Genomic DNA, 72,089 nt, shown 5'->3' with positions numbered 1-72,089 from the left:
GACACAGAATATTGCTAAACTATATTCCCTTATTCATTACCCACTGAAGATAGAATTGCTAGTGCCAGCATTTTTTAATGGGCATTGTAATAATAGTAAATGGTAGATTTCCACACAGATGTGAATCTCCATGGTCTGCAAAGAGGTTTCATAAAGAAAGATAAATGGAACCAGTATTCTTTGTCTCCCAACTATTATAATTAGCAGGTCCTCATTCTCAAAACTCAGATTATTTGATGGGGGTTCTTAAAGTGAACACCTGCTGAATTCAAGCCCAAAGTTAAGCATGAATTACCTTTTCAAACTCTTCACTAAATCTGAATACATACCCTGCACCCAAGAGAGATAGGATCCTACTTTCATGGCCTCCTGGAGACTTGTCAAAACTTTTTTTTGGTCCAATGGGCCTTTGATGGATGAAGATGCAATACCTAGTTTTATACATTATACACAGTATTATTGTGGTGTTAGCACCCACTAATATTCCTGTAATACTTTTATTTCTATAGTGCTTAGAGCCTTCAGAGTTAAACAATGCACTACACATAAATAAAATTGTGCTTTGAGAAACATCTCCGGAAAAAGTATAGAATTCTCTAGTTCTCTCATAGAAGAACATACTTCAAGAACTCATCAAAGGGAATTTGTCTTCATGTCGTTAGTAGTTCCACTTCTGAAAACCTAAACAAGAAGAGATCCCTTAATATATTTCATTGGATTTATCTGCCGTGTGGAAAGCCAGATTCTGCAGAACACTGGAGAGATAATTATTATGATGAAGAAGAGGACATCCATCCATTGATACCCAAATATATTTGGATGCTGACTAATTAAAAAAGGGCAAGAATATCAGAACCTTTTCATGAAAATTTTACCATGTGTCTCATTAAACTAAATGAGAATCTACAGAAAAACATGTTATAAAACAAATAGCTTGGTGTGTGGTCTACCTTTAGTTTCTTACTCAGTCTTAATGTTTAATTTTAAAGAAAAACTTAAGTGATCATAGTGTTTGTAACATTAACATTCAGAACTGATTAATATTAATATAATACCCACTTACCTATATTTATTACTGTAAGGCATCTAAATAGCATCTAAATAACAGAATGTCAAGAATTTGATGCTATAGAAATATTATGTTATAGAATATAGAAGTATATTATAGAAATATTATTGTACAATAGCAAATACACTGTATTACAACTGAAAAAATGGAGTAACAGATGGTCTATATAGCTACATTTAATAATATGTTAATAATATCAAGGACTAAGCTAGTTCTACATTAATATTTTATGGTACACAGTATATCTGATTTCTTCAAATATCACTCAATTAATTATTATTTTGTATATCTTTTATTATATTAGCAATGTTAAGTTTTAGGGTATACTTCATCATATAGTCCAGTTGCTATACTTTATCAATCAAACATTTAAAAGTTAAAAATTGATGGTGCCTCCTAGCAGAATATAATAGATCTTTCTGGCTAGGGCAAAGGACCACCTTAAAACCTATATATAGAGAACAAATTTGCTAGCGCTTGAATTTTGCTTTGAATTTGGTTATAGGATGGTCTCTTCCAACCATCCTTTAGGAAACCAGATAATTTTAAAGGCATGGAATAGGGTGTGAGACTATTCAGTTGTCTCAGAATTCACAGTCATAGAAATCTGCCAACAGGCTGCCCTGGTTGATTGAATGATTGATTTTTCAAATTTAATACTTACCCATCTCATATATGTACAGCTTAAAAAAAAGTAAAAGTTTCCCCTGTCCAGTTGTGTCCAACTCTAGGTAGTCTTTCTCATCTCTGTTTCCTAGCCAAGGGAGCCAGCATTGTCCAAAGACGCTTCTGTGATCATGTGGCTAGCTAGCATGACTATATGCCGAAGGGCATGGAATGCTGTTACCTTCCCACCAAAGTGGTACCTGTTATGTACTGGGCTTTTTGAGGGAATACCATGTGGGTTGCTGGAGGAGCTAACAGCTCTCCAGCAACCCAGACTACTAGTCTCCTGTGCTGCAATTGGCTATCCCCAGGCGGCAATGGTTGATTCAAACCTATTGGCTGCCGCCTAGGGGCTAGACTATATATTGCCGCTGGTTGCAGCCATTTCCCTCAGTACAGTCACAGCACGAAATAAAGTATGAGTTACCTGTACTCTGTTCGCGTCTTCATTCCTGCGTCAAAGAACCTGCTATTTAACAGTACCTATATATCTACTTAAAAGGGACGCGGTGGCTCAGTGGGTTAGGACGCTAAGCTTGTGAATCAGAAGGATCAGAACCATTTTAAAACAGAATACATTGAATTTGCAATAATGGCCCTTCCCATCTGCTGCTTGTGGTGCTTGCTCTGCCTTGCCTCGTGGTAGGGCTGGCCTTGTTTTCAAACTGTAGAGAACATTATAATGTCATTTAAGTTTTGTTTTATCGTGTGCATGTTGACAGTTACATTAGTTGATGGCCACACTTTTGAAGTGGAATGGCAAGCCTTCCAACAGCCACCAAACTCTCTCTTTTCCTGGAGGAACAACGGAATCATGTTTGATATGCATCATGGCATGTGGTTGTAGTGCTGCAAATTTTACCAATGAGGATGCATGCATATGCAAAAGATATTCTTAAGTTATATCCATTTTGGTAAGAAGCTGTTTCCTGCTGATTCTTTGGAGGTTAATCTCACAGAGGCATACAGTTATCAGTAAATGATTTATTTGCTATAGTGCTTAAACCAGTGTATCTCAGGACTTATGCAATTGTGAAATACTATATAAGCACTTGGGAAAAAGTAGAGATATCCCCCCCCCCAGTTAAACCATCCTCCGCCCCCATACATTTTTTAACATTAAGAGCATGAGAGGGATTGCCTAATGGTGAATAAAATACTTTTTCTAATTGCAATTTTGTCTAGCTATCCATGCCTTCCATTTTAAAGCATTTGCAATCCAAAAATAATTATCATTTGAGATTGGGACTGAAGCAGTCTAGAGGCCTATGTTGGGGAAATGGGTCATGGCAGACAACTACCTTGTCAACTTGTCTATGGACTTTACTTTGAGAATCAGTGGCTTGAAAAAACAACAACAACCCACCAGTGCTGTCCAATGAACAACTTTCATTCACCACAACCCTTCTAAGTGATGGTTTCATCTAGCTATTGCCCTAACCCAACCTACCTCTCTACAGTTAGACCTGTTTCTTGTTACTATGACAGATAGTATTATTCATATTATTATTCACAGCAATAATATGGTTGTTGGTAACACTCAACATACTTCCTGTGATTTCAGGATGGATTTTCTGATGCCTGGAATGTAGGCAGAAAAAGGAATTTTATCTGTAAATGTTTGCACTGGGGAGAAAAGAGTGAGGTGTCATGGAACTACGAGAAGGATGACATTGCCCATACTGTTCTTGCTGCTTTATGCTTGCACTCAGTGATGCTGTAGTTCCCATTCTGTTCCTTTTGCCTATGTATATCATTCCTTGTCAAATGATTCACTGATTCTGGAGTCTGCTGCAGATGAAAAGCTGAATCTTTTTTTTTTTTTTTGCCAGGTTATTGCTCTTCTCTCTTCTTGCCTTTCATACTCACTTCCCAGTTTGTTTGAGCAAGATGTCTCTCTCAGTGACAAATAGCCATCAAAGAATTACCTTGTCAACTAGGAAACAAATAAAAAATAGATGATAATCATGAAGGAGAATAGAACAAGGAAGATTCAGATCTACGTCCTATTGGTCACATATTTAGATCCAAATTAGTCCATTATAGATTCAAGTCAGTTTGAATTCTGAAACAGAGACCAATATGGAATCTTCACAAAGAAGAAAGTGACTGCATCAGCAGATTCAGATGAATGGAGAAGATGAAGGAAAGGCTATATCTTACATCACATTTTATTTTCTAAGAAGCGGAAGATTCAAGAGTATCACCTGGATATAACAGTAATGTTCAGCATCTTCAGTTCAAAATGTTTCCCTCACTCTACCTAACTTAGGCCTTGGATTTCAAGTCCATCTTCATGCCATGTTCTGTAACTTCTGTATTGTCCTTCTGAACTTAATTCATTCTTCTTTTCCAAATAAAAAGTGGTATTTTGCTTAGGCCTCTATCCTATTCCCTGGTGTTTTTCTGCTAATATGTTTGAATATATAGAGGTTAGGATGACAGATTTCAACCGGGGACCTTCAAATCCATACTTTGTCATAGAGGCTCCCTGGTTGTTTTGGAGCCAGTCCTAAATATTTAATCCAGCCCACTCATGTCACTATTGGTGCATTAAAAAATTGGAGAAGAGATCATCTCATTGTAAACTCCTAAGGAGGCATAAATAAGGCATAAATAAAAATAAAATAAATAAAAACATAGACACATTGAAAAACAGAACAAGCTGAGCTAAATGGTATTAAATCTGTTTTTAAACAGTGAGGATATAAAAACAGCAATGCTGCTAGCTGGAACAAAAGCTTCTCTTACTGTGTTTTGATTCTACACTGGCCAATCAGATGCTTTTGGAAAACCTACAAGCTGGGCGTGAATGCCACTGCACTTTTGCTGTGGCTCCTAAAACAATTAATTTAAAGATTAACACTCTTTCCTTTATAGTTCTGTTCCTGCAAGTATGGTTAAAGAGTCCCCATTCATTATCAACTTAAATCTTGACTTTGGCAGAAGGGTTTCTAATTCAGCAGAGATTTCCACAGGTTTCATTATGCAGAAAGTTACAAAGTTCAGGACTTTTTAGTTAGCTTCGAAGACAAGGTAACTAATAAGGGTACATGTATAGGAAAAAAAATGAATAAAACTATATGAATGAATATGAAAAATGAATATGAAAAATGGATAAAACTAAATGGATAAAAGGTGGAGAAGGTTTTGCATTTGTACCCTAATTCTAGAACATGGGCTAACCTTACAACTCCAAATTACTTAGGATGATTAAGATGAAATGAGGCAAGTTTTGTGGAATATCTTTTCAGATTGCAACCCATGGGGCTAAGATGTCAAATACTATTCTGGGAAACATAAGGGAAAGAAGAAAAATAAAAGTGCTACAGAGCAACCATGCTTGAAATAATGTGAACATTTCTGCGTGCGACTTCTAAAAAAAATGTAACTAAACTTATTTATTTTACCAGCTGTATCATAAAGCTGCAGAACTGACAGTGACAGTCTCATGTCATAGCCTCCCTTCAAATTGTTCTCAAGAACGTTACAAAATAGGGTAATATCGAGACATTTCCCAATTTGACTGATGATATACAAGATGATCTGTCAGTGTTGCTCTTTTCTCAACCCCACTTGGTCCCTCAATTGCAGAAAAAAAGTGAGTCTCACTGGAATTGCACAGTTAGAGATGACCAAAGAGAAACAGGCAAGAAATGGAAAAGGTTCTCATGAGAATTGAACATTTTCTCACTCTTCGCAGATGTTGATTTAATAGAGCTTTTGCAGTATTTTCCTGCCTATTTGGTCCTATGAACAGGAAGAAGTTAGTTTTAGACAAATAACTTTCAAATCAAAACCCTGCAGATTGTTTACCCATTATGGCTGTGGATGATGTGCTCAGGAACTGATGGCCCAAGTTGGAGAAGGCCTGCTGTAATGAGGCTGGCCTTTGAAACCTTAATCATCTCAAATTTCACTCCTGTTTTCCTGTACAAGCAGGAAACACATATCCCACAATGTGTTTCAAATGCATTCCCTTTAAAAGGATCGTAACTACAGTAATGCAAAGTGGAGAATTGGTATGGAGACTTATTGCAGTACATAAAATTGAAAAAAAAATCATTTCCTAGATGTACTTTCCTACTAATTGTAAACCACAGCTTGCCCTTGAAAAGCAATTCAGTGCACTTTCTTCCATTCAAACATATGTCTTTTATGCATTATCCAGATAAGAGTCATATTTAGGTCATCTCCAAAAGCTGGGATTTTTCAACAGTGACTGGCTTTGGATTGGATATTGAGCGTAGAATGTGAGAACTGTTAAAAGAGACTGATTTATTTTATTTATTTTTTAGTAGAAAGTGCTAACTGCTGCCTTTTAACTAGGTGGTCACATTTTTCCCAAGAAAGTTCCTGAAAATTTGAAAAAAAAATTGACCAATAAAGCCCTAAATGGCTTGGGTCCGGACTATCTAAGGGAACACCTGCTGCCGGCATCATCTTCCCATCATCCTGTGCGCCCCCACAGGGAGGGCCTTCTCAGGGTACCGCCGGTTAATGAATGCCGGCGGGTTATTCCCAGGGGAAGGGCGTTCTCTGTGGGTGCGCTTGCCCTATGGAACCAACTACCCACAGAACTTAGGACTGCCCCTGACCTTCGCTCATTTCGCCGGGACCTAAAAACTTGGCTCTTCGATCTGTTTGGTCCAGACTGTGGGGTTGTTAATTTAACTGGGTTTTAGATTTACTCTTGGGGCTTAAATTTAATTTAATTGTTTTAATTGTTTTTAATTTTTATATTCATGGTTTTAACTGCCCTGTAAACCGCCCTGAGTCCTACGGGAATAGGGCGGTATACAAATCCAATAAAATAAATAAATAAATAAATAAAATAAAATGAAAGTTAGTTAAAAAAATTAAAAATAAAAAGAAGCAAACTAAGACTGATATTAATGTAATGTAAGTAGGATTCTGGGATACTCCAGAATTTGTTTTCTGTTGAAGCAGGATGTGAACGTAGAGCTTCTACTCACAATTCCAGATGTGGGGTTGGGATATAATTTTGATGATTCCTTCTCTTCCATTTGTCTATGGAGATTCTCAATCATCCAGATCACAGTTGTCCCAAAGGTGCTTTTTCAAAAGGCAACTGGACTTTCTTTTTTTTTTTTGCTTGAAGACAGTTTGCTTCTCATCCAAGAAGCTTCTTCAGTTCTTCAGTGAAGAAGCTTGTTGGATGAGAAGTGAAATGTCTTCTCAAAAATCCAGTTGCTTTTTGAAAAAGCACCTTTGGATTCTCTTCCATTTCTATCTGCTGGGAAAGCCACTATGGACAGCTGTTTGATTCTAGGAAGCGACCAAATGAAAGTGTGGGAAGAGGATGAAGAAGCCCTGTAACATGGCACCTTTACCCCACTTCTTCTTGACCTTGCAATGAACCCCAATCAATAGAACAAAAAAATATTTAAACTAATTTGACACCAAGACTGAAATTGACAAAGAACATTTTAACTTTGATGAAATTGGTAAAAAAAAAGACAACAGCTTACCCAAATAAAATCTCCTTGAGATATTAAGCGTTCCCAGTTTTATCAGGTGATCTCCTCATGAAAGGCCTTGATCATCCCAAGATCATTGCCCTGACTCACAAAAGATGAAGATTACAAGCCCCCATAGGGTACCTGGATGCATTCTATCTCTAATAGGCCAATTGTGCTCTTCAGGATTGGCTTAGAAGGCGGGCTGGGATCCTGCACATTCTTGAAACAATAAAAGAAACCACCTCAAAAACTTGATTCATGACCACCTTAGGCAACTAGGATTGGTGCTCTGCTTGTCTCTTGACTCTTGAATAAAAACTCCCCTGCTGCAAGCAACTGTCTATGCTCTGCATTCTTTCAACCCTGGCTCAGAATAATACTGGTGGTTTTTTTTTTTCCTTCTGACAAAAGGGTGAAAGAGAAATTGATAGGGATCGTCTTCTTACCCAATTTTTGATCAAGAAGTCCCTGCGCCCTTCATTAAGTTTCTTTTTCATTCATTCAATGCATCCTGGATTCCCTAAGGATTTGAATCTTTGGGTCTTCTAGCATTCTAGAATGAACAAGAAACAAAGAAGATTTTATTTCCTGACTGGGAGTTGGTTGTTCCAGTGTCATATTTCATTCCTGTTGCTGAAACAAATGGCAGGAGGGAAAGGGTTTAAACTTTATCTACTTCGTACAGGGGGGAGAATAAACTGATCAATTCTTTCCTGCCCCAGAAGACTAAAATGGCTTGTAGACATGTCATATCCTTTCAAAAGGCTCTTTCTCTCACTTTTTGTAATCATACTATGATAGCTTTTTAACTATCCCAAACAGCCAGCAAGGCAACATGTGTTGATGCAGTTGGGTAAGAGAATAAATATCTCTTTTCTCTCCCTGGTGACACAGAAGAAGCCCTTAAAAGGGGCTTTAACTCACATTTTGCAAATTCAGTTCTTTCCCCCTCCACCTCACTTTTTTCTGGAATTATATATCATGTTATAGAAAATTTTGGTTAGAAAAGGCACTCTCAGTGTAACGTATTTCACAGAATTTTACAATGAAATCCGGGAAAGAGAGAAATTATATTGTTTTCTGCTCTTTCAAGAAAATATGGGACATAAATGGAACAATAATCAGTTGTGTTTAGATTTAGTATAGCTACTGAAATGAAAGAAACTTGAATTGATAATTGTATATATATCTCAGATTTCTACCAGTTTCCAAAACTGCCTCAATCCATAATAACAATAACAAGCCAATACATTACAATATCCTGGATTCTTGGGAAGAACTCATTGCTTATGAAGGCTGACACAACTACAGAATTGACAGCTGTGATTTCCACATTGTTGTGTGTATAATAATAATAGTAAAATTACAAAAAGACCACACTTCATGGATCTGCACATATTCTATGCTGATATTTTACCACATCCTAAGTCAGGAGTCTTGAAAGGGTCTCAAACTTGGCTGAGGAATTCTGAGACTTGAAGTCCACAAGTCATAAAAAGGCCAAGTTTGAAGACCCCTGTCCTAAATTCTTGCCAAGAACTCAGTATAAATGAAGGCCAACGTTAACTAAAGAACTGGTACTGTGATTTCACACTGCTCTCTATGTAACTATTACTACTACTACTACTACTACTACTACTACTACTACTACTACTACTAAATCACAATCTGCAGTGAAAATGATCTATTTTACATCTTTAAGATGCATTCCAACACATTAATATTGTCAAAGATCTGGAGAAGTGTCATAAGTTTGGAATGTTTTTTTTTAAAGTTGAATGGTAATAAACAATACCAAAAGTTTTATATTACAGAAAGTGGGATAATGTTTAACATCCTGTAATTATCTCTTTAGCTATTATTATTAATGTATGATAAGTTACTATTCAGAATAGATAGGCAATGTCATACAAATTTTTGCACTAAGTGAATTTTGAGAGGAAACCAGCCGAGTTAAGAGAACAGTGAGCTTAGTGAATGAAAAATCACCAGCAAATGTTCCCATTCTTAATTATCATCATTCTGGGTAGCACATCCAGCTGTACTTTTTTAAATGTTCTATGGCATGTGGAGTGCAGATACTTTCTGACACTTAAATGCCTGAAGAGATAATCAGATAGTTTTGAAGCAATCTGTATAGAATTGGCTCTGCATGTTCTTTGAGATGGCTATATGCTTCTTAAGAGTTTCATAATGGAAATTATGTTCTCCTATCCTAAATGATGTCATTGTGCTAAAGGAAGTTTAATGGACTCACTGATCATCATAAACACATCATGAATAAATTGAATTTCCACTGTATCTAACTTGAAATGTATCTGGATTGTGTTACAGGAATATGGTGTTCATGGAGCTCTGTAAGATACTGGCATCATTAACATTTATAAGTTCTTACTGGTAAAGGGGCAGATGACATACAAGCTACTAAATAACACTAATTCAATTGTTGGCACATTCGATATTTTAACATATTAAGGTTTGTGATATAACTTTCAGTAAGTAAAAAATGCTCAATAATCTACTTCCGTAGGCATACTTCATTGGAATCTATTTACAACTGCTTAATTATGATTTTCAAGCAGAGTTTTTCAGAACTCCACTCATTGGTGCCAGGGCTAGGCTGCCAATCAAATTAGAAGGTCATCATTCCTTCAGTAAACAATGTTTAATTGGCTATAAGTTGAAAGAGAATGAACATAGGAAATACCTGTGAGAGTTTTGTTCTGGATTTAAACAACTCTGCTTGATACTGTATTTCCAGATTTTTCTAACATAGCTGCATATATTGTTTAGTTAGGGATATTTATTATTCCTATTACAATCATTTTTACAACTATCTTCTTACAATAACAGTGCATCTTTCCTGAAATAAACCCACTGAGTTTTATTCGGAAATAAGTATGTATTGGATTGCATTTTAAAGAGTCTTGGGGATATCTTCAGGAGAAGCAAAATCAAAGCATGCATCTAATGAAATAGCAAATGTAGGGTTTCAAACAGGTTTTCTAATAACTAAATATTAGTTTAGATTTATTTTTCAAATTAAAAGATCAAAACATGAATTGTGACATAGATTGGAGTAAGAGAGCAGGACTGGCCTAAAGTTACACGGTGAATTTCTTTGCTGGAAAATAAACTGGAATGTGGATCTTAAATATTATTTTGTCCAATTGGAATGCTTCGTTCTTTTGCCTCTCTAAATCTAACCTTTTTTTTAATAAGGAAAAAGGCAAAATCATGTAATTTTCATAGTATGTCCATATCACAATAATGGAACATACTCATTATCCAAAAGTATTTCCAGAGTCATAGTAGGCTGGATATTTAGTTGAGAATTAATTAAAGTACTGGGATGGAATTTTCAGACATGGAAATCAAAGTCTCTTGTGGATTTTAAGAAAAAAATATTTCCTTAAACTTTATTAGAATTAATACAAATGTTGTTACATCACCTTCTTCGAAATAATGTAAGCTGCCTCATTTTAAAATATGACATTCAGAAGAAAAACTAAGAATGCTTAATAAAAATAATAAACAATTTGAAGATATGAAGAAACAAAGTGTTAGCATTACATTAAAACAAAATAAATTTTGAGAATCTAAATACACTTGGTTCACAAAATGTTCCAGACAATATCCATTAAACAAAAGATTGTGACATTTTAGTCTTTAAATCATCCTCCACATAAATATTGTCTCAGGCATCTTGCTCTCTCAAACCTCTGGAGTCTTCCTTTTACTACAAACACGTCAAATATTTGACCAACATAACAGGGAAGGTTGTTTAATTCTTTATGTTTATCTTAGAAAGAAAAGCATAGATGGTAGCCTTCTCTAGATACAGCTACTTGTTGTAAATAAAGGGATTTGTTGTCCAAGGTTGTCATGGAGGATAGGAAAATTAAATAACTTTGGTTTAGTTCATCATAATGGCTTAGTTCACAATTATAATTAAGCTTTTGGCTATCTACCAATATAAAACTGCTGGACATAGCTTTCAATTTGCGGTGATGGTAACAATACCTTATGCCTTTTTGTTGAAGCACAATGTTTTTCACACTTATATTAATAACATTCCACCCATCATTTCACAAGATTTACCACCCAACCCTTAATCTAAAAATAAAATTACAGCATACTGCCACTTAAGAATGACATTTCTTAAGAGCCTTGGTGGAGCAGTGGGCTAATGCCTCCTTAAGTAACACCAGCTGCCTGCAATTAGTGCAGGTTCGAGTCCCACCAGGCTCAAGGTTGACTCAGCCTTCCATCCTTCCGAGGTAGGTAAAATGAGGACCCAGATTGTTGGGGGCAATTAAGCTGACTTTGTAATAATGCCGCTGGGGGGGGGGGCGAAAGCCTTAATAAGCAGGCATATACATAGAATAAAGGCTACTGCTAAGCTTGTAAGCCGCCCTGAGTCTTCGGAGAAGGGCAGAATATAAATGGAATTAAAATAAAAAATAAATAAAATTTCTGTTACAATCATGTTTTTCTACTCCAAAAACTACTTGAACTTGTGATATCATAGCATTAAATAAAGAAGGCTGAACTAAGTGGAAAGATCTAACCAGATCCAGGCCAGCATATCAGAGATGGAAAAAGGTCAGATGACCACTACATGGCAACACATAACACTCTTTGCTACCATCATGTGGGTAGTCTGGAATTTTTGCAAATCAAATATGGTAGCGCAAGAGAGAAACTGCTAGACTTCTAGAGAAAAAAAATGGCAGACTGAAGACAAGTCCATGAAAAGCAGAACTGACAACCGTGGCAGAATTAAGAGCCGGTGAGTAGATTAACTTTTTGTAATTCCTCTCTGGACAAAGAGAGGGTCTGAGATTGTCCACAAGTACTCCTCACAAAGAGAATGCAAGAAATCTCATAAGTGGATTTAGAATTCTGCAGGACAAGGAAATAGTCATCTTGTTCAAAGGTACATCTAAGAATATTGACTTCACATACGTCCTTTTAAAATCACATCTGAAATTGTTTACTGCTTTCAGGAATAAGGAACCCTTGAATTAATTTGTTTTAGAGCATAGGGTGAATCTCCTTCAGTTCTTAGTGAAAGATGTTTTAAATACAATTTTAAGGACTCAGGTTGTTTTTTTAAATAACAGCAAAAGATTGATTAAAATTTTGATTTTAGAGAGTTACAAATGAATTAATGGTTCAGCTAGATTTGAAATATGATTTTGGAATTAAGTATAGGAATCTTTCCTGTGGGAAAATTCTTTATAAAAAATGATAGGATGGGATTTTGAAAGTTGGACATTGGAGGGACCTAGAAGGAATTGAATACCATAAGTAAAAGACAAGAACACTTAAATCTGACTTCTGCCAAATGGAGCAAAATATTTTAACACTTAACAAACTGAAGGATATTTTTGAATGAGGGATCCAGTGTCTGCTTCTGTGTCTATAAATACATAGGCACTATACTGTAGCACTATATGTTGTAGTGTGTATAGATTCACACACTAGAGTGTCTGAGTCTACAGACTGTGTTTATTATGGAAGAGAAACAAGTTCAAACTCAGAAGATGGAGACTGACTTGAAACTGGATTTTAAAATGACAGGCTACAAGAATGACATGGAAAAACTGTTACATTGGATAAAAAGTTGAAACTGACTGACATATCAATAATTAAAAAGGGATATAAGAAACAAATAACAAACTTAGAGAGTGATAATTGGACTTACAAAAGAAAGCTTTGTTAAAGTTTTGAAGAATTTTGCGAGAAAATTACTATTTAAAAAAAGAAAGATAAATTGTCTGCGGTTTTATAATTTCACAAGAAATCACTGATACAACTACTATGGCTTAACTCTAAACCACCGAAACATTGGGTTATATGGCATCCTAAGTATTATTATTAAATTATAAAATCACTTGACAATGGACCTTCCATGAAATAATTTAGAGAACTGCTTGAAAATGTGTGATTCTCTGTTCAGCTTTAAATGGAAATTCCATATGCTTCATAGTTTTATTTAAGAGAAACCCAGCAAGCATACACAATAAAACTATAAAAGAACAAGACACATTATCGAGGTCTGCTTAATAGCATATAACTGGAAAATATAATGACAAATATATGCCATAGCTAAAGTATGTCCTTAATGTGGAAGATTGCCCTTGCATTAGGCCCATTCAGAAATAAATGTTTTACTCCAATGTTATCTAATTTTGGGAGCTGAAGTCTACAGATCATAAAGAGACCATAGTCGCCTACCCTGCTTTGGAAGTTTCTCAGTTCCGATCCACCTCCAAAACAAATTCTGGCACTAAACTGGTTTTATAGAAGTTTACTTCTCCACCAAACAGGTGCAATGATTGCAATGATCATTTCAAGTTCCTGAAATTTCGTTAGGCTGCAGATCACTCCTGTTCAATAACTAGCCCTACTTCTACACAATAGGCTGGGAGGAGGTGTCTTCCAGAATTCTTCCAGTCTAATTGCTTTTCCTTATCCTCTGATAGCTTTAATTGCATGCTGCATTCTGTTTTGATGGACAGGCCTGTTTTCAGCTTAAGCAGAAATGCTAACATGATAGGCATGTAGTCCTTTTGCCATATGTTAAAAGCCTCCACTTTCTGTTTATCCCTATCCATTTCAAGATATCTAATATAATTAGAATAGGTTCTTCTACTACAGTACCTCATGCTTGAGGATCAGAGACATATTTTATGAGAAAAAAATTCTGCAAGAAAAAAGAACATATTGCTAACAAAAAGATTTAATATGCCTGGTATTTTTCTACAATCTTTGGATATCTCAACAGATTTTTCCAAGTAGAGATTCTCAGGAATTTATTTCATTTTGTTTGCAATAGACTAGACTAGACTAGACTAGACTAGACTAGACTAGACTAGACTAGACTAGACTAGACTAGACTAGACTAGACTAGAATAGAATAGAATAGAATAGAATAGAATAGAATAGAAAGAGACCTTGAAGGTCTTCTAGTCAAGCCCCCTGCTCAAGCAGGAGAACCCATATCATCTCAGATAAGTGATTGTCTAGCCTCTTCTTGAAAATCTCCAGTGATGGAGTGCCCACGATTTCTGGAGGCAAGAAAATTTCTCCTTAATTCCAGGTTGTTTCTCTCTTTGATCAGTTTCCAACTGTTTCTTGTCCTGTCCTCTTGTGGTTTGGTGAATAACACAACCCCCTCTTCTTTATGGCAGCCCCTCAAATACTGGAACACTGCTATCATGTCTCCCCTATTTCTTCTTTTCTTTAGACTAGTCACTAGCCAAACCCAAGTCCTGCAGCCATTCTTCGTATGTTTTAGTCTCCAGGCCTTTGATCATCTTAGTTGCTCTTCTCTGAATTTTTCCCAGACTCTCAACATATTTTTTTTGATATGGTAACCAAAATTGGCTGCAGTATTCCAGGTGTGGTCTTACTAGATTTTTACAAAGCAGTACTAATACTTCGCATGTTCTTGATTCTATGCCTCTCTGTTTATACAACCCAGGATTGTATTAGCTTTTTTGGCAGCTGCTGCACACTGCTGGCTCATAGTCAAGTGATCGTCCACTAGGACTCCAAGGTCCCTTTCACAGTTACTGTTTTTAAGCCAGGTATTGCCTAATCTGTACTTGTATCTTTGGGGTTTTTTTCTGCCTAAATGTAAGACTTTGCTTTTCTCCACATTGAAACTCATTTTGTTGGACAGGGCCCATTGTTCAAGTATGTCAATATCTTTATGGATCCTGGGTTTGTCTTCTTGGGTGATGGCTACTCCTGCGTTTGGTGCCATCTGTAAATTTGATGAGATCCCCTTCAATTCCCTTATCTAAATCATTTATGAAGATATTGAAGAGTACTGGGCCTAAGGCAGAACCTTGTGGTACCCCACTGCTTACTTCTCTCCATGTGGATGAAGTGCCATTGAGGACTACTCATTGAGTACGGTTTGCCAGCCAGCTACAGATCCATCTGGTGGTGATGTTGTCAATTCCCCCTTTTTCTAGCTTATCTTGGAGTAGGTTGTGGTCTACTTTATCAAATGCCTTACTCCATTTCGCTGGTCTACTATTTTAGTCACTTTATCAAAGAATGAAATAAGATTAATTTGGCATAATCTGTTTTTAACAAACCCATTGTTTATAACTTTGTTTGCTTCTAGTTGTTTGCAGATCTGTTTTTTTTTATTATCTTTTCTAGGATTTTCCCAGGTATTGATGTAACACTGATTGATCTGTAGTTTCCTGGGTCCCTAAATTTACTTCATTCTGAATGCTGCTTTGATTAAGGGAAATATCCATAAATTCAGTATTGGACTATTAATTTAGCAAAACCAATCTTTATGCAGTTATAAATGCCATTACATCAGGATTATTTTTCTAATTTTCTTGATCTGTAAAGTATCCCTATGAAGAACTCACTGCACAAAAAAGAATCCTTAAAACAATCAAACAGAGAGAAACATCAATATTGCTTTTTTACAGTGTATTATTAGTGTACATATGTGAAATGACTATGTAGATGCATGTATAGATGGAGTTAAACTCACGAAACTAAAAATTTTGGCAAACTGAACACGCTCAGTTCTAAGTTAAAACTTTGGAAATTCATTCTAGAGTAATTAATAATTTACAATAAATAAAATCTTTTTCAGTACTCCAGACAAATTGAAATTTCACAAGAAAAAATAGTGATTGAGAGTGTCACATTAGTGACTTATTCAAGAAAAAGAAAAAGACTAGTCCATCTACTTATTGCTAACAGTTTGGACTATATTCCCCCACACATGCGTGCTAGTCATTTCCGACTCTAGGGGCTGGTGATCATCTCCGTTTCAAAGCCGAAGAGCCAGCGCTTGTCCAAGGACGTCTCCATGGTCATGTGGCTGGCATGACTAGACACCAAAGGCGCACAGAACGCTGTTACCTTCCCACTGTAGTGGTCCCTATTTTTCTACTTGCATTTTTACGTGCTTTCAAACTGCTAGGTTGGCAGAAGCTGGGACGAGTAATAGGCGCTCACTGTTATGCGGCACTCGGGATTCAACCCGCCAAACTGCGGACCTTCTGATCGACAAGCTCAGCGTCCTAACCCACTGAACCACCGCTTCCCTTATTTGGACTATATTACATATCTTTAAAAGGTATTCATGTAGCATAACTTTAAATCTTCTGTTTGTCCATTGCATACAACAAAAGAGGATAAGTGGTAGTTCTCCACTCACACATCTGATGAAGTGAGTGATAATTCACAAAAGTGTATGCCTTTTAATAAAATTCATTACTCTCCAAAGTTGCTATCGGATTCTTTCCGGGTTTTGGTTACCATAAACTATCATGCTCTCCTTCTACAATGTCACTAAAGAGGATGTAGTACCAAATAGGAAAAAAAAATGAATTTAGCATATTATGAAAACACAAAAAAGCAAGAATAATTTCAGATTGATTTGAGCACCAAACAATGGGTGCTAGCTATTCCAATTCTATTTCCCCCCCAATTCTTTTATTCTTTGCACTCTATATTTTCAAGTTTATTTTTCCTTCCAATCTCTATGGGAGATGAGGCCCTGAAGGCATGAACTGTTTTTCCCAGTTCTTTGCTTGAATTCCCCTAACCCACTGTAATTGTTTCAATCATCTATCAGAGCATATTCACCTTTGTCCGGAGAACAAAGATGCACAAGGTCATATTGAAGCTTGACCTCAATATCAGGCAAACAAAAAGACACTTGTGCCATATGCCAAGTTCTTATTTCATTCACCTTTTATGTTATTTCCCAAATTTCCTCTTCACTGACATTTTAATTTTTTTCTATAAAAATAAAACTGAGGTGTCATGAAGCTACCAGAGAGAGAGAGAGAGAGAAAGGAAGGAGTCAGACAGGTACCAGATTGGAAGCTCCATAAATAGCTCACCCCATCACACATTGCTCCAGAAGGTACTTTGCCTTAATTTATTCCTGGTTCAAGAATATTATTTTGCGGGGGAGGGGGGGATCTCTGTTCTAATTAGAATAAATTTTCTTGCAACTTTTTTAAAAAATAGTCCTCAGGAGTGTGTGTTATATTTCTTTACTCTTTAACTAAGAGAGTGGTTAGAAGTTAATCCCAATGTAGCTCTTCTCTTTCCACTCCCTCACAACCTCTCAGAAGTAACTCTGTACAGATAAATCTGTCTGATAATTCAAACAGGACTGCTACTACATGACCTTTTAGGATCTTATCTACACCTCTCACATCTCATCTGTTCCCGTAACCTTTTCTTGCTCTGCTGATCCTTAATCTAATTAGCCCCATAATCTGCCCCCAGGAAAAATATCATCCTTATGATTTTAGTATTCATCTAAAAAGCTAAACTTGGGGCAATCAGTTTTTTATTCCAGACATTATCAATACTGATGGCCGATGCTCCATTGAAACAATGGCAAAAAAGATATTTCTAAGTTCACAAGGTAAGGAAAATGAGAAAAGTCCTATTGATCATTAAATCCAATATTCCTTCCCATCTCACCCACCACATTCCTTCTCCTGCAAGATATTGTACTCAAACAATAACAAACAGCACTGATGTTTTCTAAAAAAAATAAATAAATAAAATACATGGCATTGCTATGTAAAAAGTCAATAGGATTTTTCTCATTTCCCTTGCCATGTGAACTTAGAAATATCTTTTTTTTTTGCCATTGTTTAAATGGAACATCGGTCATCAGTATTGACAATGTCTGAAATAAAAATTGATTGCCCCAAGTTTAGCTTTTTAGATGAATGCTAAAATCATAAGGATGATTTTAGCATAGACATTTCAGCATCAGGTTATGGTTGACTAAATCTCTATACCTACCTCAGATAAATATAAATCTTTGCCCTTTCTTTGTTTGAGCAAGTATGTAGTCCATTGTGAGATAGGGATATTTGCATTAATCCTAGTTGGTTTTGTAGCTTAACCATATATTATTCAGTTCCTTTCTTCATTTAGAACAGTGGTCCCCAATCTTTCTGGCTTGGTGGCCCTGCGGGGGGAGGGAATAGTTCCTTGTGAATGGCAGGTGGGATTGCACAAGGCTGCACATCCCCATTTGTGTGAGTGGCAGGTGAGCACACATACCCACAACTCATGCAAAGGTAGCTTCACAAGCGAGCAAGGCAGCCTCCGCTCATGCCAGCAAGGGCAAGTGGCCGCTGCTTGCACAAGATCTTCATATGTGAATGTGCGCTCACCCACCACCTGCATAGCCCAGTTGAGAACAGGTCGTGGCTAGTAATGGGCTGCAGCCTGGGGGTTGGGGACTCCTGATTTAGAATTTGCACATGGAACCACTTATCTGATGGAACCATATTATTAATATATCTTGAAAATTTCAGGAAGATCAAAGCATTTTAACAGTTTCGGTGTGTCAGTGAATCTGCCCTTGAATTTTCATAAATCACAATCTCTGTACTATTTCTCTATCCCACAGTGAAATATGTACTATATCCATATCACCAGATGAAGGGGGGAAATTTATACTGTATTTCTAAACATTCACAAGTATAGTTTGAAAACAGGAGTGCAAATAATACTACTTCTGCTACTAGTGTAAATACTACTCCTACTACTAGTGCATAGAAATAGTTGAAAAGACCCAATGATGTCTGAAAGTAAGTTACATAAACTGTTAATCTCTAAAGAGATAAATTCTGTAAGACACTGACTATTCCTAGGGGAAATGACTGATCTCATATTTTAGTTTTAGTTTAAAAAATGTATTTCCTCTATACTCTTGTTAGTTTAAATAATCTATTTAAATAAACTCATTAAGCCATTTCAAAGCCTCATTTGAACAGAAATTGGTCATAGAGAAAATGAAGTGTTCAACTAGCCAAAAACAAAACTTGGTGGAATTCATCTTCCCCCTCCTCCTCCTCCTCCTCCTCCTCCTCCTCCTCCTCCTCCACATCATCCTCATCCTCGTTGATTTTTCTATATATTACTATCTGAACAATGATCATTGCTCAAGAGCAATCATTTTGAAATATCTATCAAGGACACACATTTGTGCACTGAATGAAATACCATACATTTAGTGAATAATGGCTTTCTATAAATTTTCTCCATGTTTTTTTTTTAAATATGTCTATAGTAATGGGCCAAGGGTTTTTGAGGAAGAGGAGGAGGTCCACCTGGCACAATCATTTGCCTGTGGGTTCTACTTTACATTGCCTGTTGGCCTTGCTCAGGAAGCTATAGAAAGCATCCTGAGGTTAGCCAATGCAGTAATAAACACTGCAGTAAATCAAGCCATCTCTATAAGCTTATTTGTCAGATAATAAGGTTGTATTATAAAGAAAGAAAAACATATAAAGTTCTTGGGGCAGCATTATCAGACTAACAACATCTAATATTGACCCAGTGATCTCAAGAAATAACAGCACAGAGGTTTTTTTTTATAGCTGAAGCTTAAACAAATCTAATTTAATATAACACTATATAATTATAGTACTATATAATACTATAATATATAATTAATACATTGCTGTATTGTATTAATATAATTAATATATAATTAAAACATATGTGTTAATAACCAGAACTCATGCTCAATCGGTAAATAAGTAAATAAATGGGCATTTAAAAGAACTTCCATGAAGATTAGATATAATTATTTTTACTGTAGTGCAAAGGTTCAATGAATAAATAGAAAACTGCTAACATGATCACGTCTAAATTTACTACTGGTCCCCAGAATAGATTTAATCACGAGAAACATACATGAAATATATACATTTCACTAAGTGACATTGCTGTGACACTGCTTTATGTAGGGATGAGTGGGGAAGTACAGATGTTCCCCAAGTATATAAAAAGTCAATTTCTCTTTTCTTTTCCCCTATTATTAATTTGAATATTATTTTTTTATGATTTATCTGAAACTATGTTTCCCCAAAATTATTTCTATTTCTTCTGCAGCTATTTCAGCTTGTGCTTCTTTTTTGAATCCCTAAGTTGGATTCAGAGAATTCAGTCCCTAAATTTCTCTTTCTTGGTGTAGGGCAGCGAGGTGTTTTTCTTAATGGTCATTAGTAGTGCATTTGACATTTCTTTTTATTTTGTGCAAAAAAATATATTAAAAGCTGAGGAACAAAATGGGATTTCTTTGCTTTTTAAAGATGTCCTCTTGACACTGGTTTCTGAGACTGTTATCATAATGTGGCCATTATGATTTCAACAGCAATGACATAGGCTTCTTAAAAGTTACACTGGTACTCCTCAACTTACTGCCACAAGCAGCAGCAGAATTTATGTTGCTAAGCAAGATGTTTGTTAAGTGAGTCAAGGCCAATTTTACAACATTCTTTGCCACAGTTCTAAGTGAATCCCTGCAGTTGTTAAGTCAGTCATGCAGTTGCTAAGTGAAACCAGCTTTCCCATTGACTTTCCTTGTCAGGAGCCAGCTGGGAAGGCTGCAAATGGTGGTCACATGACCATCTCAAATACATATGAGCTAAATTTGGATCACATGACTGTGGGGGGGAGGTGCTATGATGGTCATAAGTGCAAAGATCAATCAAAGTCACTTTTTTCAGTGCTGTTGTAACTTAGCTAAATGCATAGTTGTAAGTCAAGGGCTACTTATAATTATATTCCTATCAGGGGCTTGTGCAAATATAACAACAGGAAAGCTTCAGTGCTATTAAACCCCCTGAAATGTACAGTTATATGCTCCCCTTAAGGGCATGTAAGAAAAGACGAGCCAGAATAACAAAGCACAGGTAGTCCTTGACTTACAGCAGTTCATTTAGTGACCATTCAAAGTTACAACGGCACTGAAAAAAGTGACTTATGACCATTTTTCACACTTATGACCACTGCAGCATCCCCATGACCAAAATTTTGGATGCTTGGCAACTAGTTCATATTTATGATGGCTGCAGTGTTCCAGGGTCATGTGATCTTGCTTTTGCAATCTTCCAACAAGGAAAGTCAATGGGGAGGCAAGTTTCGCTTAACAGCCAGGTTACTAACTTAACAACTGCAAGAACGGTGGGTGAAATGTGGCAAAGCTCACTTTACCAACATCTCACTTAACAACAATTTTGGGCTTTGTTGTGAGTGTTGTAAGTCGAGGACTACCTGTAGCTTGTTGCATTGAAACTGAGTTGCATTAACTCTAAGTCATGTCTCAGATAGAGAAATTTTTCAAGTAGCGAATGAAACATGATAAAAGAGGCCCAACATTACCTGTAGGAACTTGTACGTTTTTGAAACTTACCCGTGAAAGTCAAATATGCATAGGAGTACTTATGCAGAGCTCAGCTACCCAATGAATTCCTGTGAAATAATATCTGAATCTTTATGAGTACTCAATGACAGGAAAGGAATGCCAATAAGAAGGCAACAACCCAGAACCTGCCCAATGAAATATTCTTTCCAAATGGTGGAAACGCAGAAGGTCAAACACTAATATAGTTAATGCAGTGAAAAAGTACAGAAAGCAAGGAGAATCGGAACACAATGTTAACACCCAGGTGGACCAAGTTGCTTATCAATGGAAGAATTTGTCTGGGATCATGCTGTGCAGGATGAATTTTCAACAATCTCAAGGTTTGATTTTCCATTGAGGAGTCGGGGGAGGCAATTTAGGGAAGAGTTTCTCTCCTCATTTTTACCCACTGCCCACCCTTAGCTGGCATGAAATGCAAAGTGCAATGCTAGATTTCACAGTGGGACATAACGAAAGAGATTTTTCCCAAAAGTTTTTTTAATTTTTTTTCCCAATTTGGTAGAGGTTTGGGGAAAGTTTTGATTCAAAATCTGCTCATTATATTTACGCAAGAGGACTGTGCGTCTGAGATCTATTTGCGTGTCTCCTAAAAATTTAAACTCATATCACACATGGCCCTAATTTCTCCTCAGCTCAGTGCATATGAAAATATATGAGTGGATGAATATGAATGCATGAGGAAAAAAATATTTAAAGACATATTATCATAAACATAAAAAATGTGGGCTTGCTTGAGAGTTGCAAACAGAGTGCCATTAACTTAAGACTGGAAAAATGGGCTGAAATCAAACCTGATGAAAGTAGCCAGCCTGCATCCCCATAATGAATCCCATGACCTTTGAATTGCCTACACTTCACTAACTAAAAACAACTTAAATTAAGCAAGTGATTAAATTAATACATTCTTTGTACTAAGAGCAGATGAGTTCAGTTGTGGACAATTTGTTAACTTTTCTACGTTGCACTATAAGAGAAACTTCATATCTATGGGTGTGTTGTAGTATGTTGCCAAACCTAGATTGGAAGTTTGTTGCTCGGACAACGCACCGGAGAAGTTTTGAGAAAAACAACACCACAACAATAACGGCAATTTATTACATTTATATGATGCCTGATTCCCAGTGACTCTAAGTGATTTACAAATTGTTAATTGTTAAAAACAAAGAGACAGCACATACAAACAGAGACACACATAAAAAAGAAATAAAGATGACAGACAAATGAAACAGAAAGAACAAGAAAGAAAAGGGGTATCAGTTATTCCCACCAAAGGCCAGTGTGAAGAGCAAAGTCTTCATGGCCCTTTGAAATGTCAAAAGGGCAGGACCATCTTCCCAGAAGGCTTCACTATATTTGATACATATTTAAAATGACAGAAAATCCTGGTCTACATCATCCCAATTTTATCCTGGATCATATAAAAATAGGACAAGCCTCAGGTGCTTAATTTCTTGATTTGCATAATAACAGAATTAGAGATTTACACGGGGACTTGCAGCCCCAAAAGATCAGTCCATCCAGTGAATGGGAAACCACTGCCTCTTCTATTATATGTTCCAAACATTCAGTTTAAGTCTATATTCCTATAAGTTAAATTAATTAATTTCTGCCCTGCCCCTATTCAACAGTATCAATATTTTTTCTATCTTTGAACTTTGGGAATAGTGTAGACAACTGTAGACTTCTATCTATATGTTTAACAACATATCCAGTGATATGAAAATAACAAGCTACTTAAGTGTGAGCTAAATGGAAAAACAAATTAAGTGAAATACTGTATATAGTCCTTGACTTGAAAATCATACTCAAAGTGGGTTGATTGATGGTTCCTCATCAAATTAAAGGGATATATTGAATGGTATTCCACAAAGATGTGTCCTGAGTCCATTGCAGTGGTGGGATTCAGCCAGTTCACACCAGTTCAGCAGAACCGGTAGCTGCCCAGGCCCAGAATGGACTTCCGGAAACAGCATCCACACAGAGAACCAGTTATTCACATATTTGAATCCCACCACTGGTCCATTGCCCTTTGACCTGTCACTTGTCATAATGATTTGAGTAGAGCTGGACAAACAACTTATATTTTCAGATGATACAAATAAAATATGACATTAAAAGTGAATGTAACAGCTAGAGAAGTGTGCTGAAAAGATAATAAGGGATATAACAGAAATTATGAATGAATGAAAGTGAATGTGTATTAATATAAGACGGGTGATATCTAACCTATTTGCAAAAGATAGGCTGCAGTCTAAATACAAATCAGCAGTGTGATATAAAGGCAAAAAAGGCAAATGCAAATTGTAGCTGTACCAACCAAAGTACAATTTTTCAAATCATGGAAAGTAATTTTTAGTTAGATCCCACCTTGAGTCTTCCTGGACGCTAGAAATTAAGACCTATGAAAAGAGAAGGATTGAGGAGAAAAATTAGAAGGATGTATATCTTTGAGAAAAGACAACTGATTAATCTCATCACACAATTGAAAGGATCTCTCATAGAATAAAGATCTATTCTCTTTTCTGCCAGAGAGTTGGATACTCAATAATGGATTGGAGATACATGAAGGAAGATGCTTATATTTTTTTTAATGATAATGGTTTACATATTTTTATTGTCTTACTTAATTGTTCTATGCTGCCCAGAGTCACTTTTTGTGAGATGAGCAGCATACAAATTTTATAGATAAATCAATAAGACTAAAAAAAAACTTTCTAGCAATAAGAACCAAGTATCTGAGAAGTGGATGGGGAATGAGAATTTTTTTGAACTTAGCAGGATGCTAAGCTCTAGTGCCTAAATGATCTCCCTCAACCTCATGAGTCTGTCTTGTCAAGAAGAGATGTAATGTAGTAGCTAGAAAGATAAATTGGGATTGTTGTATCCTTACATCAGGGCTCATCAAAACTTCAATAACAACATATCCATGATCAAGAGGAGCTTTTAGGGAACCTTCAGTTTTAAACTGAGACTCCCAAACAGCTTTTCCTGCTCTTCTACTTAACTATACAGGAAAAAAAAACATTCAGGCCATTAAAAAGACAAAATTAAAATCCATTGGGATCGAGTTATGAAATAGCTAATTTTATAAGCCTGCCTAGGGCTTTGATTGTCTATAAATTTGTACTGGATGAATAATTTTAACAGTGAGAGCCTGCATAGCCAAACGGGTTAGTTCTGCTTTTTTTTAATCACATTTTTGACACTAACCTTGCTTGATTTGGCATTGCTCTTTATGATTATTTGAGCCAAAAGCCATCTCTCTCTGAAATAGTCAAGATAAGAAAAGAAACAGGAAGCGTTCCTATCCCAGTACAAAATTTAATGGATGACTTTGGGTTAGTTATTTTCTCTGGGACTAAATTATCTCAAGGACACTGGTGAAAATAAAAGAGGAGGTAGATCAGCATAACTGTGAAGAAAGTGTTGAGAAGTATTTTGGGGGAAGGATCTTGAAAAGATTTTAGTGCTACCCCCCCTCCTTTTTTACCCCTCTTAAAAGATGCCTTGCAAAATAAAAGTGGAAATCAAGCTCAGCCAAGGGATTTCATTCATCGATGGTCGTAAGATAGGATAAAACGTGAGAACAGCTGGAAGAAACCTTATAAACTTTTAATAGTTGGAAAAGATAATTGCCATTTGAAAATGGTGTTGGTGCTGAGGATCTGTCCAGCAGTATTAATATGTTGAAACGCTGATACACATCACTTATTTGCGATACAGGGGGACAACAACCTTTTTTTCCAGCAAGGCAAGTTAAACAGGACATATTAAAAGGGAGGGGGGATAAATACTTTTTAAAATATTTTTAAATGAACACTGGGCAAGACAACATTAAGTGTTGTCCATCTCCTTTTGTCATGAACTCTTGAACTATATTTGATTCTGGATTTTTTTTGAAAAATGAATAACTTCATAGAAATAAGAAGGAAAGTTTCCTTTGTGCAGGTATACCAAGTGCAATTGGGATGGGCAATTTTGTCGCTAAGCAACATGGCTGCTCAGTGAAACATCCTGTGACTATACCAGAAGGTCAGTTCCACTGTGGCCATTAAGTGAATCACTACAGGTCATTAAGTGTAATATTGCATGACCCTAACTTTCAACTTCCTGCTTGACTTTACTTGTCAAAAGCTGAGGTTCCAAATGGTGATCATGTGATCATGGAAACACTGTGACAGCTATAAGTTTGAGGACTGGTCACAAACCTATATTTTCACTGGTGTGGAAGCTTTCAGTGATCATTGAATGAAGCAGTTGGTAAATGAGGACTGCTTGTCCGGTGCCACTAAAGATGACGAACAGAAACTAGCTTCTTTTTTCGGTTTCATTTTTCCTTTCGGTATTTTAGGGGTCTATTCCTAACATTTAAACCTAACATGCATAAACATGACCATACCATTTTGGTTTAATTTTCCTAACAGATGCATCTTCCACAGCACAATCAGTACCATACATGTCAGCATAGAAGCCAGTTATGCCTGGGCTCTCCAGATGTTCTGCAGCTTATTTGCCCCTCTCTCCCCCTTTTTTCTCTCGCACTATACATATGTTTGCATACAGTGTATACACACTCAGACACATGCACAACCCAAACAGCAGTATGTAATGCAATGCTCATTTTATCACGCTTCATTGACTTGGAGAGAGGTGTGAGTTGGCAGAAGGTTCTCTCATGATCAGCAGATGGCATTTTTGTTGAAACAATCTGAGTTCATATTTCTAACCCACTACGATATACTCTTGGCAACCATAGAGGAGGCTCATAGAGATGACTGACCTCCCATCTGAATCAAGAAGAGACAAACCTTAAGGGGAGGAGAAGAACTGAACGTAAAGCTATTTGGTACTTAATACAGATCATGATAGGGGACTCTCTCTTGTTGTCAGTGTCAAGGTCCATGTCAGTGTTAATATCAATGTCCATGTCTAAGTTCATGTCCATATTTGAACGGCTCTTACAAAGAAGAGGGGGGGGGTCAAACTATTTTCCAAAGCAGCAAAAGGCAAGATAAAAAACAATGGATGGAAACTACCCAAGGAGAGAAGCAATCAAGAACTAAGGAGAAATTTCCTAACAGTGAGAGCAATCAACCAATGGAACAACTTGTGGCTATTCCATCACTGGAGGATTTCAAAAAGAGACTGGACAATCATTTATCTGAAATGGTATAGAGGCTCCTGCTCAAGCAGTGGGTAAGAGTAGAAGACCTCCTAGACTCTATTATCTGCATTGGTTTAAGTATGTACTGTACCTTGTGCTTCATCTTGCTTCCTTCAGCTTTTTCTGTATAATACATGCTAGCTTTTTATAAGAAAAAGTATACATGCTAGTCTTTTATAGCTAAAAGAACAGAGTCACATGTTGGTCCAAAAAACAATAAACTTAGAGTGACTTGGGCTCCAATGGACTAATATAACTGCAGTCCACCACATGAGATGCTTGAGAATACAAAATAAAAAGGTTTAGTTGTTCGATAAGACACAGCTGTCTTTGTAACATACACAGGGTTATTTTGGCATGAAGTGTGGGAAGGTGGAAACCACACTTTCCTGCAAGCCATCCTGAAGTCTGTGGAGAAATAGGAGGGAATAAAGACAATATTAACACGAGGACCATTCAACACATCTTCTGACAGAAGCCTAGCATTTGATATGCTGGTGAAGTTTATCCTGAACTGTAACATCATTATGTTACAATTATGATACTTTCTTACATGACTTTGATGTAAAGGGCAAACACCTGCATTACTTAAAAAAACATTAAAAAAAATCACAGAGAAGTTCCTGCTTGATAGGTGAATAAGCATAGCATAGAACAGAATCCAGCATAGGTCAGGTATCTCAAAATACACAAACACACAATTTCCTGCTTTTGCTTTTTTATTTCATAACCAATAACACAACAATACAGGAAGGACACAGAAGCTCATATCACAGAGACCAGAAAATTTGCATGAGCAAAGGGAAATAACACATACATTTTTAGCATTTTTACCCCTATAAGAAACTAATAATGGATCCAAATTGCCCATTAACAGTGAAATTGTGGCCTTAAAAAGAAGACAGTTAACAAGAATGTACTGTTGCCAGGAAATCAAATTTCTCCCAAACTAATGTGAGGATTACAGCTAATCTGAGAAAGAAGTTTGAGAAAGGTGACGCCCTCATCCAGGAAGAAAAAATGAAATATTGAAAAGGCCCAGTATTTAATTCTGGATGTTCCCGACTCCATGTCCGCACAGGGTCCAATGAATTATTTGTTTCCTGAAATATTGCTGATGGAATTCAGTTATTTGAAAAAGTGTGAGGAAAAATACCACAGCTAAATTCAGAACAGCATACTTTCTATTTTATGCACTGTTTTCAAATTGTGTAATCTGATTTTATCCCACTTCCCATTCAATTTCTCTAAAATAATATATTCCACTGGTTTCTTTCAAAGGGAAGGATAATTTTGATGAAATTCTCACAGTTGGAGGTAGCATATTTGAGTGGAGAAATGACCAAACAGTATGTGGGGATTTCTTGTTTTGCTATGTACAAAAAATATAATCAGTGGCCTGCAGATTCCTTGGCTTCCTCTATTTTAATTGAATCTGAAGGGGAAAAAAATGCCCTGAGATAATTCTTCCTGCTATGCTTTTTTAAAAGATTGTAAAATTATAGAGATAACCAAGGAGGCCCAAAACAATGAAAAGGTTTGTAACTGTAGAACCTTTTATTTCATAGAGTGAAGATATGAGAGAGAGAGAAAGATAACTTTAAAATCTTCTTTACAGTAGCTTCTCTCACAGGGAAAATGCTTTCAGAACTTGCAAGATTTTAGCATAGAAATTGGCCAAGATTTATGAACCCCAAAAATGCTTTCTTCATTTCCAAATAAGCTTCTTTCCTTCTATGGAAGTATTGCAGATTCATGACATCTTGTAGAAACATGGAATGAACAGAAGGTACCTTAGTACCTCTGATGGACCCTATTGGCAGACCTGGTCCTTCTAAGGTACTTGTTATGTCCCCCTCTCCCTACACACAAAGGGGTTTAAAACAATAGCATGTAAACTCACATATAGTAAGGTTTTATCTGGAATTCAGCTGGCTGAGAGCAGAATTTGGATGCAGGAGAAGGCTTTGGTGCTGTCCTATGGCTGATATCTAGCATGATTCAAAGGATCATCAGATTTTTTTTCCCCTATTCCCATCTGTTAAGAGTAAGAAACTTGATTTGCTTAGGATTGGTGAACGGTATAAATCTTCACACCGAGTGCTCAGGGGAAGATATCTAACTTATCTATGCACTATTAAAACTTTTGTATCTGTAACCTTTAACCAGATGAAATGGTGTGTCATGGGGTAATTCTGCCATGATACTTCAAATGGGCTAACTTAAAGATTGTATCCAAAACTCTGGGGCCCGTGATTCTCAAGGAACTGAAATTTGGAAAATTTTATAAAACATTTTAGAATACAAAAGCTATCACAAAGCATTTTATGACACAACACAAAATATCGTAACACATTTCCTGTGGTGAACTCATGATGGTTGACTGTGAGACATGGGCTCCTTTCAAGGCAATGAAGAAGTGCCTTTTTTTATTATAGATGACTCTGTTGGAAGAGTTAGCACCAGTAGCCTATACAAAATAGAATAAGAGATTCAATGTATCATGAATGAACCTTTATTGTCAAAGTACAACCATGTATACACTGAGATTAGCTGAGCCTCCCTTTGTGCTCCCAGCCCCCAACTCACAGTGACAACAAACCCTCCATCTTATTACACCATGTGAACTAATTGCACCACACACCGGCCTCGCAAGTCAATTCTGCATAAAGTTTATAAAAATTATTTCCCGTTCAAAAGCCTAACAGCCCAAGGATAAAAGCTGTTTTTCAGCCTGTTGGTGTGGCTGGCTATACTCCTATATCTCCTACCGGATGGTAGGAGAGTAAAGAGATACCGTCCAGGGTGTGAGTCATCCCTGAGAATCTTCCTCACTCTTCCAAGGCAATGAGCCCTGGCGATGTCATCCAGTGGTGTCAGGGGACAGCCCACAATGTTTTGTGCTGTACTCACCACCCTCTGTAATACTTTCCTATCCGCGGCTGTCAGACCAGTATACCAAACCACAATACCATACGAGAGAACGTTCTCTATAGTAGACCGGTAAAAGAGGGTCATTAGCCTTGGTGCTTGGAGGATAAATGAATAATCAACATAGCCCTGACCCTCAGTCTATAAACCAGCTTTACCATCTGAAAAATTCAGATGCACATGCAACTCAGATCTATTCCTTAGTTGTCATATCTCAGTGGATGCATATCTCCCTGTATCTTAAGTTCAAAGGTTTATCACCTAGAAATCTGTGACCATATGTCTTGATCTTTGAGACTTAACTAAGACATTAAATACCTATAGCACCATGAGGTTCAACTGCTGGTAAAAATCTGCATGTATTTAGCCATTTCCATATTCACTTGGCATAAGTCCTAATATACGTGGGGTCAAACTTCCTCAAGGAGATGTGGAGCTCAGAATTCAATTTTTATACACTAAGATATAGTGTCATTTAATCACCAGGAGACATGGCTTAACAAAAATGCAACTGCCAGTGTGTCCTGGAATAATAATAATAATAATAATAATAATAATAATAATAATAATAATAATAATAATAATAATAATAATAATAATGATGATGATGATGATGATGATGATGATGATGATGATGATGATGATGGTGGTGGTGGTGATGATGATGATGATGATGATGTTCTTTCAGCTGCCTCTGTATATTTGTTGTTGTTAGCTGCAAAGTCATGTCCAACCCATCGCGACCCTATGGACAACATTCCTCCAGGCCTTCCTGTCCTCTACCATCTGCTGGAGTCCATTTAAGGTCATGCCTACTGCTTCAGTGACTCCATCCAGCCACCTCATTCTCTGTCGTCCCCTTCTTCTATTGCCCTCAATCTTTCCCAGCATTAGGCTCTTCTCCAGTGAGTCCTTCCTTCTCATTAGGTGGCCAAAGTATTTGAGTTTTAGCTTCAGGATCTGGCCTTCTAAAGTGCAGTCAGGGTTGATCTCCTCTAGGATTGACCGGTTTGATTGCCTTGCAGTCCAAGGGTCTCGCAGGAGTCTTCTCCAGCACCATAGTTCAAAGGCTTCAATTCTTTGGCGCTCAGCCTTTTTTATGGTCCAACTTTCACTGCCATACATTGCAACTTGGAAGACCATAGCCTTGACTATACACACTTTTGTTGACAGGGTGATGTCTCTGCTTTTTAGTGTGCTGTCTAGATTTGCCATGGCTTTCCTCCCCAGGAGCAAGCGTCTTTTAATTTCTTGGCTACAGTCCCCATCTGCAGTGATCTTGGAGCCCAGGAAAATAAAATCTGTCACTACCTCCATTTCTTCCCCATCTATTTGCCAGGAATTGAGAGGACCAGATGCCATGATCTTGGTTTTCTTAATGTTAAGTTTCAACCCAAGTTTTGCACTCTCCTTCTTTACCCGCAACAAGAGGCTCTTTAGTTCTTCTTCACTTTCTGCCATTAGAGTGGTATCATCTGCATATCTGTATATAGGTAAAGGTAAAGTTTCCCCCGCACATGCGTGCTAGTCGTTTCCGACTCTAGGGGCCGGTGCTCATCTCCGTTTCAAAGCCGAAGAGCCAGCGCTTATCCGAGGACATCTCCGTGGTCATGTGGCCGGCATGACTAGACACCAAAGGCGCACGGAACGCTGTTACCTTCCCACCGTAGTGGTCCCTATTTTTCTACTTGCATTTTTACGTGCTTTCGAACTGCTAGGTTGGCAGAAGCTGGGACGAGTAACAGGCGCTCACTCTGTTACGCGGCACTCGGGATTCGACCCGCCAAACTGCCGACCTTCCGATCTTCAACATTTTACATTGATTGCTTGGATTAGTAAGGTGGATGTTTATAGACTATCTACAGCCTGAATCAAATTACAGCAATATTGAGCGCAATAAACCTGGGTCAGCAGGGGATAATATTGGCCATGCAAGGATACTGAAAGAGTAAAATATGACAAATCGCTCTGTTCTGAGCAGTCCTTATTCTGCTTTCCCATTTTCCTCATTGCCTGCAGCAAAGTGTCACCTCCCCCATACAAATGATTAAGACAGATAACAGGACTTCACAACACTGGCTGTCTGACAACTTGTCCCATTGACACATGGGGCTGAAAAACAGACAAGCTGTCTTTATTGACATCTGCTCTCCTTTCAGCACATGAATTATCCTCTTGGGTTGCCCCAATTGCTGCTGCTATAGAGCTGACACCCTCTCCTCCTTCACTTATTCCTTATTTTATTTAGTGCAATCTGCAAGATGAAAACCATTCAGCAACAATAATGGATAAGCCAGGACTGTACAAGTGCTTTTATTTAATGACATCCATATTGAATTCTATCCCCTGAATGTATTTCATTGTTCACAAGTTGGACATTATAATACAGAGGCCAATCGATGGAGGTATTTATTTTTGTAACAGAATTTTCCCAGGTTGCAGAGAATGCCTACTAATGCTCACAATCTTTGCATTTGTTCCTTCCTTCCTTCCTTTCTTTCTTTTTTTTTAAAAAATGGCCCTCCCAAAGGAACCCCAAGCACTAAACAGATACAAACTGAATTTCTACAGTGTTCAGATTGTGTTATTATTTTTGTAAGAATTCTTTTTTTTTTACATTTCCTTCTCAGAACATCCTCTATAGCAGACATGTCAAACTCGCGATGTCACATGACATTGTGCAACATATCGGGACGGTTTTGCCATTGCCGGCAATGGGGTGGATGCGGCTTCCGGATGATGCATCCAGCCCATGGGCCGGAAGTTTGGCACCCCTGATCTATAGATACAGGGAGTCCTTGATTTACAACAGTTCATTTAGTGATCATTCCAAGTTTTGCAATGGCACTGAAAAAAGTGACATGACCATTTTTCATAGTTACAACCTTTGTATCATCCCCACGATAATTTGATCAAAATTCAGATGCCTGGTAGGTGACTCATATTTATGACAGTGTCCTGGGTCATGTGATCATCTTTTGCAATGTTCTGACAATGAACATCAATGGGGAAGCCAGATTTACTTAACAACCAGATTACTAACTTATCAACTACAGTGATTCACTTAACAACCATGGCAAGAAAGGTCATAAAATGGGGTGAAACTCACTTAACAAATGTCTCATTTAACTACAGAAAGTTTGGGCTCAATTATTGTCAGAAGTTGAGGATTACCTGAATTATTTTTTTTTTAAGATCTTAAAGTAGGTACGGCTTTAGAGAGCAGGCAAGTTGTAATCTTTTGCCATGATATGGGATCAAGAAGGGGAGGACTAGAATTCCTCTTTAAAGGTTCAGGAATCTGAAATGGGCCTCCTTCAATTCAATCATATATCTAAGCCAACTATATTGCTTCTTTGTGCTAAGGTTGGATTTAACACACCATAGCTAGATTTGAAATGGATACCATCATTCCTTCCCTATCCCATGCCATTCATTCATTCATTCATTCATTCATTCATTCATTCATTCATTCATTCATTCATTCAATAATAAAGTTGGAAGGGATCCTGGAGGTCATCTAGTCCAACCCCCTGCTCAGGCAGGAAACCCTATACCATTTCAGACAAATGGCTGGCCAGTCTCTTCTTAAAAACTTCCAGTGCTGGAGCATTCACCGCTTCCAGAGGCAGGTTGTTCCACTGGCTAATTGTTCTAACTGTCAGGAAGTTTCTCCTTAATTCTAGGTTGCTTCTCTCCTTGATTAGTTTCCATCCATTGCTTCTTGTCCTGCTTTCAGGTGCTTTGGAGAATAGCTTGACTCCCACTTCTTTGTGGCAGCCCCTGAGATATTGGATATTCATTCATTCATTCATTCAATCATTCATTCATATCCTGGTAAACAAAAATGCCATGGTGTAAAGCACGACATTGGCATCTAATATTGTTTGTTATTTCTGAGAATTCTTCTGATCCACAGAAACATCATAAGCACTTTGAAAACTAAAAAGCAGGAAGAAAAGAAAGAAGAAATGAAACTAAGGGAAAAAAATAGCCTGAGGATAAGATTTGGTGGGATTCAATCTCACCAGAGTTTCTTATAGTAAATTGAGGATTCTAATAGAAGAGAAAAAATGTAGCTCAGGGTTAAATTGTGGGGTCCTTTGTACTCTCTGAGCTTGGTTGTTTTCTTGCAGACATTTCATTACCAAACTAGGTAACAGCATCAATGCACAAACTTCTGCAAGAAAACAACCAAGCTCAGAAAGCACCAAGGTCCCGGCAAATTGAGGATACTTACTACTTTGTGGATAGGCAAGTTTTCCTATAACACCCATGACTTGTTTTTGTAATCCCAAATTACTCCAGTGTGCCAAAAGATTGTCTATCCCAACCTAGAAACTAAAAGCCTTTTAACTGAAGAACAACTTTGCACTTTTAATTAAGGCTAAAATTGCAAAGTCCTTATTTCAGAGGGAAAAAAATGAATTCAGTGAGATTAACGTGGGATTCCAGATATAGGCTACAAAAATCCAGAGGACCACCACATCACTGTAAAATAATACAGAAAACTACTTTCTTGCTGCCAGATGGTGACTCTCAGAATTTTTCCAACCCAATTATGGTGATCCTAGGAGTTACACACATGAGATGTTCCTGTCTTAATCCAGTCTTCTTAAAAGTAGTGTCATATATTTTGGAAGATATAGCTGTAACACATCTAGAAGACACCAGTTTGGGAGAAGGCTGTTTTATATTTACCAGCATTAGCCAACTGCTAGATAAAGACATGGGATGGAACAGAAATGATCTCAAGATGTTAATCCTTGGGGTAGAAAATGCAAAAACTTCACATCCTCTCTGATGCTAAGATCGCTATGTGCTCAAAAAGTTGACACTTTCTCTAGAAAATGGATACTGTTTCCTCAGAATGGCTGACTTTAACTGTTCTTCTTAAATTTTATTTCATCTTTGGACTTTATAGAGACAGTTGGAAAATTATCTTTCAGCATTATTCTTGGTTTTTATTTTTTAATTTTTTAAAATGTAAGTTGTTTCTCATTATTGAATCTCTTCCTCTTTTCATGATCACCAAAGTACTTTCTAAACATACTTAGAATATAATTTCAAAAACGTAATAACCTTTGTCACTACCTCTTCAGCTTGCCTTCAGCCAGTGCGCTGTTCATGAAGACAGAATTTGAAATTGAATTTCCTAATCACAAAGGAAGTGGCCACTTAAAAGAAATATTGCCTTTGCATTTCATACTGCAGTAATTTAGCTGATCCCGCTTAATTTGTCAAGTTAACGAAATAGTGCAATTAAAATATTTTACCCGTGTTATTGTTGAGTCAACAACCGGAGGAAATGAGAGATCAAGTACATTAACCTGGGTATTTATGCAGCAAAAATAAATAAGAACATGTTTGAACTATGAGACAGTTTTCAAAAGCAATAACGGGATGTTCTTTGGTAGTTAATAAATGAAAAGGTGGAAAGTTGCATTCAAATGCAAGTCTACTTAGGCAAAACCCTTTTAATTTTAATCTACCAGTTTACTCTCAGGTAGGGTAAATAGCATGGCAGCCTCAGGCAGACTGAATCTTCAGCAGAGTGATAGGATTTATTTTTCAGAGGAAATATTGTCCATAATATTACAGACCACAGTTTTTAGTCCTGGTGGAGAAGGGAAAGAGGAAAAGCTCAGAACCATAATGCAGTGTTGCATGACTGACAGTTTGTTACCCAAAGCTAGATTCCACTACAATATGCATTAATTTGGTTAGAATATGAAGCTTTTCAGGTTATTTCCATCCCATGCTCAGATTTTCCTTCTGGGATTCTTCATCTCTCATTATTTTCTCTTCTGTGTTTTCACTGGATTTCCCTTAAAAGTCCTGTATACAAATAAATAAGGCAATTAGATTTTTAAGGATGAAATCCCTCTGCAAACCCTATGACTTGCTTTAATGAGATAGAGAGTCTATGCAACAGCTGGGCAAATTCGTTACAGCGAAGATGAAGTGGAGAACAACTCTTTCCCCCCAAAATAACGCCTTATTCACCTTATTCAAATATTTCCTCTTAAATTAAGGTAGTTTTGTACAGATGACTAAAATATTAAGACAATTACAAAAATAGACTGTATCCATGGAGAAGGTATATATTGCCAGATATTCTTCGTATCCTCATTCATTTCCCTCCTGGCAGTTCACTGACTGAGGCCAACTGGCCTCAAGCAATGATTGGCCTGCCAGTCAAAGCAGTGGATCTTAGCCCATAAGGATAGTTTTTCTAGGCTTCAGTTTTTAATTTTGAAGGCAACAAGAACCAATTTCCCTTGTGGCATTCATAAACTTTCACAAACCAACCATGGCTGAAAAATCTGATCCTTGAAATAAACGCATAGCATAGCACAGCACAGCACAGCACAGCACAGCACAGCACAGCACAGCACAGCACAGCACAGCACAGCACAGCATAGCATAGCATAGCATAGCATAGCATAGCACAGCATAGCACAGCATAGCATTGGTCGCGCTGGTGAATGATCTCTGGCGGGTTCGGGACAGGGGTTGTTACTCTGTCCTAGTCCTATTAGATCTCTCAGCGGCTTTTGATACCATCAACCATGGTATCCTACTGCGGCGTCTCAGGGGGTTGGGAGTGGGAGGCACCATTTTACGGTGGTTCTCCTCCTATCTCCTGGGCCGCTCGCAGTTGGTGTTGACGGGAGGGCAGAGATCCGCCCTGAGGCCTCTCGTTTGTGGAGTTCCTCAGGGGTCGGTTCTCTCTCCCCTCCTGTTCAACATCTATATGAAGCCGCTGGGTGAGATCAATTCATGGTTTCAGGGTGGGGTATCATCAGTATGCTGATGATACCCAACTTTTTTTCTCCACCCCGAACCAACCCAGTGATGCCCTCACTGTGATGTCCCGTTGCCTGGGGGTGGTCCAGGTCTGGATGGGGAGAAACAGGCTTCGTCTCAATCCTGCCAAGACTGATTGGCTGTGCATACCGGCATCTCGGGTTAACCAGACTATTCCACCTCTAACGATGGGGGGTGAGGTGTTACCCCCAATTAATAGGGCTCGCAACTTGGGCGTCCTCCTGGATTCACAGCTCAATTTTGAAGATCATATAGGAGCCGTGACCAGAGGGGCTTTTGCCCAGGTTTGCCTGGTGTGCCAGTTGCGACCATATCTGGACCAAGATGCCTTACGCACAGTCACCCATGCACTTGTGACCTCCCAGTTAGACTACTGCAATGCTGTCTACATGGGGCTGCCCTTGAGGACCACTCGGAGGCTCCAGCTGGTGCAGAATACGGCCGTGCGAGTTGTGATGAGGGTTTCCCGATACTCCCATGTAACACCTCTACTCTGCGAGCTGCATTGGCTTCCGGTTGCCCTCCGGGTGAGATTCAAGGTGGTGGTGATGACCTATAAAGCCCTAAACGGCTTGGGTCCAGGATATTTGAGGGAACACCTGCTGCCGGCATCAAGTTCCCTTTGTCCGGTGTGCTCCCACAGGGAGGGCCTTCTCAGGGTGCCACCGGTAAAAGACTGCCAGCGGATAACACCCAGGGGGAGGGCCTTCTCAGTGGGTGCGCCTGCCCTTTGGAACCAGCTGCCCATGGAGCTTAGGACTGCCCCCGACCTTCGTTCATTCCGCCGGGACCTGAAGACCTGGCTCTTTGAGCTTTCCGGCCCAGGCTGAGAGTTTTTAATTGGGGGTTTTATACTTTTCAGGGATCAAATTTAATTATTTTAATTGTTTTTAACTTTTGTATTGTATTGACGTTTTTAAATACCTTGTAAACCGCCCTGAGTCCTACGGGAAAAGGGCGGTATATAAATTCAATAAACCTAAACTTAAACTTATACTGTTTGAGGGGTTTAAGCTGTTTTTCTCAAGACCCCAAAGTCTTCTCACAATGCTTTCAGAACCCAAGAAAATCAAGAAAAATTTTAATGTTAATCAAGAAAATCCACAAGCATGGGGCTATTTGATATAATCATCACCTTCCTAACTTTAATTATAAATGACAACTGGCCTTATTCTTATAAAGCTGTGAACTGTAAAATAAACTGGTCCAACATGGTTGGCAGTGTTATCTAGAAAGAGGGAAGGAAAGGGATCCAAGAGGATATTTTTCATACAGCTGCTATCTTAACACCTGGGAACAAAGTATTATTTGATGAAGGAGGCTAACAAGCAAAAGAAAAAGGAGATCAAATATTGCAAAGACTAGAAGAACACCAAAGCTGATTTAAAGATGGATCATTGCTTTTTAGGGACAGATGGAACTGCCAAAACAATTCTACCTGGTTATAGGCAGCACAGTAGCTTTTAAGAGGAAAAAAAAGAAGTTATATACAGTGGGAATTTATATTTATACGGACAAGGTGAATGCTTCCATCTATATTACAAGAAGGGAAGGTCAGATATACTGGTTTTTTTTAGAGAAATCCATCAGCACAAATCAAGCTTAGGACACATACACCAAAAATATTTTATGAGACATTCTGCATCTAGACCTGCTAAAATTCTTCAATATTGGCTCAACATAGCTTGAGTATGGTAACCTCAATCTTAACTACTATATATCTAACACACCGCTGTCATATAACACCATTATGAAAGAGCTGCATAGCTATCAATTTCTTAGCCCAAAATGACACCCTTGCTAGGCTTCAATTTTTAATTTTGAAGATAACAAGAATACATTTCTATTGTGGCATTTGTAGAGTTTTATGAATCAACCATAGTTGAAAAATCTGACTCTTAATATAATCATATAGCATAATTATTATAACATAAATTTGCAAAAACTAGATACATAAAATTTAACTTTTAATAATAGCACTAGCACTTAGACTTATATACCACTTTACAATGCTTTACAGCCCTCTCTAAGTGGTTTACAGAGTTAGCATATGGCCCCCCAACAATCTGGGTCCTCATTTTACCAACCTCAGAAGGATGGAAGGCTGAGTCAACCTTGAGCTGGTGTGACTTGAACTGCCAAACTGGCAGCCAAGATTCAGCAGAAGTAGCTTAGGTACTGCATTCTAACTACTGTGCCACCAGGGCTCTTAATAATGCTAACATGGTTTATAAACCATAATCAAAGTTTTATTAAAAGTAAAATTGCAACAATAAAAACATTGTTCACAAATATCTTTCATATTGCCCAATGTCAAACTATTCCATTCTATATTTGTAAGTTGAATTTTAGTGTCCTTCTTTAATTGTAATCTTTAGTTCTTTCTAGTTTCCACCAGCAACTTTCATTTCTGATCCAAGTCTCTCTGTATTCAATGCCAACCAGCACAGTTATATTATGGCATTGTTCGTATGGTGTGGTTGGGTCAGGAAAAGTCCCAAGAGGTCTACTTTTCCTCTCTGATCTTAGTTCGGTCCTTTTTTATTGTCACCTCCTCCACAATACTGAGCACAACTTTTGATACCTAGGTGATCACCTAAAAATATAACTATTGAATTGTTGCTACAAGTGTAGAGTGCTAACAATCACTAAATGTGTCATTAATACACAATGTCTGGGCACAATAAATCAAGAGGAAATTAATCTGAGTTTGATAGAATGTATTGCCAGATAAGTATGAAGAGAATTTCAGTCTTATTATTACATTTTTAACACCTTATAATTAACAGTCTAGACTACATTAGGGGCTACACTGTTTTCTGGCAATTCTTATTAAGACTGTAGATAACATTTATATAATATTTACGTGTAATCTGAAAAGCAAACATCTCATTTTGGGGCCTGAGAATCTCAGGTTAACTATCTGAAATGGTGTGAAGGGAATGCAGTTTCTAGAGAATTTACGAAATGTAGGAGAATAAATATTGGGCATAAGCTCTGCTACCAGTTATAATATACATATACACACAAACACACACACAAACACACCACATACATATGCTTTTCTCACAAAATACTCTTTGATATTTAAATATTTTAAAATGTAAAACTCAACTTGCTTCAAAACTGGATAAAGGTAATATTCAGGCTTTCATTTCCTTTATCAGGAATGCCACCTCCATATGTTCATAAGAACAGAAAAAAGCAAGGGATCTGGGGATTATTATTATTTTTTGTCTGTAAGGATGAACATCTATGAAATATTTATCATTTCAAGTAAGTAACACCCTAAGGGTTTTCTAACTGAGATTTGCTTGCTTGAAAAACCCAATAATTTATATTATTCATCCAGCCTTGTTCCCCTCATGCTGAAGTAGGAATTCTGGAAGTCACAATCCCCAAGACACCTGGAGACCATCAGTTGAAAATGTCTGGCATAATCAGATATTTAAAAGGAAATATGAATTGGTTGGGGTAAAAGATAGGATTGCTTAATTAATAATAACTATTCATTTGCCATGGTTTGCAGGGGGGAAAAACATGTGGAGCTTTCAACTTTTCTGAAAAGGGGTGGATTCATCAGGGCCCACTCACTTTTCATGAACTGAGAAATTATGTCAGTTGCTGTCAGGTTCAAGTGATTTTCTCTATAAATCTCCTCTTTACTAGCAAAAAGGAATCATTGTTCCCTAACACTGCACAAGCTTTTGTTCAGGGTTTCTGTTTATAAAATTTAATGAGAACAGGCTTAGAACACATCAAGAGTCTCCTATGTGTCAGTTGGAAAATGTGTGTGTTTGAAAACCTTTCCCTATAATTATCTGCATTTCCAGTAATATACTTGAGGGGAAGGAGAAGTGCAAAAGAGGTGAGGTGCCCTTGCTCAAAACAAAAGCTTCCTGTCATGCTAGAATGGAAATTAACTAAATACAAGATTAATATGAAGCTAAAGGGGAGAATAGTCCCAAAGTTATTTACAGGTATTTTAGGTTGGATATTTCTTTTTATTCATGAATAAAGGAATATCTGACTAAATATTTGTTATTCCTTCTTTATTTTGTTATGAATTATTTTGAGAATACTTTTTATTGTTAATCTAAACATACCTTCTCTTTGCTGCAACACTCTGAACAACCACTGAATGGCAGCAAAGAATTATTTTTTTATGTTTCTTTCGCCATCTGGTGGTTACTCAGATTTTTATTTTTATTTTTTTTATTTTAATTCCATTTATATCCCGCCCTTCTCCGAAGACTCAGGGCGGCTTACAAGCTTATGTCTACACCTCAGATATAATGTGCTAAGGGTGATTCCCATGTACATATGATCACCTTTTCTCAAACATTCTTCTTTGATTAACAATTTTATTCCTGTAGGATCCTTTGTGACAGACTCTAAATCAGGGGTCCCCAATCCCTGGTCTGTGGACTGGCTCTGGGCCACAGCACGCCAGAAACTGGGCTGTGCAAACAAGCAAAGCCCCATCCATGGGCTGCAGGCAGTACATGAAACCACGCCCCCTCTGTTTCACAGGAAAACCTCTCTCCACAGAACCGGTCCCTGGTGCTCAAAAGGTTGGGGACCTCTGCTAGTTAGAATGCTCTTTAGGATACTGAAATTGCTTTCTGGCAAAGATAGCCTATAAATATTTAAAACATTTTTAAAACATTTATAGTGTAAGTCACCGTACATATGCAGAAATAAACCTGGAAAGTTTTAGAAATCAAAATGAATGCATAGTATAAATCATTTATCATGCTAAGCCATGATTTGTAATTATGATTTGTTCAATAAACTATCATTCCCTGAGTTCATACACTGTGCTAAGTCTTTCATCAGGATTCACAAACCATAATGTTCTGATTAACACAAAATTCTAAGCCAAAAAGCATTTATTGACCCTAGAAAGGGCAACATCAATGTTCTTCCAAAAACAAAATTCTTAAATACAAAAAAAAGACTACTAAAATATATTGGATTAATTGATTGCTATTTCCTGTATCCTTACCCTAAATCACATTATTATGTTAAACCCATATAACAGTGAATAGAAAAAGCTGGGAAAGAAATATAATCATTCCACCTTATGTTCCAGGATATTATTTTATACATTTCAAGATAGCCTTCTTGGGCCACAGCCAAGGAACAGCTTGAAGAGGTAATTTTGAGTGCAAAGAAGCATCATTATTCAGCAGTACTCAGAACCATTAGCAGCTGAGTTAGGTGCTTCCATTTTTTAACATTGCTGCAAGTAGGTACTAGATGACAGCAGGATGCAAAAATATATTACTGTAGGTGATGAGTGGATAATTTGGACTGTTGTAAATCTCCACTGCAAATCAAATTGTTTGTTGGACTTCCAGACTTTGGTACACCTATGTAGCCATTTCTTGGTATATTCTATTTCTTCTTTCATCTGAGATAAATTGTTTTTAACCTTTGCAAAGCCATTTCACTTATTCATTTATTTTGGTAGTTGAAGGAGAAGAACTATCTCAGGTGGAACCCCTGGTGAAACCACTTTCCTGATAAAAAATGTATTGATAAGACAATGAGATGTTCTAATGTCATTTAATAAGAAGGTTCTTTGGTGCTTTTTGTTTTGTTTACATGTTAGTAGTTGAGAAATTTATCCAATAGCCAACTCCTTTGGCAACAATTGATGACATAGAACTATCCTTCTAAATTTCTAGTGCCAGACCATCTAGTTTGACAATGACATTTTTAATTTTTCATTTCAGCACTAAACTGAGATGACATGAGTGGAACCTATGGCTATATGTGTGCAAAACATTTTACCTGTTTCAGGAGTCCCTGCGCTCACTCACTCAAGCCCTGGTCATGTCATACCTGGGCTATTGCAACACTTGAAGAATATCCAGCTGCAACTAGTGCAAAATATAGTCATGTGGACAGTTCTTAGGGCTCCTAAGGTGGCCAAATGCTACACGACTGGTCTGTGAGCTGCATTGCCATTTTGCTTCTGGGTCCAGTTCAACGTATTGGTTTTTACTTTAAAGGCCTTCATGGACTGGATCTAGGTTAGTTGAGGAACCATCTCATCCTGATGTGATTGGGTGACAGAATGGGCATACCGCGGATCCCATTGCTCAAGGGATTTGAGTTGATGGGATCCAGGAGAAGAGCCTTTTCTGTTGTGGCTTCTGACCTCTGAAACATCATGCCCTCTGAAGTAGGACCCACACCCACCTTTTTGGCCTTGCAAAAAGATCCGAAGACCTGCCTCTGCCAACTGGCCTGGGGGTGTGTAATTCGGGAGGTGATTAATGGACAAAGATAAAACCTCCTCCACCTCCTCCTCCTATGCATATTATGCCCGTCTTTCCCATCTTTGTTAATTTTAACCAAATTTAATGTTACTATGTGTGGTAACATATGTTTTAATATTTTAATACCTATACTAGTATTTTATCAACCATAAGCCATCTCGAATTGCCCCCAGGTGAGACTGGCAACACATAGGTTTAACAAATAAAATGTATATTCTACTGTTGAGCTGCTATCTAAACCAGAATTCAAACCTCATATTCCACTGGAGTTATCATAGAAGAGCATTTGACTTGTTTCTCCAGTGAATGAGGAAGGATCAAGGATACGTTTAGACCTTCTCATACAGTATAAATCTCTACAGAAAAGGTTTTCCTGGTCATTTCTATGCAACTGGGAGCCTTAGCTTTGGAGATGCAGATTTCTCTTTCAGCTTTATTTACTTTAATCACAATTATGCATTGTCTCACCATTTTTCATATATATATGAATGGAATGGCACACTACTGAAATAAATAAATAAATAAATAAATAAATAAATAAATAAATAAATAAATAAATAAATAAATAAATAAATAAATAAATAAATGAATGAATGAATGAATGAATGAATGAATGAATGAATGAATGAATGAATGCATATTGGCCCAGTGGTTGGCTGTGTGTAAAGAAAACTGACAGGGCATAATAGCCAGAGAATCAGTTAGTGGGAAGTCATAGTAGCCTGCATTCCAGACTAAATGCCATGCCAGCAGCTTGTTAAAGCACATCAGTCTGGGTAGGTGTTTATAAAACAGCTTAGAGGCAAGACAAAAGGAGCTTAACCAACATTTGTGGATATGCCCTTATCTAGGAATAGCAATTTGGAATAAATAAGTGCATTGCACTTGAAGGATTAAGAATTTTGAATCAAGAAGCACCCTGTTAACATAACTGGCTCATAAAGTTCAAGGCTTAGCAATGAATTACTACACAAAGAAAGAAAATGTAACTGTGCTTTGTATTTTACATTAAAAAGAAATGTTTGGCACCAGCATTGTCATTTTCCCATCCAATTTATAACAAGACTAATTACATTTAGGTCTGAACGTTAGGTTTTGATGGTAACTATCAGTACACCATTAATTGTCAGGCTGAACTGACAGACCATCAGTCAGCATAAATAAAAAGTTGATTATTTTTTTTTAAAAAATCTGTGTCTCCCAAGCAACTTGTCTCTCGACAGTTGGTTAACTAAGTAATTGTATTAATACACAACAATTAAAAGATAAAGTAGGTAATACTTGCTATGTTGACTTTGAATAAATTAGAATGCAGAAATTGATAGTCATTGGTCAATTGTGCAGAAACCAATGCTGTTTCCCCATCTGGCTTGACTGCACTTGAGTTACAAAAGTGCTTACATAAAAAGTGAAGTAATTCCTTGATAGGACAAGGTGTAAAATGTTTACCTTGTGCACTGACAAGCTGTATAATGAGGTCCCTTTCCTTCCTTGTACATTCTTTTATTGACCATAATTCTTGGCTTCTGTCAATGTAATAAAGCCCTAAAATTTGCTGCAAATACATCTAGAAAATAGTTTCCAGGAATAAGACTGGGGCATGCTAATGACAGAACCTTTCAATTCTACAGGGAAAAAATGGGGACCTGTATGTTATTCTTTCTTACAAAGATGATTGTGACAGGGGAACTAAAATGGAAAGTGAAGTAAATTGGCAAGATTACAAAATGAGAATAAACTCAAAGAAGGTTTGAAAATTGGAGATGGCATTGAAGAAAAGAGCAAAGAGAACGAATATAGCTAATACAAGAATAACTAATTTTTTAGTTATTAAAACTTCAGCCTACAACTTATGACCTATTAAGAAATGTTCTGTGCTAGAGAAAATGTAAATTGGTATATCACTACTTTTCTTAGGAAGTCTTATACCTGTGCAAGGACACTGTGTATGACAGCAACAGTGATATTCTGATTGTCTTATTAGAAAGGCTGGAAGTCTTTGTATCAGAAACCTAGAAAAAGCTTTGAAAAGACTAGAAAGTGTGGTGCCTGAAGCCCAAATCATCATTCCTCTTTAAATATTCAAATGCTGGCTTATGAATACAAAGATAATGTTTAAGAGAAAGATGTTATTTGTATTGAATTTTTTATCTTGCTCCATTGAAAACACATGCTTCCCCAGTTCTGGGAAGAGGCAAAATGACCATCAACATGTCCGTGTTAGTGACTATTCAAAAGAAGCTTAAATAAGTACATAGAGAACAGGTACACAGAACAGGTACAAAAAAGAACGCTGCAAAATCAGTATGCGTCACTTTGTTCAAATTCCCATCCCATGCAAGTTCCTTCACAGGGGCAAGGAAGTCCCCTTTAGAAGTTCTTTGAAAAGCTACTTGAAATATAAAGCTATCACTGCCAACCCCACTTCCTATTGTCAAAATGTTTGGGATATTGCAATATAATCCAAAGTGGACTAGTAGTATATCAATTTCTTCTCAGGGATGTGTGTCAATTCTCTTGACTTCTATATCTCAAACAGCCAGGTCATTGTTTTCCCAAAAGTGCTTTTTCCAAAAGGCAACAGGATTTTCTCGTTTGTTTTTCCTTTGAAAACATTTCACTTCACCAAGAAGCTTCTTCAGTTCTAATTGCTTGGTGGGGAATATACGTAGAACTGTACTTCCAGTTGCCTTTTGGAAAAAGCACCTTTGGGACAATTCTCTTGACAGTTTATAGTTTACATCATACTTATATCATATTTACTTTTATTTCCAGTCCAGATCCAAGTTATCCTCATACACCTTGGGGTAGGAGGAAAGGAATATTTGAATTTCTAGAGTTCTGCAACATGCGGATCTTGTGTGATGATTGCAGGTTAGCTGGAACCATACAATGCCACCCAGAGAACAACACAGCAACATTCCTGTAACTAGTATTCTTGGTCCACTGTGGGTTGAGAATGAACTGTCACGTTTTTTTTTTTTTGCACTAATTGCTTACCAAAAAGCTTATGTCTTGAAAAAGTTAGAAACTGAGTTAAAAGGTGTCTTTGCAGTGAAGAATGGTGTAAACATGAACAAAAAGCTCTTGAACATGTTGCCAAGATTTTTTTTTTCACATTAAAGGCAGACTCCCTTTTTGAAATGAAGAGAAATGAAGTACCTATTTTTGTTGCCACTAAAGTGTATTCTATTTCATGTTCTCAATAAATTAAACTAGTTTTCACGTGCTGCTCATAGCCACAAGAATCAGAGACCCACAGAAAATACTAATCACCTTGTCAGAACACCTCTGAGTTAACTGAAGTGGAGAAATTACCTATATATTTCCTGGATGCATAAATCCAAGAGACATTTGTAATCATTTTTGGCATATTCGCTGAAGATACAAAGATTTCAGAGCCACTTAAAGAATGTCTATAAGGCCAAAATGTATATAGTTTGAAGAGAAACCGGAATAGGATAAAAGAGGCTTTGGGCTAACAAATTTCTTTTCTCATTGTGCTTCATTTTAACATCAACATTGTTAGAGGATTAGAACCTTTTTGAATGTTGCCTTCTTTGGAGAGCAAGTATGCAATCCTTTTGAAATCTTGCCAACTTTTATTATATTCATATATTACACAAGATTCTACATTTCCAGTTTTTAATATTAGTACAGTTGTTTGGTTCTTAATAGGTAAACAGTGTAATTTTTGGTCCAAAATCACATGACAACTTAATGTAGTGGAATAACTCAAATTCTGAAGATTGGGAAGGAAGGGGAGATGCCCAGACCAAAAAGAAATAAGTACCTTAAATTGGTTGATTTAATTATGGTAGTTTTAAGAATGTAAGAAATCACATTCTGAATATATATTTACCCAAACCAACCCTGATTGGTAATGTATAATGTTGAAATATATAGCAACCAATCAGTTTGGTCCAAGTAATTTAGCTGCTTCAGAGGTACTTACAATCCTAGAATTTGTAAGAGAAGGAACATTTAAAGCAAAATCCACAACTCAGTTTTATAAAGAATTTAAAAACAAAATAAACACTAGCAGTAGTTCCATATCCAAACCCAGGTACAAAGAAACTTATATAATGTTTTAAATCATGGTCCAAGTTTTAGAGAATATAAAATATTGTTCTTATGACAATAGAATTATTTCATATCTATTGGACCTCTCAAAGAACAATTTAAAACGTTTGGACAACAGATTTGTGTGTTTGTGTGTGTGTCAAAGTAAGAATTTTTGACTTTTATTTAATTCAAATAATTTGATTTTACCAAGCTGTAGGTAAGATATTTTGGTTTCAGATAATAGTATATATTGATATATTTTTGAAAATAAGTATAGTAGTTTAAATGTAATGTGATGTTGAACTAGACTCCTAACATATGTAGCAGTAGTATCTTTATTATGGCCCAAGACCATAATACAACATAAAACAACACAAGTGTAATAGCATTATAATAATTTAATCCACTGTGCGGCTCTATTAACAAATCTAGATACAATGTAACCTTATAGTTAAGGCATAAAACTTAGCAATTAAAAAGGTAACTTTAGGATACTTATATTTAAAAAAGTGTAGAGAACATATGGAATTTCTGTTCTATGAAGAGTTTTGATCTGAGACTTGGCAAAGAAGATAATCTTATGTAACTGAAAGAAACTTATTCTCCTGATACCAAGGAAAGTATTCAGGATACGAATCTGTTATTTATGTGCTAAAAAAAATGAAGATGAAGCATGTTATTTAAGTATGATCTAGATTTAATGATAAGGTTAATTAGCTCATGATTGATATTATATAGTATTTCTTTCTTTTTCTTATGTTTAACTTATATTAATCACCAGTAAGTATGCCCAGTAACTTTATTGTTTATTAGCCAATAGGCCATATCAAAGTACAGAATATAAAACACAGAACATTAATCAGATCATATATAAAAATGGAATAAAAGAAACATTAAATAAAAAGAATAACATAAAGAATTAAAATGATATTTCTGTATCATCTCTAAATTTACCTAGACGGACCCACACATGTAGATGTCAGCTGAACAGTTTTATTCAAATAATGTGATTTTTGAATTCTGGCCACACCTGAAATATGTTGTTTTAATATAAGGATCCCAAAAAGTCTTTTGTTTAATGTGTGGTCCAACATACTGATCTCTCTCTTTCTTATACAATTGATATTCAAATAATATGTGCAATATGTCTTTTATTTCTGGAGCTCTGCAAATATAAGAATGTTTATTATAAGTGACTTGGATAAATCTTCTATAATTTATATTTAACTCTTGTCCAACTACTTAACTCTTGCTCAGATAAACAATGCACTATGATGTTTAGGCATATCTGTATTTAAATGTTTGACAATTTGAAAAGTAAGTTTGTAGTGCTTCCTCCATTTCAGTTTATCAAATTTACTGAGAATGGCTGTATCTTTTTGTGCTTCTATATCCAACAGTCTTTGTGCAGCAATCTTTTTAGCTTGTTTTCCATTTGTACATGAGAGAGAGCAGATTCTAATACAATTTGACAGTTCTACAATCCAAAAGGTATTTAATTGAAGTTTTGTCTGTTCTAGCAGACACAATTTTGGGAGTCTGTCAGTTTCCATAGCATTAATTTTGCACCATAGTTATATGCCCTGATTTTAGACAAAAAACAAATTACAGAAATTCTCAATTCAGCTCTAACTGTGCTTTTTTTTAATCCACACCCAAGACATGTCATCAACAAGTATGCATTTTTTTTCATTGTTCTTTTGTGTGTGTGATTGTGTGTGTGTTTTTATTTCTGTCTTTTGGTCTGTCTATCTCTCTCTTTCTCTTGCTCTCTCATCTATTTCTCATCTATCTACCTATCTATTTGTCTGTCATGGCCCCGTTGGATCCCGGTTCAGAAGAGGAGGAGGATTGGAACTGGGACCATCTGACGGGGATGGCACATCTCCTTTGCAATGTTTGCAGAGGCCAGGGGTTGAGAACAATGCTGTCCCAGGGCCCTCAGGCATTGGTGTTTGTGTGTGTGTGTGTGTGTGTGTGTGTGTGTGTGTGTCAACTGGACAGAAAGCTGCCTGCCTTCACGGACACAGGGGTGGATTGACTGCACACAGGCAGTGGTGCTGAGAGGCAGCAGGTCCCCTCTGATGAGGAAAAGCTGGTCCCCCACTCAATCCAAAAGCATAGAGACTAGAGGAGAGGCAAGCTCAAAGGAGGGCAGAGAGGCTGGTCTGGAGAAGGTTGCCCTGCCCCTTCACACAAGGAACACTTGGCATGGGTTGACTTAATGGGAAGCCGGGGTAGTTTGTCTTTGTCAAAAACAATTGTTTGCTTTGGCTTATGCTCCCCTGGCTTTGGAAAAACAAAGTTTCTGCCCGTGCTTTGCCTTTTGCCTCACGGACATGCTTTGCCTTGTGGTCTTGCCTTTTGCCTTGTGGACTTGCCTTTGGCCTCATGGACTTGCCTGACTGTGTGGAATTGCATGGTCCTCTGGACCTTGACTCTGGACTTTGGCCCGTGAGGTTTCATCTTCTCTTTGGACTTCTTCTCTGCCTTTACAAATTGGTTTTGTTTGTTGACTAGCTTTTGCTTGTGGGGCTGAGGGTGACTGCCTTCAGGAAAGTATGGGGTGGAGCTAACAGGGCAATAAAGGCCTCTATTGAGGTCTGCTTCTGCTTAGGTGACCTGGGTCATAACAAAATCTCTCTCTCTCTCTCTCTCTCTCTCTCTCTCTCTCTCTCTCTCTCTCTCTCTCTCTCTCTCTCTCTCTCTCTCACACACACACACACACACACACACACACACAAACACACACACACACACACACACACACACACACTCTCACACACACATAACTGAAGGAATCTGTTTTAATGATCCACAACTATATCTTGCAATCAATTTAAGTTATGTTTCTATATTCACTGCCCTGGAGAATGGAATATTTTAATTTAAGAAAGGAAATTTGATTCATTTCACTAAACTACTTGTTTAAAAATATTTCACATAACTAATTTCTTAAACAAAAATAATCAAAGATCCAGTTGTATATTTTTCCTTCTGACATTACCCCGCTACACTCACAAACACAAACACACACATGCATAAACCCATAATTTTTCCTTAGAGATTTGAAAATTTCAATGCAATTCTACTTGTAGTATTAGTCTAAATCTAGCAGATCTATACCAGCATGGATGTTTATTGGGTAATATTAGAAATTCTTCTTCTTCATCATCATCATCATAATAATAATCATTATCATTGTTTCTTTCATACAAAGTGCACAGGGCAGCAAGCTTCTTCCAATGAATCCTACCTGTGGCAGCATCTTCAGCATTTTGCCATTTGATGTCCACTGTCCGTAAGTCATCTTTTAACATCTGATGACAAGTTTTGCACAGTCTATCCAGCCTCTGCTTTCTTTCTGGTGGCTCCCATTGTACAGCATTTTTCAGGTATTGATGTTCTGGCAAATGAAAATATAGTCAGCTAGATGCATTCAACATTCTGTCACAATGATCTGCAACTGCTAAGCTTGTAAGCCGCCCTGAGTCTTCGGAGAAGGGCGGGATATAAATGGAATTAAATAAATAAATAAACAAACTCAGCCACAAAATTTCCTCATTGGTTACACAGTTGTGCCAAGTGACACCAAGAATTCTTTGTAGGCAAAATTAATGGAACACACTGACCTTTTGTGCTGTGTATACTGTTATTGCACATGTTTTACTGGCATAGATTGCTTTTGGTACAACAATTGCCTTATAAAACTTATCTATTGTTAAAGATGACCAAATAAGTCATAAGCACTGGAATACTGCTGAGGGTTTAGTAATTCTGTATTTGACATCTACATCTGTGTTACCATCTTATGATAAAGTACCACCGAGGTATGTAAACTGTTGGACATGTTCTATTGGCTATTAGCCAGTTGTGATTAATGTGTTAGGAGAGTGACTCTCAATTAATAAGACTTTGATCTTTTCCAGGAGGCACAGGTTTCTGACAGTAATGCAACATTCATATTGGTAATTCACTACTTCCTAAACCTAAACTTGGAGTAAGAAAAGCTATATGCTACCTTGTGCTTATAAAGAAAAGTAGGATAGAAAGCACTCATATATTATTGGGGTTAATATTATTGAGATCAGATTTAATGAAAAAATATTGTATATGTTGTCTTGGTTTTCTGGAAAGAAAGTGGGATATAAATCTAATTCATTAATATGCTCCTTTTAAGTACATACTGATGTGTATGATGTTTCTAAAATATATATTCATGAACCTCTAGCCTAGAATTATGGAAGGCCATCGGCTCCAATCATGGGTATCCTCTACAACATGGCAGCCCCCCACTCTTGTAAATAACAAATATTTTGAAGTAAGATAAATGTGGAGTTAACTTCTTTTATCCTTGTGTTAGATTTCATGGAGCTAAATGCCTATACAGGTTTGAGTCCCATCTCTTTATGTATAGAATGTTTCACGACACAAAGGAAGCCTCCATGTTCTTATGTCTAATAAATTCTGTGAAATGGATTGTTTTCTGCCTCTGTGCAACATTGACCTTTTCAACATTCTTTGTTTCAACTAGCTGGTCAGTCCAGTCTTTGGCCACAGGTTAGCTTTTCTCTTTTCTTTCTGTTTCTTCTCTGCTAGTGGAAAGAAGAGGAGTGGAGTGGTCAGCTATTTAAAACTCTGCATATTAAAAAGGTCAGGCACACGCAGCACAGCAATGTGGAAATGAGACAATGTGATTCTAGGTAGTTCATTTTGGTGACAAAGATTGTAGCAAGACGAGAAAATGTCACAACATGAATCCATTTCCAGGAAGGAATGGGAGTACGGTGGAAAAGGAATCGATGCATGCTAATGTCATCAAGTGGTAATATCACATTTTGAAATGAATCTCACAAATGTTGACCCCATCATGATCTGAAGGCATTTTACTTTTCTGGATAACGAATTTTAACAAGTTAAACCATGTCCTTTTGAGGAAGCAAGTAAATGTCAGAAAGCCACACACACATACACACAGAGAGAGATAAACACACATACAGAAACACACACAGAGATACAGATAAAAGCATAGAAAACTGATGGCAAAAAACCCCTAGTGGTCCTTCAAGTTTGCCCTTTAAGTTTATTTGTTTGTTCCTTTTAATTAATTAATTATTTTTAATTATTATTTTTTTAATTTTTGTAAGATGATGGACATGTGTTTATCCCAAGCATATTTACAAACTCAGTTACTGATGACTGACCCACTACCTCCACTGGAAGTTGGTTCCAAGCTTCCATTACTGTTTCTGTGAAATAATACTTTGAACTTCCCTCCTATCAGTTTGAGGTTATACCCTGGTGTTCTTGATTTTTACTTACTATTGAAAACACTGCCTTCTAGAACCTTATTCACATCCTTAATATATTTAAAGACCAAATTGCTAATATGTCAAATTGCCACCTTATGCTTGCTTGTGCTTTGCTACAATATGTCATGAACTCTGGAGAGGGTGTTTATGTTTGTGTTTATTGGACTTATATACCGCCCTTCTCCCGTAGGACTCAGGGCGGTTCACAAGGTATTTAAAATAACAATACAAATTACAAAAGTTAAGAACAATTAAAATAATTAAATTTAGTCCTTGAATAAAGTATAAAACCCCTGTTAAATTCCAATTAAAACCCAATTAAAATAAAATTAAAATTAAAATTCTCAGTCCTGGCCGGAAACCTCAAAGAGCCAGGTCTTCAGGTCCCAGCGGAATGAACGAAGGTCAGGGGCAGTCCTGAGCTCTACAGGCAGCTGGTTCCAAAGGGCAGGCGCACCCACAGAGAAGGCCCTCCCCCTGGGTGTTACCTGCCGGCAATCTTTTGCCAGCGGCACCCTGAGAAGGCCCTCCCTGTGGGAGCGCACAGGATGAAGGGAGCTTGATGCCGGCAGCAGGTATTCCCTCAAATATCCCGGACCCAAGCCATTTAGGGCTTTATAGGTCTTGAGGGTGGATGGGAGGGGAGATACTTGGGGTGGAAACAAAAGTAATTGCTGCATCTCCCTGAGACACAGCTTCAAGGTCAACCAGCTGGGAGAAGAAGGCAGCTGCATACCAACCTAAGCTTGAAGTAACCATTCTGAAAACATCTTACTTGAATTTGATTGGTCATGGGAGAGTCAGTGATGGTAGGCAGTTAAGGGAAGGAAAAGTTGAACTTAGGGATTTTGGCACGTGATTCTCAATTCTGGCTATCCTTGATCACAATACACTTGATTTCTAATAAAACTATTCATTTCCCAATGAATGGAGCTTTCACTTGGAGGTTTTACTTGGAGGTCAACATAATATTTGCTTTCAGGAGATGGTTACAATTAGGAGGCAATGCTGGAATAGCTAGTGTAGAGCAGATTTTATCTCCTGCAGTCAGTGCATAGAAAACCCACAAATAGAACTAACAAACCACCTTCTCAGGTAGTTGAGGACACAAGGTTCTGGAATATGACATTTTGGAGAAGAAGTGGGACAGACTAGGGACTGGATTCCTGGTTGGATTGTTCTATTATTACACTCTTTGGTTAATTTCAAAACAAAGTAGTTTAGTGGATAATTTTAACTCAAATATGTATTTTTATATAAAGTTAGTTGTATAACTGATTTTACAATTTATTTTGAGCCCTCTTCTTTAACCAACACATGGTTATAAAACCAGCTTATTGTCTCTGTCCCTAAATAGAGAGAAAATTAAGATGGAATACTAAGCACACATACACACGCACAACCACAAACTCAAGCATTATTTTTCTCCCAAAAATTCTGAAATGCAAGATGGAAAGAGAAATAAAATTGCTCTATTTTCCCCCCACTCATTCTGCTATAGCAGAATATAATGCCTACCCCCAGATGCCACTTGATGTAGGAAGGAGTCAGATACATGGCTTCATAGGAGATGAAGAAAGAAGACTTGCAGTAGCCTAATCCAGGGATCTCCAAACTTTAGGACTGGTGGACTCAACTCCCAGAATTCCTCAGCTATGCTGGCTGAGGAATTCTGGGAGTTGAAATCCCCAAGTCTTTTAATCAAAATAAAGTTGTTTCTATGCATTGTATTTTTCTTACACATACATCCACATTTCAAAGTATTCTATGGATTTGGTCTTGTCCTTTCTTCTCTGAAGAGCCTTGTCAAGTAGGGATATGTGAGACAGGCTTGATTTCCCTTCACACAGCATATCCTACCAGGGAGACCATATTATTTTGTTGAGAAATGTCCATTGAGTTGTTCTGTAAGTGGTTTCTATACATATGCTATGCATGCACAAAATGTCTTCTAGCTATGAGATTTATAAGAGGAATCCTTGAAAATGAAGCATTGTAAAGCAATATGGAAGTGTCATATTAAAGGAGTGGGTGTTGTTCTATGAAACAGCTGAGCAAAATGTGCTCTGTGTGAACCTTTACAGAGGAAAAAGTACCACCTAAAGTATCACCTCTGGTAATTATCTTGCAATGTTTGCATTGTTTAATCCCTAGCCTAACATACCTTGGTAATTGCTAATCTCTGCTACTCTTATTTTTTTATTAAATCACAGGCTTACACATGGTAAGAAACTAAATTTCCCTTCCCTTCCATTTATTTTTATGTGCACAAAAATCTTTCTGTAGTGCTTTGTATATACTGTAAAATCCATTAGACTCTGAGCATAACACATCCATGTTGTTTTGCTTGGCTTCTAAATTTTCTAATAAACACCACATTAATGAAGCTTTTGAACCAACAGTATAAAACTAAAGAGCCCTTTCTTAATTTGAAATCATTTCTGGAATAGGCTATTCCCATTTTTAATATAATATTCAGTAGAGGTATTGCCACAGGTCACTCTTGCTTGGGGGCATTTTTCATCATGCCTGCAAATCATGGTGGGTCATAGTCTCTTCATTGTGGATATGATGTAACCAGCTTTAGATTAAATTTCATTTATTTTATATACTCACCCATCTCACTTTTACCTGATTCTAGGTGGTTTACAATAAAATGCATAAAATACACAATATAAAAAGCAAATAAAAATAAATTTCATAGTAACTGAATTGCAGAATACATGCAGGTATTTTCCAAATTTTAATGAGAATTAAATTTTAAGGACCAATTTTGTAACTAATTAGTTGAAATGTAAAACCCAGTATAAATATATAGCTAAGCTGTGACTGTGTCACAAACCTTGATCATTCTATTCTTTAATTTTGTGGCTTAGAAACAGAAAAGGAATTTTGCATACATTGTAATCTAAGTTTTTCATACTGGTAATATACCTAGTCCTAAAATACATTTTTCCCTAAACTGTATTTTTTAAAACACAACCTAATTCTAATATCAACCATAATTAGAGCCCCCATTGACCTATAAGGCATTTTTGTGCAAAAAGTTTTTTGTCATGCTTTCTCTTAATAATTTTAATAGCATTTTTTAAATCGAGGAACAAGTAAATGTCCCACTTTTAGATTACTGAGTAAAAATGTTACACTTTTTTTGCTACACAAAAATCATTGCAATTTTTATTTAATAACTTGGAACAAAAATATCATCATTGATTAAAAGCATATATTAAAAATAACCCACCCTAATGATCATTTCCTCTAAGAAACTGCAAATACTGTAGTAACGGTAATGTGCACGTGGTGTACACGATAATTAAAAAAGAAGCAAAATCTTCTATTTTAAGATTAAGAAAGATGTGCCATGCCAGCAAAGTTTAGCATCTTAAGATATCACCCAGGCATTCCTGTGCCATTCCTGCTTTTATACCACTTTATCACCACAGAAATAACTGGATGATACTATACTGTAATGCTATAAATCACTAGTATGGAAATAGCCACTCTAATCTGTGTCCATGTATGTGAAAGAGAGAGAGTGAAAGATAGGCGCACTTCACCTTAATGCTTCACTTCATCAGCTTCATGACCCATTGATTTGACAGTAATTTGCTTTAATCAAGTGACCTCACTTTGAAAGAAATGGCTTCTTCCCACGTTCTTCATGTGCACCAAGGCTCTTTTCTCCAAATGAAGCAAAGCAATTTTGCTACTCGGTGTCTTAGAAGTGTGTTTGCCCATTCACTTTGACATTTTGCCCTGGGTGCTCAAACTGGCAGTATGGTTTAAAAAAAAAGAGAGGCAGAGGTGGAAATATAGGAAACAAAATATACTAAAAGCAACCAGTAGAAGAATGGTTTGAATGACCACTGGAGATCATCATTCTGAGAAGAATGAAGGCGAACAACATGTAAAGGATAGATAAAGCCCGGGCTTTTTTTTCTCATAGAACACTCAGAACGGAGTTCCGGCACCTTTTTTGGATGGAACCTTGTAGGGTAGGCAGGGGACGCGGTGGCTCAGTGGGTTAGGACGCTGAGCTTGTCGATCAGAAGGTCGGCAGTTTGGCGGGTCGAATTCCGAGTGCCGCGTAACAGAGTGAGCACCTGTTACTCGTCCCAGCTTCTGTCCACCTAGCAGTTCGAAAGCACGTAAAAATGCAAGTAGAAAAATAGGGACCACTACGGTGGGAAGGTAACAGCGTTCCGTGCGCCTTTGGCGTCTAGTCATGCCGGCCACATGACCACAGAGACGTCCTCGGATAAACGCTGGCTCTTCGGCTATGAAACGGAGATGAGCACCGGCCCCTAGAGTCGGAAACGACTAGCACGCATATGCGGGGGAACCTTTACCTTTACCTTTAGGGTAGGCAAGGAAGGTTGTATGACATGTGTGAGTTCCAGCACCTTTTTCTTTTACAAAAAAAGCACTGGATAAAGCAATTGGAAGAACAGCAGTCGGAAATCCACAAAAAGGAAAAAAACAAGAAACAAGGGTCTTCCAAAAGCCATCACAGTGCCTACAAAGCACGGCCTGCTTGTTATTAGAATTGCATATACAGTTCAGCTTCTCTTACACTGTCAGAGCAGAGGGGTATAGATGTTACATTATGTCATGTCCCCATGTACATGACTGTACATGATTTAGACTCCTGACATTGGGAGAGGCAAGACATTTGTCTATTTTTACACAGTGTATATTCTCAGTGATGTCATGGAACGCAAGTTCAATTCCCAGCAAATGACTTGAATCCCATAGAAAGATACATTTGTGTACATCTGATAGGATCAGTCATGTGTTGCTTCCTGGTTGTCAATATATCGGTATAATTGGTCCACCACCTCAGACATTACCTCTTTAGTTTCTTGTAATTTTGGACATCTACATATTTAGTTCTACAGTGAAGGCTTGCCTATTTTATTCCATGTTGGATTTATGTTTATGTTCAAAGCGAATGTTGAATCACTCCCATGTAGAAAAGATCAAATGAACCCAGGAGTGACAGACAGTCAGACTCCACTTATCTCATTTATGTGAACAGGAAATGTCTGCTAGGTTTAATAAAATGATTTTATCCAGACAGCACAATCAGACTGAGCCTCCAAGAAGTGGGAAGAACCACTGATTATTGAAATCCTAGAGTGTTTGAAGATAAAACATGCAGAAAACAGATATGTATAAGCTGAGGATCTTCTTAGCAGAAATTGGGGACTGATGCCCTTGTCAAAACCAATTCAATATTAAAAGCACAATTCCATTATACCATTGAATGAAAGCTGCATCCTTCTAAATGAATTAAAGCAGGCTCATCCTGTGGTTGTTGTTCAGTTACAGCCTAATGAAATTGCAGTCAGACAATGACAGATTCAACATTTCTTGAACATCATGTTAAGCTTTTCCTATGTTCTTTCCTGGGCAATTACAGCTCACAATCATTCTTAATAGAGGCCAATATCCTGTGTCATCATTTGCATGAGCAATGTCTATTATAGTTATTGAAATTGTAACTAAACATAAATGTCAGATAAAACCCATTGGCACAAAATACAGCTTGGTTAATGTCCAGAAACCTTTTTTTAAAAAAAGATAAAAAATACCCTAAACAACAAAATAATAATAACAATAATAAACAAAATCACTCTCAATACAAAATCTCTTTGAGTAATTCTATAGGATGCCACCACTGAAAACCTCATTTGGCTAACATGCAGTTTACAATTACAATAATTCTTGCAACTGCAGGGAATGGGATAGTTAACAGAATGGTTCCTAAAAGAAATATCTTAATATTCTAAAGCCATGGTTATCTAAAAAGGTAACATGTAACAGCACCAGTCATGTGACAATCAACCTTAGCCAACAGAACTATAGAAAGTGAAAATGTTTTATTTATTTTTCAAGCAAAGGAAGAAAGCTATAAGCTGAAAAATAAGAGCAGGTAATTCTAAAGAGTTGAATGTTTCAGAACCAACCTAGTCCAAAGTTAAACTCATGTATCTTACCATCTGCTTCCATCTTAATAAGGGTCTTTTGAGAGTTAGTTTCAGCTTTCAGAGATGCACAGTTGGAAATTTGACTTTGGTTTACTGCAATTGTTGTTTGAGAGCTGAAAACTGGTGAATCTCCATAGCGGGGGTGGGGGAGGGGGTAATGGGTGTCCTTGAGAACACAGGAATTACTGTGAAGTATCTAGATCTGAACAGACAAATGAAGTTCAGCCACTGGTGCCAAGCTCAAGGATAGGAACTGGCTGGTATTCCTAAAAGGAAGGTTTCCAGAGTCATTTTTGAAAGCTGACTTTGTTACTAGTAAACAATTCTTTCATTCCTTTCTGGTCAGGGACAAAACAAAAAAAAGGAAAGGTTAAATAAACTTGGGTGTTAAGCTTCATGGACCAAGAGCACAATTCACATCATACATACATACATACATGCATGCATGCATGCATACATACATACATACATAAATTCAGCCTCCTCCCCCTCCCTTTTTTTGAGAAACGACACTACTATGGTTTTATTCTGAATTCTGCAGGGATCCACATTTAATGTAATTAGGATGTTGTGGAATGCAATCCACCTGTTCTGAAGGGACAATTCTTGTGGTTAAACTGTGCCAGGCAATTTAGAGAAGCTATTTCATGTGTGATTAGAGATGGAAAGTTAGAAACGTTGAGTTAAATAGGAATGCGAAAGAGAAAGTGGTAGTTTTCCACATTCAGTCCTTACTTTCCCTAGCCTAGTGCCAGAGCTGAACCTATGACATTAGGAGCAATGGTTACTTCCTTGCCAATATAGCAAAGCAACATCAATACATTCTTGGTTTATTCCCTTACTGTGGCAATTTAGGTCACTTAGCACTCGTCGATCATGCTAAATTTTTACATCCAGAATCAGCTGTGAAATGACCCACCTGTGGAAGCAAGGGACACTTTGCCAGTAAATTACATACCTACTTCAGGCAGTCAGCAGTTTAAAAGAGGGCCTTATAGTTATAAAAGGAACTCAGTCATCTCACACCAGGAGACAACCTCTGATTTTCCACTATTTAACTGCTGTGACATGCATCTTTCACCACTATTAGACTCAGTCCCAATGGCTAATTCCATTGATATTGTATAGCAATTTACCTACTCAATATGAAACCCATAGATGGAATGGCATGTTTGGGTCCCATTATTGAATATATTTTCCCTTACTGTCTTGCATAAACCAACAAAACAGCTTCCCAAATGGGTCAGATAGGTTTCTTTATTATTAATCACAGTTTACAAGAATCTCATCAGACTGTTTGTCTTCCCTTGGAAAATGACAGATACAGACCTAAGGGTTTGACCTCAAATGTTTACCCCTCCAAAGGACTGTAAGCTGGAATGTTTTTTACCTCCCTCCCATAAGCCCCCCTTTCCCTTTGTCCAATGTTCCATCACACTCACTTCACAATAAAAATATATCTGAAAATGATCCCCCCCTTGTATTATCTTAGAAATGAATTGGCTACAAGCACCCAGTCCTGGTGTACAGTGTGATATCTTTTTTCCATCATAAAAATATTACAAGTAACAAGATCTCATTCTCCCATCTCAACAGAGCCAAGGGTTATTGATGTTTGTGGTAAGGAGGAGGCTAACGTATTAGTCATGCTGTTACAATTATTTTATTATTATTTTGATTCCTGGAGCTGGGGCGTCAATATCCAAAACTTCGTTTGTTTGAAGGAATTTCTTGATGGTGATTTGAAAAAAAATGTATATGATTTATTAGAATTTCATTATATCCCTCTTATCAAGAAGAAAGGTCTTGGAGAGTGGTTGATGACTTCAGCTTATGAACACTGCAACTATTATAGATTGCTACTCACTGTCACTTATCTCTCATTTTCTGGAGCACTTCCAAAATGTATTTATTTTTACTAAACTGAAATAGATAAAGGTTTACAATTGATCCAAATGAAGAAGACCCATTAATATTTAATGACCATTGACATGTACAATGTGAAGTTTGATTATACTCTGGTGCCTTTTGGGCTATCTTATTGTCCATCAGTATTTATGAGATTCATGAACAAAAGGTTTTGTGACATCCTGCCCAATGATTCTGTATCTAATTTTGCTGAATTCATCACAGAGCTCAGTTAAACTTATTAAAAATAGCATTTTGCTTAAGTGGGCTACTCATATTCAAGAAGTACTTCAGGATCAACCACACTTTCTTGGTTCAAAATTAAGCATCAGACTCCATTTTAGGTGCCATTCTTCTTTCAAGCTACCACAGGAGGAAAATAGTTATTACCTTGTGTTTTGTACTCCAAGCTGCTTGCATCATCTCATCTATGATATCTTTTTAATAAACAGCTCTTAGCTATAAAGGAATCACTCCAACAATGGTGACATCTTTTAGCATAGACCATTCGTAGTGCCCAACTTGCAATTGATCATAAGAACTCTCTAGGCGGCACAGAAACCCACCCAATCCCAAATCATCTGAGCACAAATGCTCTCCCATTTTATTGTGTACATCATCTGGATTCCCACTCACAAAACAACCAGCCAGGTGTTTCTTGCAAGCTTGAATAAAGTCTTGTCTCTTATTGTTTCTTTATCATCTACTTGAATTCCAAGAGGTTTACTCAATCCCTGACCATCTTTTCAGAGACTGGGGCTGAGAAAACATATTCTTAACCTTCTTGAATGTACAGTATGTATCTGTAGCAACAAAAGCACCCATATATCCAGGTTCAGACTGACGATATTCAGAGGATCCCATACAATTTTTTTCTTCCTTTTTTTTTTCTTGGAATGAGGACATCTGTTCCACAATAGTTATCTATCTTCCCCCCACCTCCTGTTAGGGAAGAGATTTTCCAGTTTTAACACTAGAGCAAAATTTATTTATTTATTTATTTTTTTTATTTATTTGATTTATATACCGCCCTTCTCCTGAAGGACTCAGGGCGGTGTACAGGGCAATAAAATAAGAATACATTAGGTAAATAATTTTAAAACCCAAATCCATCAGGCCAGGCCGGCTTGTTCGAATAGATAAGTTTTTAGATCACGCCGGAAGGAGCGAAGGTCGGGGCCCATCCGGAGTTCAGCTGGTAAGCGGTTCCAAAGGATTGGTGCACCCACAGAGAATGCTCTCCCCCTGGGGGTCACCAGCCGACATTTTCTGACCAGTGGTACCCTGAGGAGGCCCTCTCTGTGGGAATGTACCGGACGGAGGGACGTTGACGCCGGCAGTAGGTGCTCCCGCATGTATGCTGCACACTTTGGCATCTTCAAATGCACTTGTACATCAAATCTTTCAATGATCACCCACCAGATATAGTGCAGGAAGTTTTACATTTCTTCTTGTCCTATCCACTATCTGGTCAAGCTTGCAACAGCTATGTAAATTAGAATGTTACAACCTTTTCCTTCACCTACAGGCCTAGGGTGAAACATGGTTGAGGGGTTTTTTCTGGATTTCTATTACTGACTTTTCAGATTTTCAGGATTTAAATCCTATTTTGGTTGATGATGGATCTTTTTATCAAGCTAGCTCACTTTGTAAAGGAACATGTTGTTGTTTTTTTTCCCACCAGAGATACCAGACTCTGCATTGATCACGACTTTTACTACGGAGAGATGGTTAATCATGTTGTTTCAGGTTGTGATGTTCAACTTACATTGTATTTTGGGGAAAAAAGAGTTATACCAATTACTTGAGATTCAGATTCATTTATTCTTGCCCAATCATCCTGGGACAGAGAAAGCTAATGCAACTCTACCATAATACTTGAGATACTATGCTAATTACCAGCAGGACAATTGGCCTGAAGTATTACCTCTAGCTGTATTTGGATATAACCATCCTGTGAGTGCTTCTGCTGGCATGTTCTCTTTCCAAACTGTGTATTGATCTCAGCCCTGCTGTTTGCCTTCCTTGACTGCTCCCTCCCTTCTTTAAGTTTCAACTGTCCTACAAAAGTTGCAGGCAGTGCAGTTTCTCCTCAAATAACAGCTGTGTCTTGCCAAAACTGCTTTAAACATGCTGCATATTTCCATCAGCAAGAAGGACCTCCTATTGCTATGGGTTTCACCTCTTAGTTTCCACTAAGGTTTTACCGTATTGGTCCTTTCCCAAAAGCAGTTATTGTTGCAGCTGCTGGTCACAAGGAAGATCCACAAGTATTTTAACACTCTCTGCTTATCTATCAATGCCTATTCCTATACTAGGTGGAACATATTTTAGATTCCAGACACAAGAGAGAAAAAAGAGAATACTGGATTAATTGGAAAGGCTATTCTGACTGTTCCTGGGAAGTTGCTGCTTACGTTCGAGCACTCTAAATTTCCATCAGTTTCATCTACAGCTTCCTCTTAAACCTAAGCTTTCAAACCTGCTGGATGGACACACAGACTCATCTGACTGGGGACAAGGGCTCGTCTCTGCTTCTCCTCCTCTTCTACACCCGTCTGCATCCTCTCATTTAAACATTGGGGGAGGAGACAACTGATACATCGTTTCTGCTCCAGCCTCTGGACAGTGGAGACATGATTTGGATGACCTGCCTTTTTAATTAAAGTAATTAAATTCATAGGTTGACCATTTCACTGTTGCAGTGATTCTGGTTGGTAATTTTGGTAAGAAGTCACCAATTTTCAGCACCGTATTTTTTTTCACGTTTTTGAACAGTTCAATGAGTTGTGAATGAATAAATTGCATTTTTGCTTGGTGGGGTGTGAAATAATACCCCAAAATAAGCTTGTCAAAACTCTGGAAGTTTCACTGTATCTTTTAAAAATAGAATTACTTGATACCTTTCTCTGCTATTTAAAAGATTCACAAATTTTGGACCATCTCCCTTGAGCTGCATTATTGCTACTCTGGCCTTGGATAAGAGAGAGAGAGAGAGAGAGAGAGAGAGAGAGAGAGAGAGAGAGAGAGAGAGAGAGAGAGAGAGAGAGAGAGAGAGAGAGAGAGAGAGAACCTGATATATATAACTAATCTTCCCCATCCCTGCCTCAGAAAGTAATTATACCAATTTTCAAAGATCCAGAGCTGCAAGAGTCAAAATCTTAAAACCAAATCACAAATCTAAGGACAGAAGCTCCTTTATTTTCCCTTTGGACCTATAATATACCCAAGAAATATGAGACTTTGATTACAAAGTTCTGTTTTATTCCCAGTTATACATTTGGGCTAAGCAATTTGATATCTGTAAGAAATGATGCTAATTGCTTGATGTGTGTGGTATTAAAAAAAAATCTGCATTTATATCATAAAGACAGTAATAGTCTAATTCAAAGCCTTTTGCCAATGACAACATTCATAATCTAAGTATGCTGTTATTAATGGACCCTAAATAGAATGCCTAGTATAGATAGATAGATAGATAGATAGATAGATAGATAGATAGATAGATAGATAGATAGATAGATAGATAGATAGATAGATAGATAGATATAATATATATGTATGTGTATATATTTGCATTTGGTTTACCCACCTATAAGACAGAAAAGAATATTGACTTTGGCTGAACTATACCTGGCTATCTGTTGAAAGGGCCTATTTAATGCACTCTTTCAATTTTGATTTTTAAAAAAAAAATAGTATGAAGCAGCATTATGCATCAGCCTGATGACATATGAAGGCTTATCTATTTTAAGAGGAAAGCAAGCTGTTCCTTTCTAAACAACAGAACTGTGCCATGCTTGGCATTTGAATTTTTTTTATTTTATTTTTTAAAAAAGAGCTTCAGAGCATGCAAGGACATTGATATATAGCCCTTTAAATTGCTGCGCTTCTTCCTGGAATTAGCAATAGCTGTGAAAGGTTTTCCCATAAGAAACATCTGGGTGAAAGAGTTGCTGATTGGTCAGATCCCTGCATGCTCCAATGCTTCTTTCCTTCCTTTCTTCTCTAAGAAAAATCAATTTGTTGAGAGTAGCAATCGTGTTTACTAGCTTCAATGGTGGCATATCTGTTTAATCAGTGATGTCATCAAAGTAAACAAACCCCACCTGATGCAGACTATCTCCCTTTTCTTGATAGCATTAGGTTTAAATCTATCATGTGTGGTTTTATGCTTTTGTGGCTCCACCATCGTGTGGGCAGGAGATATGCATATCAAATCCATTTAGGGCCATGATCTGGCGATGCAACACATGTGTTTGCTTACTCTGATGATATCACTTATTAAGCAAACAGTTGTGCACAATTACTGCTCTCAACGTATAGACTTTCTGTCAAGCTATGAAGATTGCTTATGTTAGGACTTCCATGCTGCTTCTAGCTTGCCTACAGTTGCAAGGGAGGAGGGGAAGGTTTGGATTGCACATGTGGATTCTATCCGTATGTGAACCAACGTCATTGAAGACAGACTTTCTTTTCATAACAACTGCCTGGGGATTAATTGGACAATATGACCTGAACTGTCAGAAAGGGGAGGGAAAATTTTATTCTTTTTTATTATTATTAGTTTTCCAATATTACAATAGTATCTTTAAAAAGCAACATGGTGTCTGGGTTACAATAGTTCCATTTCAGACAAATACATATTATTACAAATCTCCAAATTGTTGTAACTAATACTTCCTCTCTCTTGTTTCCTTTAATACATATTACCTCTTATCTAAATTAACATACTTCTCATCGCTATCCATCAGTCATTTAATAGTATTTGTCATTACTTTGGTATATTTTATATTTTAATATTCCATCTTTAAGACATCAAACACCTTATATATTTTTCCAGCTTTAATTTACATTGATATTAAAATTAATATTTTAATATCAATGTATTTCTTCAATGTATTAATATTTCTTCAATCTTATTCTTGCTTTCTTCCTTTGCCATGTTATTTTTTGCTTCTTTGCCTCAGGGTCATCAAAGCATTCTCGTGTTGTTATATCATATTGAAGTAACCCTCCAGTCTCCATTTTTGAAGGATTGAGGAGTCTGTTAACAGCACCAAATCTTCTCATTATTTTCACCTTTTGATATAATTGTCCTGGGCTGAATAATTTTTTTCCACCTGTTTCTCATTTTGGTCTTCAAGAATCTGTGTTTGTTGAATAGTTAATTCTTCTGCCAATGTATTTGATTGTTCAATTTCTTCTGTTAAGTTCTGTCTCGATAAAATATTAGTTGTAGTCACATTTGAGTTTGTTTCTTCGAGATGCTTTCTAATTCTTTTCCAAAAGCTGTTATTTCATCTCCAGCTGTAGAAAGGAACTGATAGGTTTGGTAAGATATTTCCCACATAGCATAGATTTGTTTTTGAAACTCTTCTATGGTGGAATTTCACATCTGGTGTTCAAGGTTAATCTTATCTTGTTTTTCTTACATATTTTCTTGATTTTTTAAAAAAAGAAAGTCAGACTGCAATTTCAGGTTTAGCCACTGGATGTCCACCAAGTACTTTGAAAGTTCTTTTCTTTTAGTCCGTTTCTTATTTCAATTTTTTAAAAAACACCCCTGAGCTTGCTCACCGCTTATTTGAAGGGAGGGTTGAATTCCCCCCCTCTCCACAGGGGGGAAGGTGCTTAGCAGCTTATTTAAGTAAAAAAAAGAAGATTAAGGTATAAGAGAGGAATCTTACCCCCATCTCTTTCACACTGCTTTAATGTTGCCTGGTGGTAAGTTTGACTTCGGCTGTCTGCAGCCTAGTAACTGGCCATATTACTATGGCTGGTCTTTTGTCTGCCGGTTTGAAGGGAATGCAGGCACTAACAGGTGTGTGTGTGGCTCTCCCGTGTTTCTGCAAAAGCCCCTTCTTACTGGTCACCCCTGCAGGGCAACTCTTTGGCCCTTTTAGGACCCCCCAGCTAAGCGAAACTTGACATGGAAGATGAGAGCTGTCCTCCAGACATCCATGTTGGCTGGCTTGACAAACCGGAAGTTGGAAAATTTTATTCTTTTAATTATCTTTTCCCCACCATATTGCCAGAGCTGATTTTCAACTCTTTAGTGCTGGTATGCAGTGCCCAATAAAGTTTTGCATTAGAGATCCAAATGTCTCTGGTGTGTTTATTTCTTTGGGATCTTTAGCCGGAACCTTGACATTTTCTTAGAGAAGAGAGGAAGGAAAATAGTATTGGATCATGCAAACTCTAGGAAAAGCCACAACAATTTATATGACTGTGTATCAATGTCCTTGCATGAGCTGAAGCTCAGTTTGGAATCAAATGCTAAGCATGGCACAGCAATTTTGTTTGGCGAGGAACAATTTTCTTTCCTCTTAAATATTAAGAATATAAACAGGCTCTTTCAGAAGAGACCCTGAAAGTTCAATCAAACACCACATGCATTTTTATCTTATATCTGGAGAATCTGATAAAATGTAATTTTAAATCTTTAAACGTGTGTGTGTGTGTGTGTGTGTTGTTAAAGTTAGTATATACTATTACCACTGTTGAGTCCAATATATAAAAGATGAACCATATTCAATGGAAATGTAAACATATCTACATAAAAAATGCAGCAGAAGGCAGTGAAAAAGTCTTAAAAGTTAGTGAATGCCAATTCAATTACACAGAGACTAGCAGAAATAAAGGAGTCTTACTCACCAATATTTTGAACTAAAGTAACATGAAGAAACTGAATGAAACTAATATTGACCATAAAAAATTTCCACAAATAATAAATCAGTGAAGGCCAGGGGAAGCAAAACAGAGATAGAAATAAACAATTTATATGGAAGAACATTGAAGAAAAAAGAAACAGTGAAGAAGAGAATAAAGAGAAAGCAGAGATGAAAGATGAATAGACATGAAAGAACACAGAAGAGGAAAAAATAATCAGTAAAGCGTATCAGTAGTAGATAATTTCTTTCTGGCTATAAATGCAAGCCAGACTCACTATCCCCAGTAATAACAATAATTATTTACCTGGATATTGGTAGTAGAAACTATTTTTTTTAAAAAATAGTTCTACTGTATTGGTAGTAGAAACTATATTTTTTTAAAGAAAAGAAATATTTCTGATTTATTCAAATGCTTTCTCATTGATATTCCTAATATTTAGCCTTTCACTTCTTCCAGGAAATTTTACTTTACTTCAGTCAAGGACAACCTACTGTTCAGGAGCCACATGAAGTTCTCTCAGCTCTAATTTGTGGTTCTGAGGCCCACACTACCAAAATTTGGTGATATTACTGATTTTTGACAATTAACACTTTTCTAGAAAAGGAATCAAGAAAATGGCTCACGTTACCTCTCCAGTCAATTTAACACTTCTAATTTTAATCTGAACATATCAACATACACATAATAACTCTCAATCAATGGTAGCGGTAACCATATTACTACTTTACATCTAGGGAAATCATAACATCTCTAAAAATGCCTTCTGACAGAAAGGCACCATTGATGACTGAGAAACTAATAAATTCCCAGTCGTTAAGTATTTATAATATAGCAATCATACTTGGATATAATTTACATTTTACACTATAACTCAGATTGTTTTATTAGTAATGTGCCATCAAGTCAGTGCTGACTCTTATGACCACATAAATAGATTTTCTCTGCAATGATCTGTCCCTAACTTGATTTTTCAGGTCTTTCTCCAACACCAGAGTTCAAAGTGTCAATACTTTTCCCATTCGCTTCAAAGTCCAACCTTCTCTTCCTTAGAGTGCTTTCACTTCTATAAAGTTCTACAGGGAATACTATCTCTTGTGCTATTTATATCTTTCTAGTTATAGACACATCACAGCATCAAAATATCTTTTCCAAAGCCTTCATAGATATTTACAAGTTAGAGCTACAGTATACTTCTGTAAGTGGGACGTGGTGGCTCAGGTGGGACACGGTGGTTCAGTGGGTTAGGACGCTGAGCTTGTCAATCAAAAGGTTGGCAGTTTGGCAGGTTGAATCCCAAGTGCCGCATAACAGAGTGAGCACCTGTTACTCGTCCCAGCTTCTGCCAACCTAGCAGTTCGAAAGCACATAAAAATGCAAGTAGAAAAATAGGGACCACTATGGTGGGAAGGTAACAGCATTCCATGCGCCTTTGGCGTCTAGTCATGCTGGCCACATGACCACGGAGATGTCCTCGGACAAGCACTGATTCTTCGGCTTTGAAACGGAGATGAGCACCGGCCCCTAGAGTTGGAAACGACTAGCACACATGTGCGGGGGAACCTTTACCTTTACCTTTTTATGCTTCTGTAGTGCTTGTTTCTTTACTGTTAAAAGACAGATGTTATTTACAACTTACATATCTTCATTGTCATTAGTTTGGTCTTCTTTATATTTAATTTTAGTTCCATTTTTCCCACTGTGCTACTTGACATTTATTATTAGAGCTTGCAGATCCTTTGCATTTTTAGCTATTAAGAAAGGTGGCATAATCAACTCACATAGACATGACGCTTGCCTTCAGACATTTTGCTGGTAAAAGTCATTTTACTTTTATCTAAATTCCTCTATCTTTTTTTCTTCTTCAATTAAAATTTTCCCCAAAGTTAGCTTTAGGAGAAATTCAGAGGTAATTTAGCGATCTGTGGATGTCATTAAGTTCTCATTTTACATTTGCTTCAGATAGTGCATTAAGGGTCACTGCAGGAAAATATATTGCTGGGAGATTTCACCCTATTGACCAAGATCTTTTTCTATTGACGAAATGGATTAGTTTAAATCTAGAAAGTTGATCTCCCATGATCATTAATATGCTAAGTGTATTCAGTCTACTGGGACATCTAGTCATTTTACTAAGAAGATTTATATTTGTTGCCATAGATAACTAATTCTTAGTTTAATTTTGGTTCATCCACAAAAATATTCTCTTTGGTCCTCTGCAGAGAAACTGAGCTGATTGTAGGTAGTAACCTATTTGTGTAATATTTGAATCTGAAGGACAAACAATTCTTTAGCATTTGTATCAATATGCCCATTGTACTTGTCACCAGCTCCTCAAACCAGGCACATATTTGTAGCTTATATGATCCAGGAAAAGATTCAGCTGGCTCTTTCTTTTAGAATACAAAGCATTGTATTCTATTCCTGTTGGGATAGAGGATAGAGAAGATGCCATCTCTTCCTGTTCTTTTAGTAAATATTATAATGTCCTTAGGTGCTGCCCTCATGGCAATGTTGAGATAAGATAATGGATTGGCTAACTCTTTGTAACCAATAGAAAAAAGAGGAAAGAAGAACTAACCACACCCCAACCCATAACTGGCAGGGCAAGTTACACTATATAAAAAGAAAACAAACCCCACGTTCACACTGATAACACCACCTACTTGAGTAATGAAACATTTGCAAGCAAACAACAAGCTCAGAGAGCACTTAGAATTCCACAACAGAAGAAAATGTATGTAGCTCAGGGTTAAACTGTGGAATTCTTGATGCTCTCTGACCTTTGTTTTTTTCTTGCAGACATTTCATTACCCAACTAGGTTACCTCATTAGTGCTGTTGAGCATGAGATTTACTCCCTGATTATGTGCAGTAACTTGCTCTGCCAGTTTTGGTGGGGGTATGATTTTCTCCTTGATACTTCCTTGATAAAGAAATTGCTTCCCTTGATTGTTTGTCTAGTGTTGATCCGTGCTTATCATGGTTTTGACTGCTGGTGAGGATGTGTGCAGGGGTTTTTTTTTTCTTTCCTTCTTACCCTTTTTTATTGTATCTTTTGAATATATGTGTGTAAATGTTTGAGATCTTTGTAACTGTGTAGCTCGTAGCATTGTTCTCTGTGAGAGACTGTGGTAGAAGAAATTCAGCTAAATATGAAAAATTAGTTTGTTTCTGATGATAAAGTTTTGTAAACTGTTTTAAATTTTGAAAGGCTTGAAGTCAAAGCATTTGTTTTCAGTTTGGAACAAATTGTTTCAACTTTACTCAAAGTTACAGTGTTGTTCCAATCATTCCAAAAATGTGTTAAGCTTGAAACAGCTGTTCTAAAATCATATTAGAGTATATTGAATTCCAAATATAACATTACAATCATTTCAAGCTTAAAATCAAGTTTTGAACATTTAAGGTTTCACACCAGGAACTGTGCCTAGAGCGCCTTAGTTCATTCCAGCTATTTCACCAGTTGTGACCTTATCTGGCAGAATAGTCCATGCTATAATAACTCATGTCATTAATTAGCCTACTGCAATATACTTTACATGGGGTTTCTTTTAAAAATTGCTTGAAGCTGTAGTTTGCTTATTCCTTAGTGTTCACTACAACTGTATCTTACTGTAATCAGTTTACTCCTAATGAGCAACATAATAATATATATATTATAACCAGGAAAGGTCTCTTCCAAAACTTTTGCCATCTCCCCATTTCTTTTGTGGGCTCAGCTTCCTTTTATTGGACCATTGTTTAGTCTGAGATTCTTCTGTCTCCCAAGGTAATTTCCACATACCATTACAATATTACATCTCTGTTGCAAGACCTATGCTAGCTACTGATTAGCTTCTAGATGTAATTTAGAGTGCTGGCATTGTCTTATAAAATCCTTTTTATGATTTGGTGTCCTGGCACTTATAGGACCACCTTCTTGAGTCAGAATGTAGGCCACCTAGGGAGAAATGCTTCTAGTGCCCCACTTTCAGAAAATAAAGGAAACCTTTTCTTTTCAGTGGAAATGTCATGTTTTTTAAAATAATCTCCTTGTTGAAATGAGGCTGGCCATATCCCTGATTGCATTCAGTAAAATGTAAAAGCTAAGTTGCTTGGTACAGAATTTTAACCTGTTTGAAGCTATTTTCTGGTTTTATTTTTTTCCTTTTTTTGTTTTTGTTTTTTGAAATGCAAATTTATTTATTGAAATGCAATGCTATTTATTTATTTATTTGTTTGTTTGTTTGTTTTGTAGCTGGTCAAGCAAGCAAATACTGGAGCACATAACACCAGACATGTCACTGTAAGGCAAAATCACAAAACTACATCTCACTTATTTTGGACTTGTCATGCAGAGGAATTCACTGGAGAAAGCAATTGTGTTTGGAAGAATTAGCTGTTAAAGGAAACCAGGCCGCCAGATAAAATGGTGGCTGAACACTATCAAAGTGACACCTGCCAGAGCATAGAAAAACTCAAAGAAGTAGTACAAGATCAGAAGATGGGGAGAGAACTGGTCCATAGAATCGCCAAGAGTCAGACACAACTGAATGGATAATATCATCATCAACATTTTGTAGCTGATGCCCAGCCCAGCCTGGCCCAGCAGTCAGGCTGGGCATGCCTTATTAGCAGTAGGATTAAGAAGATGGTAAATGTCTGTTGGAGTGGGGGTGGATCTCAGAGCATGTTCTGAACCAGCCCTCTTCTCGCACCCCTAATCAAAAGAAGAGACTGGAAAGCGTCCAAGGCTAAAAGGCTTCTGCCAAGATTTAATAGTAAACACACAAGAGCTTATCTTCTCAAGCAAAAGAGTTGCTTTCAGCAACCAGCCCCTCCCCAAACACTCCTTTTATAGAGAGCTCAGGGCGTGGTCTCCCTGTGCCTCCTCCCGAGGAGTCCCATAGCCTTCCTTTGTTTGTCCCTGCTCGACTGCCTCCTGCGTCGGGCGTCCTTGAACAGGGCCAGCTGTGGGTCATCATCCTCCGCACTCTCGGGCTCACACAGCTGAGCAGAGGTTCCCGGCTGAGGACTCTGCAAAGTCTCCAAATCATCATCAGCCGGTTCGTTTCCCTCCTCCCCCACATCTGAGTCCTCCGATACATCGGAGCCGGCTGTCGGACCCACAGGCTGACCCTGAGTCACAACACTATCCCGCACCGCAGGGCCCTTCCCCCGGGTCTGCCGATCCGGATGCGGTCGGGATGGGAACTGTTCGTGAAACGCAGTCACCAACGCAGGGGCATGAACGGCGGTCGCGTCTTCCCATGTGAAGTCCTCCGGCCCGTACCCTTTCCACTCGATCAGGTACTGGAAGCGACCTTTCAGCCAGCGGGAATCCCTGATGCTGGCGACCTCGTACTCGGGGGTGCTGTCGCCATCACGAGGTCCTGATGGGGGAGGTTCCGCTTGGCGAAGTGCACAAGCCGGTTGTTCGGGGACCAACAAGGACCGATGGAAGACGGGGTGCACGCGCAGG

Source organism: Vipera berus (assembly GCF_964194415.1).
Source record: "Vipera berus genome assembly, chromosome: 3".
NCBI classification, from domain to species: Eukaryota; Metazoa; Chordata; class Lepidosauria; order Squamata; family Viperidae; genus Vipera; species Vipera berus.
The sequence above is the reverse complement of the archived record's forward strand: the minus strand, read 5'-3'. Positions refer to the sequence as shown.